The sequence below is a fragment of the Dysidea avara genome, chromosome 9 (assembly GCF_963678975.1).
Source record: "Dysidea avara chromosome 9, odDysAvar1.4, whole genome shotgun sequence".
Classification (NCBI taxonomy): Eukaryota; Metazoa; Porifera; class Demospongiae; order Dictyoceratida; family Dysideidae; genus Dysidea; species Dysidea avara.
Genome location: NC_089280.1, coordinates 26,918,298 through 26,977,726, shown reverse-complemented (window position 1 = coordinate 26,977,726; position 59,429 = coordinate 26,918,298). Strand labels below are relative to the sequence as shown.

Genomic DNA, 59,429 nt, shown 5'->3' with positions numbered 1-59,429 from the left:
CAAGATTTCAGGTTATATACACAAAGTTATGGTCTTCCAAGTTCATAGAATTGGATGTGTGTGGAAGACCCCTTTTCGCAAATCCAGTCACATATATAAAAGGAGGTAATTTGGTGACAATGCTTCTCCACATTAATATCTATATAGACAATTATAAGCAGAACTACTTGCTTGTAACAATCATTTTTCCAACTATATAGCTTGTTTATGATTATGATCAAATACGAGTAAAGGCACAGCCCGTGTCATGTGACCCAGTCAATGCATAATTATACAAAAATGAATCTAGAATCTAACTTAACAATGATTTTAAAGAATTACAGTTTACAATGGCTGCAGCCTGTTATTAATTATTCTATTAAAGAAATAGTCTGATCTGCACTGCACAGTAGTCCGGAATGTTTAACAATAATTCAACAGTAGATATATAGGTAAGTACAGCTAAGCTATAGTTATATATCAACAGTGATCAACACTCATTCAACAGCTCATCTTGGAGGAAAGGTGCACGTGGGGGCGCCAATCCGGTATCTACTGTAAGATTTTTATATGCTATATAGTCTTGGGGAAACCTATCAGTCTCACGTGATTAACAGGATGTTGGTTGCCGTACTCATCCTCGTCTTCAACGTCTACACCAGCTATGCTTGGAGGCGACCACCACTGCTACACGGGAGACCAGAACATGGTATGTTGAGAGCACCCAGTTGTGAATCTTGTGAGGGAGACGAGCCAAAGGAGCAATGGCTCACTCAGTACTTGGACCACTATGACCCTCAGAACTCGAAGACTTGGCAGCAGAGATACTTCGTAAACGAGTCGTTCTGGACTAATAAAGAGAAAGGTCCCGTGTTTCTCATGTTGGGAGGAGAGGGGCCTGCAAGTCCCTACTGGTTAAATACAGACACGGATATGGCAAGGAATGCGAAGAAATACGGAGCATTGACATTTGTCATTGAACACAGGTAACAACAGGCAGGCATGCTAGTTTGGATGACCAGGAACTGAGGCTATACTTTATATTGCATTTTTTAATTTCTTAGGATTCAGAGCAGGACCGTGTAGCTATTTGTTCTTGTGGCTTAAAGTTTAATGCTTTATTCAAGTGTGTATAGGATTAATCATCCTCCTTGTAGAAAATGATTACAACCACATGTGTTATGTATATAGCTATGGCTCACTAAACAAGCATGCATGCAATGTGGTTAAATTATTAATTTCACGAAATAGTTAATAATAGATTACAGGCCACTATACCTATTTGAAAAATTGTTGCTCGGATTTTTAAAGGAAAAGCTAGGGTCGGTAGGTTGAAAAAAAAAACGATCATTTTTAAAAAACCATTCCAAACGTGTCATTCCATTGTTGACAACGAATTGTATGAGGGTACACAACAACAGCTCCTTTCTTCGCTCTAACAGATGACCACGTATTAGCCGCCATTTTGGCTACAAGTCTGCCAACATCATCACGTGAGTTAACAATCACGTGAGTTTTTTTTTTGGTCTTTTATAAAAAGAGGGTCAAATAGGTATGGCCTTACCTACACAGACCTGCTGTTGATTCTTTGAAGTAATAGCCAAGTGACTTCCAGCCTGCTAATCTGGTCTGTAATAAACTGAGACACTCTAGTACAGAAGTCATGTAATATATCAGCTATCTTCTTTGCAGCTCTGAAAGATGACTTCAACCTTAACAGGCTGTTATGTTTTCTACATTGTTTAGTAGCCAACTGTATCAAGTGTACTTTGAAAGTTGACCCAGTTAACTATATAATAACATACACTGCTAAGATAATGTTTGAACCTGTTTATCTATAAGCTTACTGTACTGCTGAAACCACCTTTCTCCCATGAAACTAAGTAAATGCATTTGTGATGCATATAACTACTATAGAAATAGCTTTGTTCTGCTTATATTATAAGTGCATGTGTGTAGTGATCATCAAGGCATCTTGTAGTGGTCATCAAGGCATCTTGTAGTGGTCATCAAGGCATCTAGTATGCATGCCATACACTGTATGTGGTGATTAGTTAGCATTAGTATTATAGGGAAACATCACTTTACTTAACCTTATAATGTGCTTTGTTCATTAATAAACTGAAAATGGGTCATGATCACTCACATTATGTGGTTGATATTGCTGTAGTTTACTGTATAGCTGAAGTACTATTGATTTTCATGTTGTAGGTTTTATGGTAAGAGCCAACCCACCCCAGACTTAGAAACTAGCAACCTGCGATACCTGAGCAGTGAACAAGCATTAGCTGATGTAGCTATCTTTCATGGCTTCATAGTTGACAAGTATAAACTAACAGAGAAGAATCGTTGGATCTCATTTGGAGGGTCGTACTCTGGAGCCCTATCAGCCTGGCTGAGGATCAAGTATCCTCACTTGATATCAGGAGCAGTAGCTACCAGTGCTCCAGTCTGGCCCAAACTGAACTTTGTGGAGTACCTGGAGGTGGTACAGGCATCACTAGCCACATCAAAACAACACAAGAATTGTCCTAATGCTGTGAAAGTAGCTACGACAAAGTTGGATGCCATGTTGAATGATGAAGATCAGTGGAGCAGTGTGGAGAGCAAATTTAGGTAATAATAATGTGTTACTAGCTGTGTAGTAAGATCATATGGAGTGGTATTATAGACTTTGTTTTTACAAAGCTTAGAAATATTCAATGGCAATCGGCAACATTTCATAACAAGCATACTTACTATGTATTACTGGAAGAGATAATAAATATGCAGTTTTGGTGGACGGGAAAAAACTTTTTAAAAATTATGTGAAATTAATAGTCCAACTTAATCTATTCCTTTCTGTATGTCACCGGTAGTAGCAAATCCAGGTATATGAATCTGACATGGTACGATTTCTGCTTTGGGATTTAGGGGGTGACTAATAGTCTATATGTTAGCTAGCTATATATACTAGCTATAACTTTGCAATCATAAAAATGAACAAGTACAGTGACTTGTTAGTCAAGACTGTGTTATGTCACTGTGTTGAAATTTTCATTATTGGGTGAAGTCAATTTCTATGGGTGGTAGAACTTGAAGCATGAGTGTTGTAATGATGATGTAATATAATAGGACGGCCTGCATGTGATCTTATGTACACAATTCTATTTGTAGTGCACCATGTATGTTGAATCTGTTAAATGATCAATTTGTGTGAGGCACAGTAGGCACTAGCTAATTTCAATTTAAAAGATCTGGGTACCAAGAAAAACTCAGTACACATGATAGTGTGTTGTGTGGCCAAGGAAGCCAATGCATCCAAGTGCATGATAGACAAGTGTGTATTTACAGGAACCGAATTTTAAGTAGTCACACCTCAGTAATGGTTGAACAGAAATATCCCATTGTTTTTTTTTATACTCAGGGTGGGACATCTTACATGAGCTAAATCGGTCCAGCCATCATTAAAATATGCTCCTTCAAAGTTTGTCTCATCTTCCTCTGCATAAATTTTTGTTTTCACACCACTTACAAAGATTGCCATAACTCATGCAAGCTTTATTGGATTTTTTCAAATTTGGAGGGTATAGAGAGCATATTATTAGCACATTTATCTTTCAGTTTGTGAACAGATATGGTAAAAGTGGTACAAGTGATTTCAAAAATTATAAGTGCAATTTTTGTCACGCTACAGGGTAAACTACTGACAGAAACAAGTTAAAACTCGGTATGCAGATAGGCTGACCATGCATTGTAGTGCAAACGTTTTGTGATTTGAAAGCATCGAGGATATTAGCTAAGGGAATATAAAGCGAAAACCAACAAGATAATAGAACAGTCACTGAGAAGTAAAAAATGTGTGTGAAAAACACCAGAAAATTTTCAAATCAGGGACCTCCACAACCTAGGCACTTACCACTCTGCCACTGCTGTCAGTTACTCATCTTCTACCTTATAAATGGATGTTTTAGTGTACTACATCAGAATATAATTTCATAGATGTATCCATGGAAACTCTAGAACTTTCTATGTGCATTGTACTAGAAGTGCTCAGAGAAAATGTGTGCTCTATTAGAGTACTACAACAAGATACGTATTAATAAACAGTCAAATAGGCCACATAAGAGTCACGTGATCAAGATACTCTTATAGAGCAGTTGTGTGTGATTTGTTGTCACGTCTACTGGCTAAACCGCTTATGTAAATTAGTTGAATTTCTTGGACGTGTTAGGTAAGTATACAGGTACGTAAAACCTTTGGTAATGTAGAAATATCAATGATTTATAACATGAAAACCAACCATACACGCATGCATGTACCAAGTACATTTCTAGATCTCTTTATAAAGCAGTCATATGCATGCAATATTCAGCAACTAATATTAGTCTCTTAAAATCTAGTTCTTCTGTTTACCTGTAGAAGCCAGCATATACAAATACAAAAAGAAGTAATATCTAATCCAAAACAGCCAAGTTGTGCAAAAGTGTGCGGCCTTCCAAAAATAAGCTAGTATGAAAAGACTGAAGGTGGCGGCCAAGAAATGATATCAAATTGAACTGTATATGTGGGATCAAACCAGACCCACATTCCTAGGAATTTCATGGAGTCCTATAATTTAAATTCATAGGGGTAACATGGTTACTTCATGACAAATCATACCATGAATTCAATTTCATTGCACTGCTATGATATTATATTACTGCCACTTAGTGGCTTTAATAAATTAGCAGGTAGTAAACTCACAGTTACACTAACTTGTTAATCGCTCTGATTGAGTCAACTATATTCTCACAAAGACCTTCAAGTTATATATTTCACCAGGATTTCTTAGAATCACTGATGGTAAAGTATACCTATTCTAGCTAATTCATACTGTTTCTATTCTGATATTGATGAAGGAATAATATACACATATATTCCAGGGGCGTAGCAACAAAGTTTTAGTGTGGAGAGGTTTAGAACAGTGGTATAACTTGTGGACATAAATAATTTGTACAATTATACAGTGTGTGCAAGGTATGTTCTATTTTAGAGGGGTCTAAAACTTCTGCAATTTTATGTGGTAATGATCTTGGCTGGTTTGTATTAAATAAACATTATGAGTAGATAGAATTGACAAGTCTTAATCTGCTTGATATGACTAACATCCTAGCAGTATGGTTTAACTGTAAAGTAACATTACTGGGGTGTGAAGTGGAGCTATAACAAAAATGTCACAGTAATACCAATATATAATTCAACTATAGTTCTCCAAAAAATTTTACCAGAAGACCTAAATTTTCTGGTCAGTTTCAAAAACTCAGTCAGAACATTACTTGTGGGAGGAAATCGAGACTTTTTGAAGGGTTGTATGGTGCATTCTAATGCTGCAAAACAGTTATAATCATTATCTCTCAGGTGCATCTGACTGTTTTATTAGAGTAACTGACTGCTCTATTAGAGTATCTTGATCTTGAAAAGTCAATCTCTTTCAAATAAAAGTGGAGATTGCAGGCCGTAGCTTTGCTAGCACCACCCCTATGTTGCATATGAAGTCATATAGGTAATGATAGTCTGGCGCCTGTGTCTGGCCTGTGGACCTTGATGGCATTTCCAGAGTAGCGTTAAAGGTTAACTATGTTGCTATACTTATGGCAAACAAAGGTTTACTATTTCTCGGCAATTTGCTGTTAGTCTGTAAACTCCATACTGATTTCCAGTAGCATAGGTACTATTTACACAGAGGGTGGTTTCAGCTAGAGCCATTTAACCCGCTGTGTCTGCCACTGGTCCCTCCTTTGCTTCACACTAAAGTAGTTCTTGTTTTAGAGATACTCAACTGTGGTAAACCTCCTGTCAAAGTAATGTCTTTTGGGCCAGTTTCCTATGTATATAAAGATAATGTTGTTACAGGATCAAACCAAACCTGAAAAACAAGAATGACGTGATGAACCTGGCCAGTACATTAGCTGGTATCTTCATGGGCATCGTACAGTATAATCGTGAGGTTAGTGGAGACATTGTAATTTATAGTATGTTCACATCCCACTCCTTCCCCAGGGGTTTAACCATAATGTCACCCTTGATGACCTGTGTGATGTCATGACTAATACTTCTCTTGGTGATGAACTGGACCGATATGCTGCTATCAATTCTGATTACCTCAAGATGGAGGATCTTGATCACCTTGATGTTAGTTATGAGGAGTATATCAATGCAATGAAGAACACCAGCTGGAATAGTACAACAGCTGAAGGAGGTAAATACTGTTCTATTGGTTTAGTTAGTTCATGTTTGGGTTCCTCCATATCACATATTAATGATAAATAATGTCAATTAGTAACAGCAAGAGTTCATATACTTGTATGGGAGAGAGTGTCTAACTGGAGTACATTCAACAAAGGCACTACTGCAAGTAAAACCTCAAGCGTCTCTTAGAAGAAAGGCTTGACCTTATCAATGTCAATCATCAGTTCAGTAGAATCAGGCTAGAGGTGTACGTATGATCAAAAGTGAACTTGTAGCAGTGTGTTTGTACAGACCACACTGGCAGTTAGACACTCCCCCCCATACAAATATTATGAACGGCCATGTCATGTGGATATACAAGCATGTGCAAGTTGCAGTCCTATAAACGTGGCCTCATGTATGTGGTATTCTTCTTGTTTGCTAGTATGGTAAAAGTATTACTAGCACTAATCCCTGAGTAGAGCCACTTCAAACTTCAACCCAAAACTCTTAGCAAAAATGTTTTAATTTTGTCACATCTACTCTTGTTAATGCTTACATCTTTACATCAAGATGTGTATACTGTCAAGTGAGGTAATGAAGCAAGAACAATGTCTTCCTCGCATAAAGGATTTTAGAACCTACAACAGCTGGAGAGAGGCTTTTACTTCATTGTCACTTTGATTCCAAAGTAGGAGGGAAGGGCTACAGGTGGTTACTTAAACATCAAAAATCAAAAGTCTTCAACACATAACAGATACACTAACTCAAGATGAAGGGATAGTCAAATTATACCTAAAAGAACTGTGTTAATTTTGATGGTTCTTTACATCTTGATCATCACATGTATTTGTGGTTAAAGTTGAAACAGATTCAAGAGAGTATAACTCTAATACCCCCCTGTACTTTTTAAAGTTATACTTTTAAAGGTTAAGACACTTTAAACAGTCACGTACTCTCATAAAACAGTCACGTGAGGCTGAGAGTAAGGTTTATCTGTGTAGAGACAGAAAAGACAAGTTAATATTTTCCAATGTATCTTAGCATGATCCATGTAGGGATGCATTGATGACTTTTGTCATAATAGTGGGAAGTCAGCAAACATTTTTCTGCCATGCCAGTTAAGCTCCTGCCTCCATTGCACACTGGAAGTTTGGAGTATTGTCTACATCAACAATGTGTGTATCTTGGATGAATCTCAAATGTGGGTATTGTACTTTCTTAGTTGTCCTAGACTGCACTGATTGTAGTTTTAGAATAATGCTGGTATACTGAGCTCAGGGCCGCCCAGAGAAATTAAGGGGCCCAGGGCAAAGAGTTAAAGTGGAGCCCTTGACCCAAGTTGTAAGGTGAAGACCAAAAAAAAAAAAAAAAAAAAAAAAAGGTCACAATCTGCTGGCAATGACAATAACTACCCATCACCAACCATATCTCCTTATCTATAAGCTTGCTACACTGCTCCTCTGAAGAATACTGTGACTGCTCTATTAGAGTATTTAGATCTGACTGCTCTATTAGAGTATATCGATCTTTTAAACAGGTATTCAGGGGGCCCTTCATGGGGCCTCCTGGGGCCCCTTTCAGGCTGGGGCCCGGGGCAAAATGCCCCAGTTGCCCCCCTGTGGGCGGCCCTGACTGAGCTATATGTAACATGAAAAGTTTATAATAATTTTCTAGATGTTTGGACAAGTAAAATAGTTCAGAATCAATTCAAGTATAAATGGGACTACAAATATTGCTCCTCCAATGATAAATACGATGCTTCATGGTACCCTACTTATATGTTTTCCATGAGAAAAATATGATCCATCATAGTCCAATAGCTATTGGTCAAAAAGATAAGTTGCATAATAGTCCGGTAGTCAAATGCAATAAAAGTCATGTACCCGGAAAAAAATGGTATAAAAGAAGTTTTGGTATCATTCTGTGTGAAATTTAATGGAGAATAACATATTCAAAATCCCAAAAAATCCATCTTGGGGAATTTTTTTTACTGTTGTTAAAAGGTTTGCATGTAATTTCTGTAAGAAACGGTTGACAGCTGGTGTTTAATAGAACAGTAATCACCAGCTACAGCTTACTTGTTGAGTTGATATTTGAGGAAAAATGGATCACAAGCACAGTGCTATGGTTGTGCATATGCATTAGTTTGGAATTGGCAACTATGGCAAGTCTAAGTGATAGCTGGTGAAAATAAGTTTGTACATGTACATGCAGTGCATAAAGGACCCTCTGTGTAAAGTACACTCTACATTTAACCTACTTATGAAGGACAGTTTCTGAAGTTCCTGTGATCCTCTATGATTACAATTTTACCTCTAAAAAGGAATAACAGTAAAATTTCAATCCTCTTGCTTCCTCCAACAACTTCATCTCTTATATTTTGTCTTAAAGAAACATGGCAATATCAAATCTCATGTATATGGCCAGCACATTTGTGAGGTTGAACGTGCCACTTTTAGATGCACCCATCACAATTACTCATAAAGCTATTATCTTTTATAAGCCTTTGGTTTTTCTTTTGTCCACTAAGTGAGGGATGAGTATTTGGTAGTTTTAGGTTTGCTTCATGGTTGCATATCTGGGATTTTCATTGCTTTGATCAGCTATCCACTGTATTTGTAGGACATTTTCTTCTATTGGTGTATACACTAGGGCTCCACTGTTAGTGGATTTAGTGAGTATGGAGTCCCTTGTCTTAGTAATGTTTGGGTGTTCTCTCTTTGATGGTCCTTATGAATATTTTAATATTGGTATCATGATTATGGTAAATTTTATATTGATACATCTGTATAATCACGTACATTCCCACTGGAAAACTGAACAAAGTATATTGTGATAGCTGTACATGGCAGATGACATAAATGATTTTAATTCAAAATGGCTGACACAAAGTTTGTCAACAGTAGTGTGAGTACCTCTCTGACACTGGATGTCTCAAGGTAAATACCCACCCATGCCGTTAAGTGCACATCTTTTAAATGTGTTACTGTAAATGCGTTATCAGCTTCACCTCCCAGGAACCATAGTAAGGGATTTGACTATTACACAATCAGATTCCCTATGCACATTGCATCATTTGCCATCATATCCCCATGCACTCATATACTTGGGCTACTGTAGGGGCATTGTTTGAATACAGTAGAACACGATAACGATATAATCACTATGACCATAATATATACATAGGTTCAGAAGCCATGGCTAGCTACTATCACCCTCTATTATTCTTGTAAGGGGAGAGGAGGATAATAATATTGATAAGTACATTAATATACAGATATTCACTTCCTGTTATGAATAAGTGATTGATTGCATTAAACTTTAGCCTGTGTGAGATGCATTCATAAAAAATGTAGTTACGTATGTAACTATAAGCACCGATCTTGTTATAGCTACACAATGATCAAAATATTGATCATGCTTTTTTTGTCATTTTCAAATAAAACTGCAGAGCAAGGGTGTGTAATATTTCTTAAGATCAGAGTATGTAAGTGAGACTCAGTACATCTTCAATATCAAATGACCAGAATGATTTATGGCAAAAGATGGCACCATAGGACCTGTGATTTAAATCAGTCTTTAGAGAGGCAAACTGTGAGCAATATAAAGGATGAAGGCACATACTGTAGCATCAAACCCTTTAAAGGGAGTACTGCAGTTTTGAAAGTGTTTTCTTAATCCTGATACTGATAACAACACAGCTGTTGTAAAGAATGATGCAGGTAATTAACTTTTGCTATGTAGTTTAAAAGCTGATGGCACCAGGGAAGGCTGAGATACATATACTCTGAATAACCAAACACCTGTACTACATCTCAGCATGCATTGATCTCAGAGATCCAATTAAGGTTTGTGAAACCAAAATTTCTATGATTCAACTAATGCACAGTTCAAGTAATCAGGAGGATGTGAGATTAGGAGCTAACATCAGTAGCATGCTGCAGTGCAGAAGGCATGTAATCAAAACTAACTGTTTTTACATAGCTCTTTAAGTAAAACAGAATGCATTGAGCTAGCAGTAGCTTCTTATCATTGAATGGGAGGCGGAGGCATAAACTGTCTAACTTACACATACATAACATGTTAGCTTGCAGGATTACCTATATATGTAATGTGCAGCTTTTCTTTGTTGCTCGTACAGTGAAGGAGAACTGTGCACAATGCTATCATTTTGAAAAACAGCTTTCCGATTATCACTATACTAAGAAGTCTTAGCTAATGCTTTCCCTGTAACTTTGCAGAATAAAATCAACCATGAATTACAGTATGTCTTTTAGCATCTTATAGACAGGCACTAGGCCAGTTGTTTCCAAATGAAAAGGTGCAAGAAAGCTTGTAACTGATAGGTGACTACCTATATCTAGTGTAAATGCCAGCAGCAGAATGAGGCATCCCATTGAGTAAAACTATTAGCCGGCCACACCATGTCCACATCAGTTTGCTAGTTAAAAGATCAGAATTTTCTTTAGCTGCTTTTTCATAGGAGCCAGATACTTCAGTAGTATCCTTAGCCAACTATTCAGCTGCAGCAGCCACCCCATGGGCAGCACAGGAAGCAGAGAAGGAAATTATATGCAGACTGAGTAGTACTGCAGACTGAGTAGTACTGCAGACTGAGTAGTACTGCAGACTGAGTAGTACTGCAGACTGAGTAGTACTGCAGACAGAGACACCAAAATAGGCAGGATAGCCATGTTGATAATCAGGATCAAATATAACCTCCTGCATTCTATAGGTAGCTACTGTAAAATTAGGTTTACACTAACATGTAGGATTCTTGCAGGTTCGGTCACAATTTGTCAACACAATTACTACAGATCATTTGTGAACAAGTCTCTGCTATTGAACTCAGTGTTTAGAGTAATAGCTTTTAAGAGGAGGTCATTTCATTCCACTAGTTGTGGAATCTTTTGGGGTAAGGACACCTTTTGCATCATCAATTCTTAGACCCATTACTGATCATAGTTCCATCCAAAGTGGTTAGGAGAAACTTACATCAACAACTTTCAGTGTGTTCATGCTGAACAAACAATGCCAGGATTATTTTTATGATATCGGGCTCACAAGGTTTGGATGATGACTTCTCCTTTTCCCCATAATTGTACTCACGTTGTTATAGTCATATCATAGTTGTTATACTGTACGTGTAGCTATAGTTTATAGTCACAATTTGTAGTTTCATGTGTAATCATGTAAAATAGCCGCGGTTTCCCCCTTATTTATGAACGCAATGCCATTGGGTGAAATATTTTGAAATGTTTTGAGCGCTTATTTCTCAAGGAAGGAAGGTGCTAATAGCAAAAACCTTGATAGCATCGTGATCCCCAAAGCAATAGGAGTTTGTAAATCTTTGTTTCATGTCTGTATCCCCAAGAAGACAAAAAGTATGAGCATTAGTCTGCCTTGTGTTGAACAAGTGGATCACCATAGTTTTGTTCTCACATTGCCAATTTTGCCTGGCGATGGTTGTAGGAAGGGCCTGGAAGACAAAACGTACCCAGCAATGGATTCACCGGTTCATGGAGAATCTGATGATGCCAGTTGCATCTTGGTAGAGGACTGCAATCGTAAGTTATGTAGTTTATATTCTTTATTGTCACTGTACAAATTGATTTTAGTTCTGTTATTACCACTTTGTAGCACTGTCACTTCAAAAGTGCTTGGTTTCTATAGCTGAAACTTCAGTTTACCATTCCTTGGCTATCTAAAGAAAATGGAAATACAAAAAAATGAACTAGTACTGACATGTGGGGTTCTTGCAGATCCAGTCACGATTGTTAGCAGCTGCTTGTTCTTTGTATATACTGATTGAAAACACCTGGAAATTTTAAACTGATATAAAACAAATTCCCCAAGGGGGATTTTTTGGGACTTTGGATATGTTGTTCTACGAGAAAAGAGCTTTAAAATGATACCAAACTTTCTTTTATACCATTTTTTTCCGGGTTACAAGTTTTATCTACCGGACTATAAGTTATATATCAAAAATACTGTTGTATAGTAAAGCTGCATGGTGATGGAGATGGAAAGGAGAGGCTGTGGGGGCTATGGCTATCTCACTGTTGGTTATCAATGTTTGGAACAAAAGGTTGAGATACTCTAATAGAAAATTCAATTTTAGCCACTATATCTCTGATGAAAAATCTGCAAATAGCTAACACATACAGTAAAAATAACCCGAATCATTCTTGGGCCTACTCCACCACAGCCACCATGTTGTATATACATGTTTAACGAAGAGATGTGTGATCCTAAAAGTGCGCCGCATGTAAATTACCACCCATTTTTGTAGGGCAAAAGAAATGCAATGTCAACTGGAATTTATCAATCAAGCAACAATAAAAATGGGTGGTTTGAGGACTAAAACCATAAAAAAACCCAGGCATGGTAAAATAAGTCACATTTCAGATGTTAAAGTAAGTTTTTAGGAGGTAATTAAATTTCGCTTTCTTAAACCAGCTGTACAGAAAAGTCATCCCATTACTCTTTTTCAGCAAATCCCAAGTATTGATGAAGTAATACTACGAGGTTTGTATTTCGGGTAGTGATTACTTGATGCAGTATTGCGGTGCTCAGAAACACTTCAAAAACGCTACACAAATCCGGATTACGTTACGCAAAAATGATGTAATATAGTGCTACGTCTTCTTGTTAAACCCATCTATAGGCTAGTTCAAAGACTTCAGGGAAGTACATGATCAAATTCATTACCTTTACTGGGGTAAGCCTTAGTGAGCCCCACCAAATTAGAATAGCTGTCACTGGATTCAGTTGGTTTGCTTGGTTGTTTGAATGCTTGAATGTACTACATCATCAGTCACTACTAAACAAGGATATGCACACTTCATAGGATTACAATTGTTAGATGAAGCCTTACTAAAATCATAACATTCATCAATTGACAAAACTATTAAACAAAACTTATGCCAGACCAAACATTACAAGCAATAGCCCACCTAAGTGCAATAGTTGTGTGGCTTCAATAAAGCACTAAGCCAAATAAGTGCTAATCATGCACATGTAACCATGACCTGCTTGAGATATATTATACTACTGTACATGAGTTGACTGGTACATTATATCATTTGTATGTCATGCTCCTGTGTGTTGATATAAATTTGATTGCTCAAAATTTCACATAGTAAATTGTGCTCAAATTATTATAATTAAATTTTTGGCTTCCTGTTATGTATTTGTGACTCACTGAGAGCTGAGTGAAAATCTGCAATTTCTTGAACTTCATTTTATGAATTTTTTGTTGTCTCGATCGAGGGAAAAACCAATGGGCTGTTAAATATACTTTTGGAATTATAGCAATAGGAATTGATTTGTACAGGAAATTAAATTACAAACGCATAGTTTATAAATCACGAGTGTAACAGGCTATGGAGTTGGGATTTGTGTCATTGCATTGGGGCATTCATCAAGGTACAGTGTTTGGCCTGTATCCACCCATGCTATCAAGCAAGAAGGTTGTTCAAGCTTAGAAATGACGACAATAAAGTATACGACGAAGAAAATACTAAAATAACAACACACGACAATACCAAGATGTGGACAAGCACATAAACTCATACTTGCTTAATTAGTGGTACAAAATGAAACAAAGATCATGAAGAGGCAAATGCAGTGGTGTATTAGATATTTCAATTTCCAAGAGGATATTAGCTCCTAAATATGTATTTGTAGAGGGACTTGTAATCATACCTATTCTGAGCAGACAGGATTATATTTCCACCCTTTAGCTGCATGTGGGAAGCCAGGGGGTCCATGTAAGAGGTCTGTTGTCTTTTACAAAACTAGTGACCAAATGGGGCCTGCCTGATTGCACAATTAGGGCCGGGCCTGAGCACAATTGCATAATTGTCTGGGCAGTGGTTTCATACTCACTTGTGAGTTTTAGCAGTCTATCCTCTGAGACTGTCAGTTTGCTGCTTCAGCTGGGACTGTAAATTAACTGTTTGGAGTAGCATTCATTCTTGACTTATCGGACTTGGTGAAGACACTGTATGTGGTTGTGGCCTATTAGGTATTAACATTCCCATGCAGGTATGGAGAACCAAGTACTGTGCTGCAGATTCAAAAAGGGAGAACCTTGTGAATACCAACCCTCTGTATAGTGCCTGGTTTTGTGGGACTTCATCAGTATAGTCCCCAAATCATATAATGTCAATGACAACGGTTATAGACATTCAGGATCAAATGTGTGACCAAATTTTGGAAATCACCCATATGGGCGCATTTGACACTTAAATATTTAATGATCAAATCACAAAACTTTATCGTGCAAATCTACTTGTTGATGGTTTTAAGCCATTCTCAATACCTCAAGGTCCTTATACTGTAGTTATAAGCTAAATGTGCAATGCATGTTATTACGAAAGGTCAAAGCAGTTATGAAGTCACTTTTATAAGATTGCACTCTGTGCATATGCAGCTGTATGCTTCTGTGTCCACATGACATGTCACTGACCTATAGGCTATTGAAGGTCCCAGTTAAAAAGATCTTGCAAGATGTGAGAAAGTACCTTTAGTTGGCATTTTGTATGTAACATTTTTTGCAGGGCTAGTACTTTACCTTATTTGTATGTATAGTGCGACCTTGTACTGCCACCAATAATTCAGTTGAAGTATTCTCCTAGATAAGGTTGTGAGACTTGTGACCTTTATAGCTTCAATTTGCATACAATACCCTTGCAATGTTATGGAAAATAGAGCATGTTTAAATGTTTCAAGTCCCATTAATGTAAAAACTCTTTAACATGACAAAAAGTCACATAATTAGTATCAAGTTTATTGTATTGTGTTGTTATGTTCTGCCTTTCTCCAGCTCGCCAGTGGTTCTACCAAACTTGCAATGAATTTGGCTACTACCAGACAACAGACAGTGACAATCAACCATTTGGAAAAATGTTCCCGCTCAGTTTTGCAATTCAGCAGTGCCAGGATGTGTTTGGACCAGAATACAACCAGTCCTTCATCTCATCACGTATAGCATGGACAACAGCTAACTATGGCAGTAAAAATATCAGTAAAGATGTTCAGAATATTGTTTTCCCAAATGGTGCCATCGACCCATGGCATGCTCTGGGTATATTGAAGTCATTGAACCCTTTCACCACTGCAGTGTACATCATGGGTACTGCTCACTGTGCTAACATGTACCCACCAAGGAAGGGAGACTTGAAGACTTTGGTGAATGCCAGACAAACCATCTCACATAGAGTGGGAGAGTTTCTCATGAAAGGATGAGGACATGCCATTGAAATGACAGCAACATTTAATAGCATATAGCTATAGCATTATTTCTAATTTTGTATTGTAGTTGTATAGAAGCAAACCAATAAGAAGTTACATCCCTCAAGATTGTCAAAAATTACACGTCTACAATTGAGCTACTGGTACTTTTAGTTAAAAGGACCTTATTTCTTGCAGCATTAGAGAGCAAAATGTGTAGATCATGACTGGCTTCTTACATATACATGGACAGGAGCCACAAAATACATATATATAGTATACTCCCACAGTTATTAGTATTGCTGTATGTGAATGTGTAATGTCATAAAAAGATAGTGAACATGTCAATAGTCTCTCAACTGCTCTTACAGCTAAAGCTGTTAAGTTGTTCCATGTTCGGAAAAAAAGCTATGTTTATAAACGTAAATGGCATGATGGCTTAAGCTTGTACTCATGACTTCTGATATAGTACTGGAATTATGAGTTATGTAACTTGACAAATTTATTTAGCTCAACTAAAATTGTGTAAATTATTCCTTCTACGATGTAGCATTTTCCATTTCACAACATAGTAGTGACCCTGCTGTAATTAAGTCTGACATTACAAATGTTGCTGCTTATGAATTGGATAGCTTCAAGTTTATTAATGTTCCTCTGAGCTTGCATATATGGGGAGCCCACTTGCATGTGCATCAAAACGATATTGTTAACATGATAAAATAATCTTGTTCTTGACACATCCACGTGCAGCTGGCATGGCTTGAGACTCAGTTTGTGTCTAGTTAATGTACTCAGTACAAACCCCAAACACGTATAATATACTGTACTGTGCAACAATAATTATTCTGTGGCCAATTAATTACGTTACAAGCAGTACAGTGCAGTTGCATTGATCAATTGTGTAGTCATCTAGTATATTATCTATGACAAGACTTATATGTATACCTGCTGATTGATATATAGTTACAAGACAGCTACAAGTACAACAGTATAACATGGTATTAGCATAATTTAAAAAAAAATACAAATGTCATAAACAAAACTTTAGTAGTGATCGCTGGGCATCAAAACTAGTTTTTAAAAATGGGAACAATCCCTTTAGACTTCATATACTCCACTAACTGACGAGGCACTTCAGCAAGCACTTCCTGAGCTAGAACATAAGCTGCGTCATCACCCTGGTACTTTCTGAATGGCACAAACTGGACAATATCCCTCAAAGCTACGTGTGTACCAATTGTCAATTTCTTGTCATCACTGTCTAGCTCATTCATGGCAGTGAAGTCTGCTCCTCCAACTCCAACGATGATGAGCGACATGGGAAGAGCTGATGCTCTAATTATTGCCAACTTGGTCTCCTTCATATCAGTGATGACCCCGTCTGTCAATAGCAACAAAACAAAATACTGTTGACCCCTAGGATCTCGACTGGCTTGTTCAGCAAAGTTGGCAACATGGTTGATGACTGGGGCAACATTGGTTGGTCCGTATAACTGTACAGCAGCTATAGCTTGATGGTAAGCAGTGATCACCCCTTGAATGCCAGCACAGTAAGGGTTGGTTGGGTTACCGTTTAGTGCAAACTCATGGGACACTTTCCCACCAATCTTGGCACCAAACCCGAGAGCAGGAAACAGCTTGTCAGTATCATAATCTTGACACACTTCACCAACTGCAGTTAGGGCACGCATGTACTCATTAGGTTTATTAGGATTGATGTGGTGGAGTGAAGCTGGGTGCTTTGGGTCTCCATTGCTTCCAGTAAAATCAATTCCAACCGTAAAGTTGATCTGATAGCCACCAAGAATGTAATCCAAGAAAGAATATTTGTCAAATACTTTCACACTGCTAATTGAGATGGTTCCTGAATTAGTATACTTTTTCTTTCCCACTTTGTCACGGTTAATCAATTCCCAGCTTGTTAGCTTTTCACTGAGTAGTTCTCCCAATATGGTAGTGAACTCTCCAATCAGGTCATGTGATCCATCTTTGTCCCAATCATAACAGATCACTTTGATGACACAACTATCGTCTCCTCTACCCAGGCTGCTAGCTGAGATGGTAAACGGCTGCCACACTGGGTTAAGACTGTTTTTAATCACCTCTGTCTTGTGCACCAAACTGAATGTACCGTCTACGCCTGCCCTATGGAACTCCAAATAAGGGTCTGATTTACCGAACGTGTCTTTCTTGTCGAGACCACTGCCAGCAAATTGAATGGTAACGTGTTTCCTGCTCTGCGCCACCTCCTCTGCGTGAATGGTGATGGATCCTGCCTTAGCGTTCTTTTTGTTCTTTAGTGACTCTGTGTACACACGTGCACTAACAACTTGACCTAAGGTCGTTTCAATGTAACCGAGATAATCGTCGTCTTCCAACTTCTGCGTCGCGTTATCCACATCGTAAACGTCGAAGCGAATCTTCTGCACTTGTTCAAATCTGTAATCCAAGTATATCGCCTTCGCGAACTCCGGGTTGAGGTTGTTTTTGATTTGTTCGGTTCTGTCTACCTCCCGCCATTTCTGACTTTTCTCCAGGAGACTAACAGCTACTATAGGATCTGATTTGGAGAAGGTGTCCTTGTCTTTCAGGTCTTTGCACGAGATATGCAACTCGACTTTCATCAAGAAACGACTGGCAGCCATGATAGTGCTGGATTTATATAATTCAAAATTTACATTCACCTGTTGCAAAATACAAACAAAATACAATTTTCAATAAGTCAGGCGGGCCTGCGCAATGGCGCAATGCCCAAAGTAGACATATAGCTTGTTAGTTGTCCTGGTAATTCAGCCAGCACTTCTCTTGCTAAATTTTCACCAGCATGTTCACCTTGAAAGTTCCTAAATGGTACAAACTGGACAATGTCTCTCTTTGCCACTTTTGAACCAACACTTAACGCTTTATCATCACTGTCTAACTCTACCATTGCTGAAAAATCTGCTCCTCCAACTCCAACAATGATGATTGACATGGGAAGAGCTGATGCTCTAATTATTGCCAACTTGGTCTCCCTCATATCAGTGATCACTCCATCCGTCAACAGCAACAAGACAAAGTATTGTTGTTGACCCTTAGGGTCCTGGCTGGCTTGTTCGGCAAAGTTAGCAACATGGTTGATGACTGGAGCAACATTAGTTGGACCATACAACTCCACAGCAGCTATAGCTTGTTGGTATGCAGCAACCAATCCTTGGATACCAGCACAGTAAGGATTTGCTGGGTTACCATTTAGGGCAAACTCGTGGGACACTTTCCCACCAATCTTGGCACCAAACCCGAGAGCAGGAAACAGCTTGTCAGTATCATAATCTTGACACACTTCACCAACTGCAGTTAGGGCACGCATGTACTGGTTAGGTTGGTAAGGATTAATGTAATGCAATGAATTCGGGGATTTTGGATTACCATTACTGCCAGTGAAGTCTATTGCGACCGTAAAGTTGATCTGACAACCACCGAGGATGTAATCCAAGAAAGTATATTTCTCAAACACCTTAACACTGCTGATAGAGATAGTTCCAGAATTTTTGTACTTCTTTTTCCCTACCTTGTCACGGTTAATTAGTTCCCAGCTGGTCAACTTTTGACTAAGTAGTTCTCCCAGTGTCGTAGTGAACTCTCCAATCAGGTCATGTGATCCATCGTTGTCCCAATCATAACAGATCACCTTGATGACGCAACTATCCTCTCCTCTACCCAGGGCACCAGCTGAGATAGTAAACGGTTGCCACACTGGATTAAGTGTGTTCTTTACCACCTCTGTCTTGTGCACCAAACTGAAAGAACCATCTGCATTAGCTCTATGAAACTCCAGATAAGGATCTGATTTACCAAAGAAATCTTTCTTGTCAAGATGGCTACCAGCAAATTGTATGATAAGGTATTTCTTACTCTGTGTCACTTCCTCGGCGTGAACGGTGATAGTTCCAGCGTTGGATGTTTTCTTGTTTACTAGAGGTTTTGTGAAAGTGCTAGCGCTCACCACTTGCCCAAGGGTGGTCTCTAAATTGCCAAGAAAGTCATCGTCGTCGAGTGTCTGGCTTTCATTATCAACGTCGTACACGTCAAACTTGATCTTCTGTACTTCCTCGAACCTATAGTCAAGGTAGATGGTCTTGGTGAATACCGGATTGAGGTTGTTCTTGACGCATTCCGTGCGGTCAACTTCTTTCCATAACTTCCTCGCGGAATCAAATAGTTTGATTGAAATTATCGGATCTGACTTGGAAAAGGTGTCTTTGTTTACCAAGTTCTTGCAAGAAAAATGAAGTTCAACTTTGGACACGAACTTGCCAGGGGATGCCATCCCTCACGAGGTCGTGAACCTTGTTCGCAGGTTGTCGTGATGTTTCAAGGTCGCACGTGCACTTGTGATCCGAGAAACTGTATGAACTTGTAGAGCTTCTGATAAGTCTGTGATGATAAGTTGTAATGAATCATAAAGATGATTATAATAGCCCAAGATCTCTAGCCTATAATCACATTAAAACCACCTGTAAATGTGATCCAGCTCCCAGTTATGGTTTCCATTGTGCATACCTAGACTGCATGCATGTTGCTGGAGGATCTAGTCCACTAGCTAACCCCTCCTGTGTAGGTAGGCATATAGGAAGATCAATGCACTTCAAAGCCATATTTACTGATTTAGTGAGATATTTAGTCTAATGATGGTTAACTCTTTCAGGCATGTACTGCACCGATAATAACCTGATGACAACATTCTGTAGCATGCATGCTCCCTGTGTGTATCACACATATTATAATGTTCTATATAGCTTAAAATGATCATTGAGGGTCTGGGGTTGTTTCTGTACAGATAGACTCACCATCATAGGGAGATTGTAGCATACTGACCCTATTGACTGTCATGATAGCCAAACCTGAAGGATTAGCTAGTCCAAATAGTTTGTGGTCTGTCAAGTGGACACTGCAGTATATAGCATACAACTCTTATAGTTTGTCATGACAACGATCAACTGCAGCTGTTGAATTTATATAGTAATTTTATAAAGCATAAACAATTAATCTCAATATACAAAAATTATTTTACATGTCACATGTAGTGTCAGGAGGGTCTGTGTAACGGTGCGGTCCCCAAAGAAGAAAAGTAACCTGTTAGTTGCCCCGGTAACTCAGCCAGCACTTCTCTTGCTAAATCTTCACCAGCATGTTGTCCTTGAAAGTTCCTAAATGGTACAAACTGGACGATGTCTCTCTTTGCCACTTTTGAACCAACACTCAATGCTTTATCGTCACTGTCTAGTTCAACCATTGCTGCAAAATCTGCTCCTCCAACTCCAACAATGATGATCGACATGGGAAGAGCAGATGCTCTAATTACTGCCAACTTGGTCTCCCTCATATCAGTGATCACTCCATCCGTCAACAGCAACAAGACAAAGTATTGTTGTTGACCCTTAGGATCCCGGCTGGCTTGTTCAGCAAAGTTAGCAACATGGTTGATGACTGGAGCAACATTAGTTGGACCATACAACTCTACAGTGGCTATCGCTTGTTGGTATGCAGTGATCACTCCTTGAATGCCAGCACAGTAAGGGTTTGATGGATTCCCATTAAGAGCAAACTCATGAGATACTTTCCCGCCAATCCTGGCACCAAACCCGAGAGCAGGAAACAGCTTGTCAGTATCATAATCTTGACATACTTCACCAACTGCAATTAGGGCACGCATGTACTGGTTAGGTTGGTAAGGATTAATGTAATGCAATGAATTCGGGGATTTTGGATTACCATTACTGCCAGTGAAATCTACCGCAACTGTAAAGTTGATCTGACAACCACCGAGGATGTAATCCAAGAAAGTGTGTTTTACGAACACCTTAACACTGCTAATGGAGATAGTTCCAGAATTCTTGTACTTTTTCTTTCCCAATTTGCTACGGTTTATCACTTCCCAGCTGGTCAACTTTTGACTAAGTAATTCTCCCAGTGTCGTAGTGAACTCTCCAATCAGGTCATGTGATCCATCGTTGTCCCAATCATAACAGATCACCTTGATGACGCAACTATCCTCTCCTCTACCCAGGGTACCAGCTGAGATGGTAAAAGGCCGCCACACTGGATTAAGCGTGTTCTTTACCACCTCTGTCTTGTGCACCAAACTGAAAGAACCATCTGTATTAGCTCTATGAAACTCCAGATAAGGATCTGATTTACCAAAGAAATCTTTCTTGTCAAGATGGCTACCAGCAAATTGTATGGTAAGGTATTTCTTACTCTGTGTCACCTCCTCGGCGTGAACGGTGATAGTTCCAGAGTTGGATTTTTTCTTGTTTACTAGAGGTTTTGTGAAAGTGCTAGCGCTCACTACTTGCCCAAGGGTGGTCTCTAAACTGCCAAGAAAGTCATCGTCGTCAAGTGTCTGGCTTTCATTATCGACATCGTAAACGTCAAACTTGATCTTCTGTACTTCCTCAAACCTGTAGTCAAGGTAGATGGTCTTGGCGAACACCGGATTAAGGTTGTTCTTGATGCACTCAGTGCGATCAATTTCTTTCCACGACTTTCTGATGGTGTCGTAAAGCTTGATGGAAACAATCGGATCTGACTTCGAAAAAGTATCCTTATCTAGCAAGTTTTTGCAGGAAAAATGAAGTTCAACTTTCGACACAAAGTTGCCTGGAGACTGGCCGGGAGATGCCATTTTCAGAGGTCGTGAACCTAAGACCTGTGATGTTTTACATCACGTGAACAAACAACTAAACCGCTGAGCCTCGCACGTGCTGGACTATCTAGGCAAGGCCAACATGCATGAAACAACAGATCTTACAGTTCTTACAACGCATCGACAAGTGTTTTATTCGGGGTAAATAGAAGATGTGTCTCCTGTTCTACATTTTCATTTTGCTGTTGAGGTTTGCGAAGCCGAGCTTGGTGAAGAGTTGGTTCAGTGAACCATACGAATTTCCCCCGAAATTGCACTCCCGGAACTGTATTTCACCCGGATGTGTTGAATCTCCCCTTGAAGCAGTCGGCTAAGCTGTCATGTGCAGTTCTGGCTGTTGAGTGGTCAGCCGGCTGACTGGCACTGATTGTAGAGCTCCCGAATATTCTGTACTATAGCCACTGAACACACGGTCCAGATGCCAACTGTATTTAACTCTACCTGGTGTTAAGGCTTCAGTTGCCAACATCCACCCTGGTACCATGTACTGACATCATGATTTACATCATGTTGATTATTGAGAATCAAAATTTGAGGTTTTTGAGACATTACCGTAACCGTTCAAACAAAATTTTTGGACATTGTCACTCTGGAGTAAGCTTGTCCTTTATGGAGAGATTGATGTATGGCCTTCCTGAGCAAGAGCTGTACATTTCTTTCCTGCTATGTGCTGGTTGTGATACTCTACCAACTCCTGTGAACCTATAGCTATCACTAGTTCTATGTTTATCCTTTGTCAAGCTCCTCAGCCCACAACAAACCATATCTTGACTGGATGTCCTGTTGCTCGTGCTGGGGTATACCTGGAGACTTGATTCAGTCCTACAGGCTCTATTCCAACAGCACTCTTCCAGGATATCTTGCCTGGCCTCCTACAATCAATCTTTCCTCCACCCTTAGCAGACCTAACTTGGTGTTGGTTTCCAAAAATTGTTTGACGGAACTAACTATCCCCGCCAATACCAGCAACATATTTTGGCTGCTAGAGCGATTGATACGGCTGTTTACAATATTACCTTCACCTTTCTAGCTTATCTTTTTATGCCAGACACAATTGCCCAAGTGGCTAATGCTTGTGAAGTGACAAGGAAGACCATAAGATCCCTGTTTGAGCAGGCTGCTTGCATGCATTGTTGTCTCCTGTTCATACAGGATTTTTAATTCTAGAGCCACCCCAGACTGGGATCTACATCGGTTTGAACTTCTCTGCATGCTATAATTGTAACTTCATTTTGTATTGTTAATTTAATAGCATAAGTCTTGCCATTTAAGGCTCCTGTACTGTCCACCCAGTGCACAGTACCCCTGTGTCTAGACTCCTGCATGTAATTATGTTGTATATTGCCTTAACAAAATAAGACTTCTCTCTCTCATAAGCTAGCTTCTTTCAGTGGCAGATCCAGGTGAGGGTAATGGGTAGAGTACTAGCATGAGTCAAAGTGTTCTCATATCCTTGTATATACCCCCATGGCAGTTACAACATGAGCGGCCAAAGTACTGACTTGCTATCACTACTATGAAACATGTCACTGCTGTGACAAACAAAAGATCTCGAAGCAGCAGAAATTGTTATCACCATAACTCAACGAATATTCTTTGCAATTGACTTTGTTTGGACTGTCACTTTTTTTTGTATAACTAGCTATTCTTCCTTGCCATGATGACATGTACAGTTGGCTTTAGTCTCTGAAGTCACATGTGACTGAGGACTTATATATATATATCTATATATACTTTATCTGATGTTGATTGTTTCATAAAAATAATGGTGAATCAGAAGTTGTATGAAATCTATGCCTCGACTGAATTGTACATGGCATGCAGCAATACTATGCTGACCTGCATGGAAGAGTGACCACATATAGCTCCATGTGTTTGTATACACATTTGAATGATCAACATGCACTAAGTGCTTATTCTTTACTCAAATGACTTGGACTAATTAGTAATTATATTTTTGTCTTATATTCTTCGAAACATGATCCCTGGCCATGATGATGTGCACTACTATTGGCTTTAGTGTACAACTGCAGGACTTTTTTTAACACTTAATGTTAAACGGTGAAATACATGCCTCAAACTGTGACTGAGCCAGAGGAACAGTCACTGACTTGCATGGATCCTGATTCTACTACATATTTAGCTGTAGCTATATAGCCATTATGCCTTTGACTTGCACTGTTTCTAGATCTGTTCATCAATGGATTCATTCTGTTTCCATTGCATCCCTTGGCTCCTTTAAGGAGTTGCATGTCTATATATGGCAGCTGTTGAATGGTTGTGAAACTGTATACATAGACTGATGCATGTAAGATTGTGAAACTGATTTATATATAGCCAGAAAGCCAGAGACTCTAAACACATCAAGTCAGTCATGTAGTTAAGGTCTATAACCATTTTCTAATATAAGATATATCGGAGTAGTGGGATGCTATCCATCATTGTGCACCGGCCACTGATCTACCCTCTTGGCTTTCAGTATAACAATGACTGACAACTCCATGGCAGGAGCTAGTTGTGGTCAAAAGGCTATAGTTATAAGTGTCGTTTAACTATAAAACTATGATAGGGATATAGTTGTAAATGTCAACCAGAATAGTATAATATGAAGTTATGTACATGTACATGTGTGCACCTTAATTTAAATCTCCTTACAGTCTACTACAATCAAGTATTTTACTGAAAGTTAGATCCACTGACTCTTGAGAGAGCTAGTGCTATTTTTTAAAAAGCTTCTCTTTTGTGGTCCACTATTTGATTAAAAATTTGTTTTACAAACCAATCTATAGTCATTTATTAATTTTTCTCTCACATGCAGTCCATTATGTTTAAATGCCTTAGAATAAAGTAATAGTTTTTCTACAAATCAAATCCAACCTTTAGTTGGCTTGTAACTACGTACTATAGCCAATAATTCATAATCATAATAAAATAGTGAGGGGTTATAATGTATAGTTTTGTTTTGTGTCCACTTAAAATTCCCTATTTCCGGCTAATTCCCTTTTTTTGAAATTCTTCACTCGTTTCTCTCAAATTATTTCTAGATACAATCTATTTCTAAGGGGAATACCCATCCCCCAATTGGTGAGAACCTCTGTCAGCTATACATGCACTTAGTGTCAACTGTGTGTAACAAATACTCTATTCCAGCTACCCACCCCACTTCCCCCCTGTCTCAGGTTTAATAGGTTCTTTTAGCACTGTAGTAAAAGCAAACAGTAACCGCCTTATTAGATTTACCAGTAAGAGTGTCATGATCAGCAGATAGGATTGCAATGACATGCTTTATCCTCAGTTGTGTCACAACAAGGGTGCAAAATCAACGTTAAGGATTTTCACTCATAACTTAATGTCTGCGTGCATGCCCATACAAGTGATGTATAGGGAAAATGCATCATCTTATCCAGTGTGGAGTGGCATCACATGTACAGATACTATAGGTAGTGTTGTTGGCATTGAAAATGCAGGTACTGAAAATCAAGTATAGGGAGTTAGAGTTGGGGGTGCCCAAAATTTATGCAGATAGTACAGGGCCGGAGGAAGCAATTCTGAAGTGGTCAGGCCAAGGGGTAGCTAGGCACTATGAAATACTGAGCAGTTGTTGTGTGAATGCTAGGGGGTCTGGGAGCATGCTCCCCCAGGAAAATTTTCTAAATTGCATGCTCTGAGATTAAATCTGAGACTATTTTCAGCTGTAAAATCCCTAGCAAATTATTGGCTAACACGTGTTAAACTCACTGCATGTAGCTACATCATGTGATCACATTAATTGCTTACATTATAGAGTTGTAGCACGTGTAAATACAGTACTGTTTCCTTTTGTTATAGCTATACACATGTATGAGTCTAACTGGTAGCTATATACCTATCACTAATTTTAATGTCATAAAGTTACAACTCAGTGAATAGCTAGCTAGGCACTAAACTAGACCTATATGCTTCCCATCATGCTATGCTGCAGTGGTCAAATATTCATCCAATTATGTACACTTCCATGCAAACTTATTTATTTATATTTCGTATTTGCTAGCTTCATAAAGCATTTGACTAATAAATCAGTATGAAGTACCTGAGTGCTCTATTAGGGTGATTGTTCTATTAGAGTGTTTCGATCTTTTCCATGACTGATTGTCACAGGGAAAGATTTAGATGTAAATATACTACTTGCATTATATCACAATGTTTGCATAATGCTTTAGGTATCAATCATTCCCAAAAACACGCCAGCATAATCCGTCAGTGCCTTTAGTATCAGTGACTCAGATATACAGTGGAACCTGTGTTACGGTCACCTGGATTAAGCGGTCACCTCTGCATAACGGCCATGGACAGAAGGTCCCAAATATTTTCCCATACAAATGTATGCATTGTTGTCTGCATTAAGCGGTCACCTGTCTAACGCGTATACCGGCCAACCAAGAATTCGCCTATGAATCACCGTATACATAACTCTTCTCCTTCATATAGCGGTCGCTACCTTTTATGGTGGCTTGTTAAGCCAACTGTCTGGCACCACGGCACCGCTTCAATTAATGCACAATTATCACACTTCCTGCCTTTCAATGAATACTATATAATCTATCAGGCTTCATTGCTTAAACATATTCAATAGCTACTGTATAACCAACAACATTCATAACAAGCTCACTTTGTCCTTTCTGTACTAAAAATATTACTGCATTGCGGTTGGCGCGAGCCTCTTAATAATAATCACTCATTTATAATGGCCATAGCCACTAAAATGCTGCTGACCACCTTATACAGGTTTTCTCTATAACAGCCACCTGTATATAAAGGCCAGATATATTTGGTCCCAAGGTGACCATTATAGACAGGTTCCACTGTATATGTATATGTATTTAAAATTGTTGCTGAAAAAGTGGTCAGGCCATAGCCTGACCGCTTCCTCCCGCCCTGCATGCTAATTCTAGGAAGTCTGGGGGCATTTTGAAATTTAAGTATCAGAACTCAGGTAGTGGTTTTAGCAGCTGATTAAATATGTTGTTGCATAAGGGTGACTGCTCTATTAGAGTATCTCGATAATTTCTGGAACTCTGCAGGCGTTCACGTGACAACTATTTTACATAGAATTGGGGGTACTGGAGCTCCCCAGCCCCCCTCTTCCGCTGCCTATACATAGGAGGAATATTATCAATTGATTATAGATTATATTACTTTATGTATATAGTGCAACTGAAACAGCACATGCAATCACCAATACATACAGAAAGATTGCTATTGAGCATCAGAAATGCAGTTTCACTTTAAGCTAAGTGCCAAAGGTGGGCAATTGTGTATACAATTAAAACAATACTTTTATGACCACAATGATGACAGGTCAGTGCTCTGCTGCAATCTATTGTATCAGTCGCTACAAACAAATCCTTTTGTTCAAAACTATATACCTAAACAGTTTTCGGTGAGGGAACTTCTCACTCAAAGTGACCTCCAAACTAAACTCCTCACCTTCTTGATCCTGAACTACTTGACATGTAGAAACATGAAGTGTCATCAGTTTGGGAGCATTAGAAATAATTTCTGAAAAAATCACTGAGAGCATTTTTTGGGCACACTTTTGACTTCAACTTAAAACATGAAAATATATTCTGAGCTCGATCTTACTACTTTTCACAAGTCCTAGCCACTGTGCTACCGCTGCTAGCTGCCAGCACACTGAATTTTTGACTGTTTTAAATATAAGACAATGATCTAGCCTTTAGTAAAGAGGTAAAGCTGAACCTCAAGCCCTAACCCTAACTTGAATCAGTAGGTAAAGCTGAACCCAAACCCTAATTTTGGACTACTAGAATCATGCCAATTGGTCCATAGATAGAGAGCGCGATATACTGTCCATGGAACCAATTCCCTTTATTTTATGAAATAACGAGTATGCCTAAAAAATTAGCTCACTTGAGAACACACGCATGCCTTATGAACTCATGAACTTTACAATTTAAGGTAATGGTATTTAAAAGTATTGCATCACAGCAACAATGATTTTGTACCAGCATCACCACATATGCAGTTACGCATACTAATCACATTTTCCATTTATAGCAACTCAATGTATAGCTAGCTACATGTACTCAATAGTTATAGACTACAGTACATGTACAATGACACACACAACACCTTCTAGCTATGCCCACAATGCATATGGAAACATGTCTGTATCCCGCAACCATACAAGTATGGCAAATATTGATGTGAAACCCACTTTTTCAAATGTGTAACTACCAGCTGTACACAGTTTCCGGTGAGGAAATTTCTCTTTCAAAGTAATCTCCAAACTAAACTCATCTTCATCACACTGACGTGTTGAAACATGAAGTGTTATCAGTTTGGGAGAGTTAGTTATAAGAGTAATAATTCCTGAACAAGTCACTGAGAACACACACAACACAACATGGGTCAGTCCACCATGAACTGATATGGTCTTCATGAAGTTGTCAGGTAGGATGGTATGATCTGAGTTGATACACAACTGGCGTAAACTGCTATTGTTCTGTAATGATGAGAAGGTTAATGACTTACTAAATTGGACATTGAAATATTTCAACTTTTCACAATTATTGATATTATTTTGGACAAAATTGGATTTGTATTGCGAATCTTGGTTGATCATCCATACCCTGCAGTAGACAAGTGATGGAAAACTGCATAGCAACAAAGAGTCTTTACTATCCTCACACCATCGGCATTCTTCATCATCAGAACATTCTAACGCTTTTAAACTTAAAAAATTCTGAAGCAGTCCAGCAAGTTGTTGCAGAAGTGCACCATCTGTAAAGGGATTCAACACACACGTTTCCACAGCTAGGTGGGTCAACTGCATACTACTTAGTATTTCCCATAACTGCATACAATCATGATTTTCTACTTTACTAACTCCTATCCCACCCAGGTGTAGTCCTTGCAGAGAATGGCAACAGCTGGCAATCATACGTAGCCCTTGAAGGCTTTCCAAACATTCATATTTTGAACTTAAGTTAAGTCGTTGAAGATTTGGGCATGCAACAGCCAGTTGCTCCAGATGGTCAGGATGAACTGATTTACATCTGCTTGCATCAAAATTGGTAATAAAACTAAGACTAGTAACATGATGGTCCAACTGATCATCATGGATAACTAGATTGGCATTTGCCACAAACTCAGCCTTGTGTGTAGTGCTGTTCTGATCAGTTAACATCAATAATCTTGGCTCCATACTTAACAAACCAAATGTTGCAACCTTGACAAATGGAAGCATAGCTGTCTGGCTGAAGTGTAGCTGAAACATTGGCAAAGCATTGAACAGGTTCAATGGCACTTTGAACCCAAGACCACTGTATAGCCTTAACTCAGCTGTGCGCTCAGCTGGGATGAAGGAATTCCACAGGGGCCATGCTTCCAGTAATTTTGGGTGTAACATAGACACAAATTCTTCAATGATGATGCTCAGATTTTGTGGCACAAATTTGTTGGTCACCCAATCCTGTACCCAACCAATGCATGTCGATTGAGAGTGTGATGCATGAGCAGTAAGCTCTTTCAGTCTTGGGGGCCCGGCCAATAGTAACGGACTTATGCTAGAGTTCCAATGAACCTCTAATCTTTCCAACTGTTCCATGTGTTGCAAAGCATTCCTGAACTGGTCAGGCTCCAGTCCAGCTAGTTCAGCAGATGGTATACTAAGATGTGTCAGTTTACAACATTTGGACAATGGCTTCAGCAATACTGATAGCCTCACGTGATCTGGGAAACAAATCCTCCTCACGTGATGCGCCCACATGTCCAGCAAGTTCTTAACACACAGTTCTTCTCGACTGTCAAACTGAGGCCACACAAATTCGCTCCACAACGACGACGCTTCGCCAACACTTCGCAACACATATCGTAATTTAGCCTTCTCTCGTATCGTAGGTAAAAACGACACGATGTACACCAACAGTTCTGTTGGCAGACTTTCCAAGTTGCGTTCTTTGTCGCCAGGTGCAGCTGAATCCATAACTTCTTCCATAGGCATAGGGCGAGTATCCTCCCTATGATCCTATGACAACCACCACAAACTGACAAACCTAGCATGCAATCTTCTTAATTTGCACGTGATTAAAGATTAGCATGCAGTAACAATGCAACTGAAATTGTTGCTGCATAATGATGGTGTCATTTTGTTGTTCATTCATACCATATACGTAGCATATGTAAATAAGTTTACGTGACTGCTCGTGCAGTGAGCCCCTCCCCTATTTCAGTTGCATTGTTGCTGCATGCTAGCTAATCTTTACTGAATCACGTGCAAATTAAGTGTCAATATCCACTAGAAGCATGCCTTTGCTTGTAAGCCTGAAATATATAAATAGCGAGTTGTTGTTGCAGCATACGATCCACACATGCAGAAATGCGAATCACACTTCTGCATGTGTGGATATTGAAACGTGCTAATATTGTACCTGTATTCAAAAAAGGAGACAAAACACTTGCATCCAATTACAGACCAATATCGCTAACCAGTATCAGCTGCAAGATCATGGAGCGCCTAATTCACACTCATCTCTCACCTAGAATCAATAAATATTCTCTGTGACCAACAACATGGTTTCCGACCTAGAAGATCATGCGAATCACAACTTATTACTACCGTAAACAACATTTCTAAATCTCTTGACTCTGGCTTTCAAATTGATATCATTTTTCTAGATCTATCTAAGGCATTTGATAAAGTCCCCCATCACCGTTTATGTAACAAATTATCCTACTATGGTATTAGAGGGGAACTACTAACATGGCTACAAGACTTCCTCATCGGTAGGCATCAACAAGTAATTCTTGATGGTTCAACCAGTGAGTCACATGCAGTTAACTCGGGTGTCCCCCAAGGAACCATCTTAGCCCCTCTATTATTTTTATGTTATATTAATGACCTCCCATTATCAATCAATGCCAACATTGGTCTGTATGCTGACGATACCATACTTTATACTGTTATCCACTCTACATCCGACTCTTTATCACTTCAAAATGATCTCAACTCCTTATCACAATGGGGCACTAGATCTGGTATGTTTTTTAATTCTGATAAAAGTGTATTCATGAGAATCACTCGTAAACACAATCCGATCATGTACAACTACACCATTAATGACATCTCTATCAAAGAAGTTTCATCTACTAAATATTTAGGAGTTACAATCACCAATGACTTGTCTTGGTCCACACACATTACTAACATCACATCCAAAGCTCTATCAGTCAAAGCATTCCTACAGAGAAATCTTAAATCCTGCCAACTCAAATCAAATTGAAACGTTATAATGCCATGATAAGACCAATCTTGGAATACGCCGATCCTGTCTGGTCCCCTCACATCAGAAGAGACATTGATAAGCTTGAACGAGTACAAAGGCAATCTGCCAGATTCATTATGGCTGACTTCTCGCGTTTCAGCAGCGTAACTAACATGCTCATTGACCTTAATATTCCCAGCTTAGAATACCGCAGACAAGTATCCAGTATCACCCTCCTCTACAAAATTGTTCATAATCTCATTGATATATCCCCTGTTGATTTAATCCCTGTCACTTCTAACACCAGAGGACACGACCAAAGATTTCATCATATCTATGCAAGGACCAATCAGTACAGTAATTCATTCTTCCCTAGATCAATTAGACTGTGGAATTCACTCCCACCTGACCTAATCCAACAACAATCATCACAAATTTTTAAGTACCAACTGAAATTATTATTACTTTCCTCTACCAATCAATAATCCCATAATCAATCATATTTTGTATGCATGTTTCATATGTGCGTTAATCCTCAAACTGAGGCTGCACATTTTTGGAAAATAAAAATAAAAATAATAAAAAAATAAATAAAATGGGTGAATCAGTCGCTTCATGTATGTTAGGCCAATGAAACTTGATTACCAGTTTCTAGCTCAGATTTTTGAAAATTTGATGCGGGAGGGTGGTTATTATTCATTATTCATTATTTTTCCAAAAGTACAACACACATCCAAACATGAAGATTTCTGCCAAAAAACAGTGAGATCTACACTGATTATACTCTTGCATTAAATAGCTAAAGTACGTTACTAATCTATAACAAGTGATTTTTTCCATTATAGTATAGCTGATTGCTCTATTAGAGTAAAAGTGACTGTTCTATTAGAGTATTTCGATCTGAAATACCAATAATGAAATTCCATGCGGGTGTATCAAAAGCATGCAGGCGATGACGCGAAACTGCTAATCAAGTTTCATTGGCCTTATTATCCAGCGCTCAATTATTATCTAATGCCACAAATTGTGACAAGTTGTGGCAATGGGCAGCAATCATACATAGACCTTAAAGCAGTGTTTATTCTAGGATTTCTTCTTTGGGGGTGAATCAGGAATTTGGGGGGCCATTGGGTGAAAGTCTATGATTGATAACTAACTACAAGGCAGAGGCGGTGAAGCAGGCCAAAGAGTGAGGGGGCCAGGCCAGCTGTAAGTTGAAGACCAAAAAAAGTCACAGCGTGCTGACAGCTGCTCTCCACCAATTATATCTCCTTATTTACAACTATACACATACGTAGCTAAATAGCTTGCTACACTGCTTCTCTGAATACTGTGACTGCTCTATTAGAGTATCCAGATCCTGACTGTTCTATTAGAGTATCTCGATCTTTTCTTGCAAACAGTGTTCCATAAAAGTGTGTGTGTGTGTGTGGGGGGGGGGCGTCTCCACCGCCTATGCTACAAGGTCACAACTATGTAATTTAAAAGCAGTTGGATAGTTCCAAAGTACTTAGCTGTTACCATGAGTGTTGATTGATTCAGATCCTATGGATGCAGGATTTGATGCATGAGTGTTGTAATGACGTAATATCTAGGACAATTGATGCATGTGAATTATTTATTAGTATTTATATGATACCACAATTATAGTAAAAACAAGATAATTTAAAAGCAGGCTTTCTGAAATTAAATCTGGGGGTATTTTGCTGGCTGTATTCTGAAAGCAAACTGGCTTAGAAAATGAAATTGAATTTAAGGACGATTTTGATAGCTACAAGGATAGAAACAATTATTGAATGGCCATCACTTTAAATAGGAATTTTCATTGCTGGCGAGAAATCGATGATTAAGTTGCAGGTTGAATGCAGAGAAAATCTCAGATCCCAGTTGCTATGGCTCCTTTGGCGCATATCTAGACTGCATGTTGCTGGGATCAAGTCACCACTGGGTCTGGGATTTTCTTCTGCATTCTTCAACGTTTCAGTTACATGTTTATGACTCCCTGTATTCACAGGCTTTAGCCTTCTCAAGGTCCCTAGTGGGATAGCATTCACAGACACACAGTAATGGCGGATCCAGGATGGGGCATTTGGGGCAAATGCCCCCCCCCCCCTTGGAAGAACCATACTTCTGATTAAAATACTAAATATTATATGTGCCAGGGCTAGATCAATTAACTCATGAAAATGATATGCACATTTTAGTAGCATTTATTACAAATTCACCTGAAATCAAAGCAAACCAGTCAAACTAGCTGTGAAATTGTCCCCAGCACCTTCGTGCGTATTAAGCGCCTCTAAAAACAATTACGGTGTTGCTGTTGTGTAAGAGATTCATAGCCTTTTACACAGCTTTTAAGACTCCACAACTATCTGCAAAAGCCAAACTGTCAAAAATCAACAGTGAGACACTACTTAGTAGCGATTATTTGCTACTTCAAAAATGCAGCAACTAACAAGAGAATCTGGCTTTCCCCAACCACCTACAACTCAGCCCGTTTGTGCCCCTCCCCTTGCCAGCTCCTGGATCCGCCCCCGCACAGAGAAGTTTTATATGTACCTTTAGAGATTTAAATCTGAGAGCATTTTAACAGTAATTTCTAACTTGGGAAAGTTTTACATAGTAAACACTCTAAGATTGAAATCTGAAGGCACTTTTGATATAATTTTTTTTAAAAAACAAGCTAAAGTATAGTGTAGTAGTCATTTACAAGTTTAGGGGGTGAGTCTGAGATTTTAGGGGGTCACAACTTCATTACATATACGCTAACTTAAACATTCCAGGTAACCAGTTGAACCATTGCATTACCGGTCTCATGCAACTTTATGACTGATTTTGATGATGCCAGGTTTTGTGAGGTGCTTTTGTCTGGTCACTTGTTCTTTAGTTTGGCTTGACAAGCCTTTAAGGCAGTGTTTATTCTAGGGCTGTTAGGGGCCTAGGGGGAACTTCACCCCCTCCCCCAGAAACTCTGCCTTATAGCTATCCAGTCCTATATTCTGATCAGATAATTCATGTCACTTTCTCTTTCCACGTGCACTTTGGACACCTGCATGTACCACACAGAGGAAATAACATGGTCAGATATTAAGGGAGGGTTCACCTTTACTGGATAATTAAGCTGTTGTCTTGACCTTTTGAGATGGCCTCATCTGGAGTAGATCCAGCATCAAACTGTTGACCAGTGTTCATGTAGACATCTGCTCCAATCCTCTGCACATGCAGCAACAAAACATTGGTATATAACTGAGGACCAGTAGAATGACTATATGTCTGGAGTAAAATTTGATATTAGCTAACCAAACACTGCAAGCATCAAAAATTTATTTGTAAAGCATAAAGGTCTGTGGGTAAAGTGTACCCACAGCCAGGGCCGCCCACAGGGGGGGGGGGCAACTGGGGCATTTTGCCCCGGGCCCCAGCCTAAAAGGGGCCCCAGGAGGCCCCATGAAGGGCCCCTGAATACCTGTTTAAAAGATCGATATACTCTAATAGAGCAGTCAGATCTAAATACTCTAATAGAGCAGTCACAGTATTCTTCAGAGGAGCAGTGTAGCAAGCTTATAGATAAGGAGATATGGTTGGTGATGGGTAGTTATTGTCATTGCCAGCAGGTTGTGACCTTTTTTTTTTGGTCTTCACCTTACAACTTGAGTCAAGGGCCCCACTTTAACTCTTTGCCCTGGGCCCCTTAATTTCTCTGGGCGGCCCTGCCCACAGCCAAAAAACACATATTTAGATACAATTACAACTACAGTAGAAATTGTAATAGGGTTAAACTACTACTAAAGTTATAATTACTACTTAATAATTATATCATTAAAGTTAGGTTGAATGGATCTAGCTATAGACAGGCATCTTAAGCAGGGACATAGGAAATGTAATATACAAGAGTTACATGGGTCAAAATTGTTTAGGAAATGGTTGAACATGTAGAGTTTCAATTGTCTTTCATTGTGTGCATATAGGTTAATAATTGGGGAAGCCCATTCCATAAGTGAGGGATTCTGTTGAAGTAGGAATGTCTAATGGAGTTGTTTGGTGAAAGTGTGTGCTTTAATTTGTACATGAGCTTTTGTAAGTAGGGAGGAGCCAGAGTAGAAGGTAATGAGGTAATGTGGTGATTGATATTGAAACTGACTGTATGAATATATATTTTGAGAATAAATATGTCCATAATTTCATAAGTGGCTAAAGATTGAGCTCTATTAAATAATCTCTGTTGATGTGAAGTTGTTATATATTTGGTATTTTGTATATTAATCTAACCAACCATGCAAAATTTTAATCAAAATTAAAGACTAGTATAACCTATTACTATAGTGTTGTTTTAGTATGAAAAAAATAGTTTTATTGTCTGTAGCCTCCCTGTAGGTCCCTATGCTAATAAACCAACCCTTAATGAGAAAACAAGAAGTCTTAAGTACTGGCTGAATGCGAAAGAAATCCTATAGCTATCCCAGGCTATATGGCTCCTCATGCAGGCATTTTCATAGACCGCAAGCTGTCTGTGGATAAATGGTCTGGGATTTTTTTTCTGCATTCAGTATAGCTAGTTTTAGTTTCAAGTTTGTAACTTGTTTCTGTAGCCTCCTGCAGCTCCCAGAAGACTATATAGTTACGTTTTTGTAATGAAAAACAGTAGAAGAATCATTTCTACTGAGATAGCTGTGTGCTATATATTATTCTATGTTCTGTGTTTTACCACAAGCCGATCACCACTCTAGTATCCTTAAGATGGTTCCCAGTTTCAATGGCAAAGGTTATATACAAGTTTCAAAACAATGGTAAACCTATCACCAGTTTCTCAAGATACAATTGTCGAATTTTGGATGGTGAGCAGTAGTGTGGCAATTTTTTTATACTCACATCACCTGGAAATGGTGACTTTAAAAAAAAAAACAGCAATTCAAACCTCTACAACATGCACATTGGCAGTGCTTGGCTCATATGACACTGGATTTTGACACTATTTACCTGATTGTCTATACCATGCTTTACATTTAGTCCACACATTATATAGTTCTCACAAAGGAAGCCAAGTTCCCTTCAAAAGGCTAACAAACTAAGAATTTGTTCTACATCAATCCCCGAGAGCTCCTGTTTGTTGTTACAGTTAGGGAACAAAATGCTTTATAGATTTCTGTTATTTGCCCAAGACAGATACCTCATTTTTCTCAATGACATCTAGCTATACCTTGCAGCTGCCGGCTAGGCAAATGAAATATATATGGTCATTTGTATGCCATTCTATATGAGTAGACATTTTACTCATGTTTATAACCGGACTGTCACCCTACAAGAATGCAGACCACTTAGAAAGCATAATTTATTGCTGTGATCTATAGATATATTTGTGCATAAAACTACTCTACATAAAATTTCAGTCCTGATACAGATAAAATATCTGTGACTCCTGCTGCACCACCCTGGTGTATCCCCCGGGTGATTTGCATCATAAATAAGATTGTGGTGCCAAAATAAAATTGTTGTTGCAGTTTGTTATAAAAGCCGACAAGTAAAGATATGCTAGCATAACCCTTTCCTGTAACAGGTTGTGCTATAAATTCATGTGAGATTACTAACCATCCTCAATTATCCGAACTTCACTATGCAGTCATCCAAACCAAGTGACTATTCTGCTTTCTCACAGAGTAAAAACACATGTTGTATTAGAGTAATTAATCAAAACTGCTTATCTAATTCACTTATCTGAACACAGTTGTTCAACTCTAGGAACAAATAACTGAAGATCCACTGAATTACTTCATACCAGCTATCAAAAATAATAACATCAGTGCACCCACCAGTGCACCCACCAGGCCACCCGCTGTGAGCAGTTCCTTACCATGAGGTTAGCATTACAGATGAGAATCCATCCACCGAGAATTTTTCTTCATGATGATATCATATAGCTTGCCATGATTAATAAATCCCAGCTAGTCAACTTTTTGCTGAGTAGTAGTGAACTTTCCAATCAGGATCATGTGATCCATCATTGTCTCAAAATAGTGAGGGGTTATATGTAGTCCTATTTTGTTTCGTACACTTAAAATTCACCATTTCTGACCAATTCATTACTCAATCATTTCTCTCAAATTGCTTCCAGATAATAGCTATTTCCTGGGGGAATAAGCCCCCTCCCAGGTGGTGAAGAACTTCCATCAGTTACATGCACTTAAAATATTGTTTATTTTTAAACTATGTGCAACATATTCTCCACCTACCTCACATTCCCCCTGTCTCAGGTTAGTTTTTCTTTTAGCACTGTAGCATAGGCAAACAGTAACCCAGATAATTCTTAACAAGACTTGCCAGAGTATTAGCAGATAGGACTGCAACACCTAGTTATTATCCTGATGACTCCACACACAGCAGTGGGGGTGGGGGTGCAAAATCAACCTTAAGGATTTCCACTCATAAAATGTCTGTACGCATGCATGCCCATACAAATGATATAAAGGAAAAATGCATAACCTGATTCAGTGGAGCATCATATGTACATTATATTAGCACCCTTGCTTTACAAGTGTAACTGAAACAGCACATACAGTCATCAATGCATACAGAAAGATTGCTATTGAGCATAAGAAATGCAGTTTCACTGTAAGCTAAAAAAGTGCCAAGGGTACAGGCAATTGTGTATACAAATAAAACAATACTTTTATGACCACAATGATGACAGGTCAGTGCTCTGCTGCAATATGTTTGTATCGGTCACTACAAACAAATCCTTCTGTTCAAAACTATACCTTCCGGCAGTAAACAGTTTTTGGTAAGGGAAATTCTCTCTCAAAGTGACTTCCAAACTAAATTCTTCACTTTCTTGATCATGATCTACTTGACATGTAGTAATATGAAGTGTTACCAATTTAGGAGAGTTAGTTATAAGAGTAATAATTCCTGAACAAGTCACTGAGAACACACACAACACAACATGGGTTAGTCCACCATGAACTGATACGGTCTTCATGAAGTCATCAGTTAAGATGGTACGGTCTGACTTGATGTATAACTGGAGTAAATTGCTATTGTTGTGTAATGAGAAGAAGGATAACGACTTACTAGAATTGACATTGAAACATTTTAACTTCTCACAACTATTGATGACATTTTGGGCAACATCTGACTGGTTTTGTACCATTCTGCAGTAGACAAGTGATGGGAAATTGCACAGCAACAAAGAGTCTTCACTATCACGATGGCCTCGGCATTCTCCGCAGAATCCATCAGAACATTCTAATGCTATTAAACTTAAGAATTTCTGAAACAGTTGGGCAAGTTGTTGCTGAAATTCACTATCCGTAAACGGGATCAACACACACATTTCCACAGCTAGGTGGGTCAGCTGCATACTACTTAGTATTTCCCATAACTGCATACAGTTCTCTACTTTACTAATCCCTATCCCCTGCAGGTTTAGTCCCTGCAGAGAATGGCAGCAGCTGGCAATCATACGCAGCCCTTGAAGGCTTCCCAAACAATCATATTTTGATTCCAAGTCAAGTCGTTGAAGATTTGGGCATGCGGCAGCCAGTTGCTCCAGATGGCCAGAGTAAAACATTTGACAATGCCTTGCATCAAAATGGGTTATAAAACTAAGACTAGTAATGCAGTGGTCCAGCTGATCATCACGGATAACAACATTTTCACGGGGATCAGTAGTAGCCAGAAACTCAGCCTTGTGTGTAGTCCTGTTGTGATCAGTTAACATCAACAATCTTGGCTGCATACCTAACAAACCAAATGTTGCGGCTTTGACAAATGGAAGCATAGCTGTCTGGCTAAAGTGTAGCTGGAACATTGGCAAAGCATTGAACAGGTTCAGTGGCACTTTGAACCCACGGTAACTGTATAGCCTTAACTCAGCTGTGTGATCAGCTGGGATGAAAGAATTCCACAAGGACCATCCTTCCAGTAATTTTGGTCTCAACACGTATTTGGATACATCAATGATGATGTTCAAGTTTTGTGGTACAAATTTGTTGGTCACCCATTCATGCGGCCATAAAATACCCCACTTCAATTGAGAGGATGCTGCATGAACAGTAAGCTCTTTCAGACTTGGGGACCCAGCCAATAGTAACGGGTGTATGCTCCAGTTCCAACGAACCTCCAATCTTTCCAACTGTTCCATGTGTTGCAAAGCATTCCCTAACTGGTCAGGCTCCAGCCCAGCTAGCTCAGCAGATGGTAAACTAAGTTGTGTTAGTTTGCAACATCTCGACAATGGTTGCAGTAATCCCGATATCCTCACGAGATCTGGGAAACCAATCCTCTTCACTTGTTGCGCGCACACGCCCAACAAGTTCTTAACACACAGTTCTTCTCGACTGTCAAACTGAGGCCACACAAACTCGTTCCACAGTGATGTTGCTTCGCCAACACTTCGCAATCTTCGCGACACATATCTCAATTTAGCCTTCTCTCGTATCGTAGGCAAAAATGACACAATGTAAACCAACAGTTCTGTTGGCAGACTTTCCAAGTTGCGTTCTTTGTCTTCGGGTGCAGTTGAATCCATCATTTCTTCCGTAGGGCGAGTATCACATGATTTTGTTCACCACAAACGGGTAATGTTCTTGGCACGTGAGATTAATAATATTAAAGATTAGTATGCACTGCGGCCGGGCAAAAATACAACTGAAATGGGGGGAGGGGCTGACAACGTATGAATGAACAGCAGACACCATGCATCCAGTACAGTCCAGTACATCTTCTACCCGGAGTCCTCCTATACAACTAATCTTCCAGCTATAAACAATCTATGGTGAAGGAACTTCGCACTTATAAAAAACGGCTCCCAATTTATACTCAGGGGCGGATCCAGCAGTAGTCTCGCGTGCCAGACGGTTTGTGTGGGGGCGGTAAATAAACCGCCCCCACACAAACAGTCTGGCACTCGAGACTAATCCAGCAGCTGACAAGGGGAACAGGCTAAGTTGTAGGCCAGATTCTCTTGTTAGTTTTTGCAGTTTGAAGCAGCAAACAATTACTTTTTAGTAGTGTTTCACTGTTGATGTCTGCCTTTGTGAAATCTGTTTATAAGGCCCTGAATAGCTTACCGGCACAATAGCACTGAACACGGGGTATTGGTAAACCGGGAGGGGAGCGGGAGCGGGAGATTTCTTGGTAAAACCGGGACCGGGAACTGGGAGATCACGTACACAATACTGCAAGCAACTGTTATTTTTGCACTAAAGATGGTTTGTTGATGCAGAAGAGGATTCATGCAAGTAGTCTACCCTCCTTCCAAACATGAGAATGAACTAGCTATAGGCTAGGGAATTGCAATACTCTTTTTTACAAGAGATCGAGATACTCTAATAGAGCAGTCAGCCACTCTTACAGAAAAGTCATATTCTGTCTCTTAACTGTAATAACATGAAGGTGAACAGTTTTAGAGCTTTCAAATTAAAAAAAATCATGCTCCCAGAATGTCACCTATATCATTGTCTTCCTCTTGTATAGCTGTATGCTTACCCATCAAAAATTTGACAATAATTGTAGCTATCTTCAGAAACTGGTAATAAGTTTACCATTGCCAAGTCAGAACTCAGCATCCTGGATGACTTCAATTCATTGAAGACTTTATATGTTGGACTGGTCCATGTGGCGTTGCTTGTGTTCATATTAAATAACTCCTAACATTTCATGTTTCAATGAAGGAGCAAGATGCCGCAATGGCGGATCCAGGATGGGGCATTTAGAGCAATTGCCCCCCTCCCCTTTTGTGGAGGAGCCAGCTGGATTAAAATACTAAGCTTTATGTCAGGTCAAGATCAGTTTATAAAACTCATGGAAATAATTGCAAATTCTCCCGAAACTAAAGTCTACTTAGCTGTGAAATTGTCACCTATAGTCATGTGTTAATAACATGATTATACCATAAAAGCAGCATTGAATGATTCACTTACTTCAGACTCTCTTAATAAACATTTTCCTACTGTAGCAAGAGTTCCCTTATGAACTTGGCAGTAGTGTGGCAATCTTCAGTTTAGACACACCTTGCCTGGAATTCAGTACCGGTGAATTTATTTTTAAAATCACAATTCAAATCTATGTGAAACATTGGCAGAACTATTTACAAATGTGTGGACTAAAGGTATATACAGTCAGAAATCTCTATAGTGTCATTGAGAGAAGTCAAGTTAGGTTAACGAACTAGGAACTTGTTACCTCAATGCTATAGCAAAACATTAGGGACCCGCCGATTATGCTCATTATTTTACCTATTATGCTATGCTGCACTGCTCAAAAATTCACCTATTATGCTTAAATTAATGCTCAATATTTACCTATTATGCTCGATTATGCTCAATGTTCATGCCTTAGTTCATATGCTTTGCTATTAGTTTAACACTGCATAGAAAGAAAAAAATGAGTGGCTGAAACACAAATAATAAATTCTTGCTGCATGTAATAGAAAAGATCGATATACTCTAATAGAACAGTCAGTTTGATGATTGTTCTATTAGAGTTACTGATTGCTCTATTAGAGTATATCAATCTTATTTTGCAATTGTCATTTTTCCAGCAAGAATTTATACTATCGTACAAATATTTAACCTATTATGCTGGCATTATGCTCAATGCTTTTAGGTACCTGTTATGCTCAAAATTACGCCAGCATAATCGGCGGGTCCCTACAAAACATACACCAAATTACATATTACTAATTGATCCTGGGTTTTCCCCCTGGAGATACCTTGATAATTTGATTGGTGGAAAATATACTACATTGGCATTTTTACTCGTGTATCACAGTGGCGAATTTGGGATCACACAAGTTTGAAATACTCTAATAGAGCAGTCAGTAATGTTTAATTAGAGCAAAACTCTGCTAACCTCAGTTATCTGAACACATGTACAGTTGTCCAACTCTAGGAACAAATAGCTGAAGATCCATTCAGTATGCCGACTATCAGTGCACTCACCAGGCCACCCTATCCGCAATACAAACAAAAATTTTACAGTATCAGGAGTGCCTGCTAATGGTGTGATCCCCATGCCCAAGGGTGGTCTCTAAACTGCCAAGTAAATCATCATCATCATCAAGTGTTTGGCTTTTGTTATCAACATCGTACACTTCAAACCTGATCTTTTGTACTTCCTCAAACCTGTATAATCAAGGTAGATGTGGTCTTGGCGAACACTGTTGATCTTGATTCACTCCCGGTCAACTTCTTTCCTCCACTTTCTGATGGTGTAATGGTGTTGTAAAGCTTGGATAGTCACACTTATGCTCAGCATAGTGGCTCTTAGTATGTGCTTCAGTACTTAAGTTGAACAACGTGCACTGATACACATATACATTAATGGTATCTTGATAATGTGTCTGTATGTAACAGTCTAGCTGTCTCATGAAACTGCTAGCTACTTACTCAATGTGACCTCCAAATTGAACTCTTCATCATCTTCATCATGAACTGCTTGACATGCAGAAACATGAATTTGGGAGAGTTAGTTACAATTCCTGAACAAGTCATTGAGAACACACACAACACCACATGGGTCAGTTCACCATTAATGAAATCATAAGGTCTTCATGAAGTCATCAGTTAGGATGGTGAGGTCTGACTTGATATATACACAACTGTAATACTGAAATATAATTATGTAGTAGCTACAGTATCTAGTCTTTTATGTGCTCATCATTTTTTGTAGTTCACTTTAAATTGGAAAATCTGAGCTAAAATTTATAGCTAATAGGATTTTCTTCTGCATATATCTATATACTGTAAAGGTGATTTGACTGGAAATGTCTACATGTTTCTTCCTGCACGATAGCTTAACAATTGACTAAATGTGACCGGATTTAGCAAAATCAACTATATGGGTGCAAAAATCAAAAGTAAGGTACACCAACATGAAGTTGCTGCACTATCAGGCTAACAATTTCCATATCAACTTGTCGGGTCTGCTTTTGGTGGACTGTTCTCTGGCGGCCTGTGTAACCACACCAGACATCTGTACGGGCCTGTGCCGGAACAACAGGGAAGTGCTTTGGGGCGTTCATACACTCCGAACAGATGAGCAGGGAGCTGAATTGTGATGTGTGTCTGTTTTGTGAGATTCCAGTCTATTTCCTGCCTCTGATGGGCTGTTTTGTGGTCTAGTGCCTTCAATTACCATTCTCGTCTATTTTGTAGTCAGGAATTACCTTGGCCACTAGCTGCTCTTAAAGCAGTGTTTATTATAGGATTTCTCCTTTGGGGGGAATCAAGAATTTTGTGGGTGACCAGGTGAAAGGCTGTTATAAAGCTGTCCAAGTTCACAACTACTTAGCTATATAAAACAGTTGAAATAGTTGCCAAACACAGCTGTGTCATAAGTGTTAATTTTTGTGATTGGGTGAAGCCAGGTCCTATGGTTGGTAGAGCTTGATGCATGAATGTAGTAGTGATCACATAATGCTATGACAACCATGTGCTCCTCATGTACAGTATACTGACATATTCTATTAATAATGCACTGCATATCAAGTGTTGAATCTTTACAATTTGTGTGATATCATGATCAGTATTGTCGACCTTCATTGTACGTATGACACCACAAAGCACTAACAAATTACTAGATCTGCATGGGTGGATGTCTTCCAAGAAATAATTCATAACTTGAAATTAAATATTAGGGAATTTTCATCATTATAGCAAAACAAGAAAGTTTTTAAAAATCAGGCTTTCTGAGATTAAATCTGGGGGTATTTGTGCTAGCTGTGCATGCAGTTTTGAAACTAGAATTTTTTACAAATTATGCTTTCTGAAATTGAATTTAAAGACAATTATGAGAGTTAAGCATGCTATTTTTCTATATAATTATACTGGGTAAACTTATGCTCTCCGATATTGAATAGCATGAATTTTTGTTAGCTGTATACTAGGAGAATTTTAAAAATTAACTGAATCTGAGATCATTTCAAGGTTGTATTCACAATTTTAACCTGGGAAAATTTTATGTACTAATTATGCTGAAATTGAATCTGAGAGCATTTGATATGTTTTGTGTGTTATTTTAAAAGCCAGCTTAATCAAAGTATAGTGCAGTAGTTACTCACAATTTTAGGGGGTGAGTCTGAGATTTTAGGGGGGAAAGTTCCCCCTAACAGTCCTAGAATAAACACTGTCTTAAAGCTTGTGAATTGCTCCATCTTTGCTGAAAAATCCATATGTGTAGCTACCAAGGCTGGTGAGTAACAAAGCTTTAAATTATTAAAATATGTTTTTCTCTGAATCAACAATGCACCCATAAGGGTGATTTTCCAAAATCTAGTCACAAATGAAGACTTCAGATAACTAACTTTGCTGCTGAAACTTTTTAATAAAGCATCTGATTATATATACCTTAATTATGTATCTTTCTTTGATATATTTACGATCATTTCCATGCATGCAGAGACTCGCTATACAATTTAATTTCAAGACCCCACACAGCAAGTATAAATGTACTGTATATACAAGTTGTTCAACAAATCACACACAAGCTATAATTACAATATTAAACAGGCAAGCACAGGTTGCTGAACTCAAATAGACGAAAACAGATGGTTTCTGGTTGTAAATTGTTTGAAAGTATAATGGTGGAAGACAAAAATCTAGGGAGGCATAGCATGATCAGTGACCAATTGTGAAATCTACAATGCTACTCAGCACATCTTAGTGAGGTGTGCTGATTCCCTCAACTGGAGATATGTGGATGCCTATCTGCTATATGGGAGGCTCTAATCATTTTAGAGAACCTCTCCAGAGGTCTCTTAAGGATTTTAAAGTCTCTCAGAGATCAAAAGATTTTTGCATACCATTTTCTAATTACATGTAGCTATGACTGGGTCTACCACAAACTGCATGCCTATAGAGTTATGCAACTGTGAAACTTCATTTGTCATCAGAAAGAGACGGCCATATGCAGAGTTATATGAGTGTTGCTGTAAGTCTATAAAACCAACTAATGTAGAACTAAAGTATCAAAGAAATCTTTGCTGACTACACTGCCAAATGTTACAGCAGTGTAGTGTTCAGACTGTAACATCAAAAACAGAAGAATCTGCATCTCATATGGAGACAGATTTTACCGTTATCAACTCCTGTGACCTCTAGTAGTGTCTTTGATGTTACAGATGAGATGGCAGATAGAAATATAGAAGAAAAAAACAATATTGACTGAAAGACTGATATTGAGTCTGTTAAGGCCTTATGTAACACTGGTTTTAAATTGGATGTGGATCTACCTAAAGCAATTCACCTATAGGGCCAAAAGTTGCTAATAAACTTTTGAAGATGTTGGAGACAATATTTATTTTCTTTCTCATTCCCACTTTTTGAAATGTCATGATCAGTATAATATGGTGAACCTTGTTCCCGACAGAACAAAACTTGAGTGCACTAAGCACAAATGAGTTGTAGAGGAATTGAAACTAAGAAAAGCTAATAGTAAAACTAATTTGATAATCCGTAATGGTGTTAATACTGAGAGACAACCCTGTCTTAATAAAGGTGCTCAAACTACTGACACTCAACAGGCTAGTCAGTCTTCCTGATGAAAGTTTGGCTGGTATGATATGTTAAGAGTTTTGTATACAAATGTCGATCAGTTTTTAAATAAACGTGATCTTTCAGCTCAAATTACAGGCAATCACCCCCCAGATATAATTATTATTACTGAAATGCTTCTCAACTCTATCATTAGTTCAGCCCTGTTTGCACTTCCTGGATATTTTCTTTATTTACATTTTGATCCTAACAATTATAACCCTGTCACTTCTCACATACATGGAGTAGGAATATTTATCTCTAAGATGCTGCTGGCTCATCAAGTATTTTTAACTCATCCGATTTATCAAATATCGGCTAGGATCCAACTCCACGGATCTGACTCGATGTTAGTTGGTTGTATATACCACAGTCCTACAGGTCATCTCAATGCTAGTGTTTCATCTCTTTGTGATTTGTTTACTGGACTTATCAACTATAGTCACTTATTAATTTGTGGGGATCTCAATTTTAAAGTAACTTGGTCCGAACTTTCAGGTTCAGCCCAACCACTAATTGTCATGTAGAACCTTTTCTTGACTCAGTGGATGATCTATTTCGTTAATGAGCCTACAAGAATTAGACAGGGTGCTTAATAGATTAAGTATTTATAAATGAAGACAACATGGTCAGCAATTTGTCATATTTTCCACCCTTGGGAAATAGTGACCATATCTGCATACAATTTGATTTAATGTGTTACTCAGAGCCCAAGAAGACAGTCAATTATATGTATAACACAAGAGCAGCAAATATTGATATAATGAAGCAAACTCTTTGTGATGTTGACTGGGTAATCATACTGGACCCCCTTGATATGAATGATGCTTGGTTGCGATTTAAGTCTATATATTTCAAAATACTATTGACCAGTGTGTTCCTACTTTTAAAAACCCAAGGAAAAGATAAGTCTGTATAGTAACTCTGAAGTATTTAGTTTGAAAATGAGGAAGAATCATCTTTGGAAAAGGTATCCCTCAACTCATTCTGTAGATCTCTCAAATTTTTAACTAAATACTTAAAATACATCAACTTGAGGTGTTGTAAAGTTACAAGTTGATGTATTTAGTTAAGATACTGGTATTTAGAAATCTTGCATCACAGCAACAATCTTACTGAAATGGGGGAGGGGCTCTTCACCACATGTACAGTAGTCTATAAACTATTGTTTATCATGAAATAGATTATCTAATCAAAAACAGCCAAGCTGTAAAAAAAGGTGCGGCCCCCAAAAAGGCCATGGTGAAAAAAGATGTGAAATCCAAGGTGGCGGCCAAGAAATGGCTGTGATGGTAGGTTAATGGTAAAAATTTTAATAACGATAATTCAGGTGAATTTGGTGCTAAGACCAAGTGGCACAAAATTCACCTGAATTGTTGTTATTAAAATTTTTACCGTTAACCTACCATCACAGCCATTTCTTGGCCGCCACTTTGGATTTCACATCTTTTTTCACCATGGCCTTTTTGGGTCCGCACCTTTTTCTACAGCTTGGCTGTTTTTGATTAGATATCACTTCTTTCTGTATTTTGTATACTGCAAAGCCGGCCTATGGCTGGCTTTGGGGCTTTTTTAACCCATGTGTTTTTTTTATTTACCACAGGAAGAAGAAAAGAACTTATAGAAGATTTTTAATACTTCAATTATTTTTGATTTTATTAGTTATTATACAAATTATATACATATATTTATTACATGCCCATTATTCTCCCACAGGATATTTTTTAGCAGCTGATCTCTCTACTGGGTGACTTAAAATATAGCTGAACTATATATAGGATGGTTTCTTTGTAGCTGAACTCTCTCAAGGTGACCTCTTCTAGCTGATTTCTCTACAGGGTGATTTGTTTCTAGCTGAACTCTCTACAGGTTATTTGTTTGCAGCTAAACTCTCTACATCCATGGTGGTTTCTTTGTAGCTGAACTCTCTACATGATGGTTTCTTTGTAGCTGAACTCTCTACAAGGTGACCTCTTCTAGCTGATCTCTCTACAGGGTGATTTGTTTCTAGCTGAACTCTCTACAGGTGATTTGTTTGCAGCTAAACTCTCTACATGGTGCTTTCTTTGTAGCTGAACTCTCTACATGATGGTTTCTTTGTAGCTGAACTCTCTACAAGGTGACTTCTTTTAGCTGATCCCTCTACAGCGTGATTTGTTTGCAGCTGAACTCTTTAGGTGGTGATTTCTTTGTAGCTGAACTCTCTCCAAGGTGACCTCTTCTAGCTGATCTCTCTACAGGGTGATTTGTTTCTAGCTGAACTCTCTACAGGTGATTTGTTTGCAGCTAAACTCTCTACATGGTGCTTTCTTTGTAGCTGAACTCTCTACATGATGGTTTCTTTGTAGCTGAACTCTCTACAAGGTAACTTCTTCCAGCTGATCCCTCTACAGGGCGATTTGTTTGTTGTTGAATTCTCTACACGGTAATTTTTTTGAGGCTGAACTCTCTACATGGCAGTTTCTTTGTAGCTGAACTCTCTACAAGGTAACTTTTTCTAGCTGAACTCTATACAGAGTGATTTGTTTGCAGCTGAACTCTCTACATGATGGTTTCTTTGTAGCTGAACTCTCTATAACGTGACCTCTTCTAGCTGAACTCTTTACATTGTGTCTAGTTTCTAGCTGATCTCTCTACAGGGTGATTTGTTTGCAGCTGAAATCTCTACAGGGTGATTTGCTTGTAGCTGAACTCCTTACATTGTGTCTAGTTTCTAGCTGATCTCCACAGGGTGATTTGTTTGTAGCTGATCTCTCTACAAGTTGATTTGTGTGTAGCTGGTCTCTCTACAGGTTGATTTGTTTGTAACTGATCTCTTTACAGGGCAATTTGTTTGTAGCTGAACTATCTATAAGGTGATTTGATCTCTCTGCAGGTTGATTTGTTTGTAGCTGAACTCTCTGAAGGGTGATTTGCTTGTAGCTGAACTCCTTACATTGTGTCTAGTTTCTAGCTGATCTCTCTACAGGGTGATTTGTTTGTAGATGATCTCTCTGCAGGTTGATTTGTTTGTAGCTGACGTCTCTACAGGGTGATTTGTTTCTAGCTGATCTCTCTACAGGGTGATTTTTTGTAGCTGATCTCTCTGCAAGTTGATTTGTTTGTAGTCGATCTCTCTACAGGGTAATCTGTTTGTAGCTGAACTGTCTATAAGGTGATTTGTGTGTAGCTGATCTCTCTGCAAGTTGATTTGTTTGTAGTCGATCTCTCTACAGGGTAATTTGTTTGTAGCTGAACTGTCTATAAGGTGATTTGTTTGTAGCTGATCTCTCTGCAGGTTGATTTGTTTTAGCTGAACTCTCTACAGAGTGATTTGCTTCTACTGTAGCTTATCTCTCTACAGGTTAATTTGTGTGTAACTGATCTCTCTACAAGCTGATTTGTTTGTAGCTGATCTCTCTGCAGGTTGGTAGCTGATCTCTCTACAAGTTGATTTGTTTGTTGCTGATCACTCTAAAGATTGATTTGTTTGTAGCTGAACTCTCTGCAAAGTGACATGTGTGTAGCTGAATTCTCTAGAGAGTGATTTAATTGTAGGTGAACTCTCTACAGGGTGCATGACTTGTTTATAGTTGAACTCTCTTCAGTGTGACTTGTAATGTTCTGAATCTCTACAGTGATATAATTGTAGCTTAACTCTCCACAGGGTGACTTGCTTCTTGTTGAACTGTCTATAAGATTAACTGTTTGCAGCTGAAGTCCCTACAGAATAACTTGTAATGTAATAGAATTCTATAATGGAGTAAATAAATTAGCTGAATGCTCTATTAGGGTGACTGTTCTATTAGAGTATCTCGATCTCACATTTGCTACACAGAGTTGGCTTTCGAATCATAACTCAGTGGTTTGTAATCCAATTCTTCTATACTACTGTAAGGACTTTCTATGAAGATTATTCCAGCTATACACCGATTTTCAGCTCATTGCTCTTAGCGGTTTGCCTAGTAGGCGTAAAAACTAATACTTTTTTATTACTAAAAAAAACAAAACAAAAAACTTTATCACATGAAAAAAAAAAATCGATTGCGTAATTGTGACACAGGTTGGGTTTTGTGTCATATCTCCGTGGTCTTAATCTCGATTCCTTTCAAACCACCAAAAGGCACTCCTACGATGGTTATTCCATCTACATGACAATTTTCAACTCATTTCATGAAGCGGTTTACCCTGTAGGCATGACAACAAATCGATCTTGTTTACGCGAATAATCGGTCATAACTCCTGAACCATTCATCGGATTTGCACCAAATTTGATGCTAGGATTCGCCTTTGGACTCCCTTTCTGTGTGCAAAATTTCAAGGTGATCGGAGCACGCGTTTGCGTTTTATAGCAATTTTTGAAAGTGTGCGAAAAGACGAAGAAAAAAAAAAACGAAGAAAAAAAACCAAACTTTGGCCGTTCATATCTCGGAAATGGCTTGAGTGATTTCCTTCAAAGTTGGAATGTATACTCCCCTAGCTGGCGGGCAACTGTGCGGAAAATTTGGTTTCAATTGGATAAGCTATAGCTATCACCGAGATACAAAAGTGTGAAAATGACGTTTTCTTTCTTCCTGTCAATATACTCACGGTGTGGCGCGCCGGCTTCTTGGGCCGCACGACACACTATCGTGTGTCTTGATGTATTCCACACTATTTAATATCTATGATCACGAGTACAGCTCTAGCTATACATTGAGTTGCTAATGGAAAATGTGATCAGTATGCATAAGTGCACATGTACAATGACACACATGACACCTTCTAACTTTGCCCACAATGCATATAGAAACATGTCTGTATTCCGCAACCATGCAAGTATGATAAATAATAATGTGATACCCTTTTTTTCAAACCTATAACTACCAGCTGTACACAGTTTTCGATGAGGAAACTTCTCTTTCAAAGTAATCTCCAAACTAAACTCATCTTCATCACACTGACGTGTAGAAACATGAAGTATTATCAGTTTGGGAGAGTTAATTATAAGAGTAATAATTCCTGAACAAGTCACTGAGAACACACACAACACAATATGGGTCAGTCCACCATGAACTGATATGGTCTTCATGAAGTTGTCAGTTAGGATGGTATGGTCTGACGCAATACACAACTGATGTAAACTGCTATTGTTGTGTAATGATGAGAAGGTTAATGTTTTACTAGAGATGATGACACTGAAATATTTCAACTTTTCACAATTATTGATATTATTTTGGGCAAAATTGGATTTGTATTGTGAATCTTGGTCTAATGTCCATACAATGCAGTAGACAAGTGATGGAAAATTGCACAGCAACAAAGAACCTTCATTGTCTCTGCAGCATTGGCATTCTTCACGGAATCCATTAGAACATACTAATGCCTTTAAACTTAAGAAATTCTGAAACAGTCGGGCAAGTTGTTGCAGTAGTGCACCATCTGTAAAGGGATTCAACACACATGTTTCCACAGCTAGGTGGGTCAGCTGCATACTACTTAGTATTTCCCATAACTGCATACAGTTCTCTACTTTACTAACTCCTATTCCCTGCAGGTTTAGTCCTTGCAGAAAATGGCAACAGCTGGCAATCATATGTAGCCTTTGAAGGTTTTCCAAACAATCATATTTTGAACTTAAGTTAAGTCGCGAAAGACTTGGGCATGCAGCAGCCAGTTGCTCCAGATGGTCAGGATGAACTGATTTACATCTGCTTGCATCAAAATGGGTAATGAAACTAAGACTAGTAACATGGTGGTCCAACTGATCATCATGGATAACTAGATTGGTATTTGCCACAAATTCAGCCTTGTGTGCAGTGCTGTTCTGATCAGTTAACATCAACAATCTTGGCTCCATACTTAACAAGCCAAATGCTGCAGCTTTGACAAATGGAAGCATAGCCGTCTGGCCAAAGTGTAGCTGAAACATTGGCAAAGCACTGAACAGGTTCAGTGGCACTTTTAACCTAAGGCCATTGTATAGCCTTAACTCAGCCGTGCGTTCGACTGGGATGAAGGAATTCCATAGGGGCCATGCTTCCAGTAATTTTGATTGTACTGTAGACACAAATTCTTCAATAATGATGCTCAGATTTTGTGGCACAAATTTGCTGGTCACCCAATCCTGTACCCAACCAATCCACATCGATTGAGAGTGTGATACATGAACAGTAAGCTCTTTCAGTCTTGGGGGCCTGGCCGATAGCAATGGATTTATGCTAGACTTCCAATAAACCTCCAATTTTTCCAACTGTTCCATGTGGTGCAAAGTATTCCTGAACTGGTCAGGCTCCAGCCCAACTAGCTCAGCAGATGGCATACTAAGATGTGTCAGTTTACAACATTTGGACAATGGCTTCAGCAATACTGATAGCCTCACGCCATCTGGAAAACAAATCCTTCTCACGTGATGTGCACATGTCCAGTAAGCTCTTAACACACTGTTCTTCTCTACTGTCAAACTGAGGCCACACAAATTTGTTCCACAGTGACGACGTTTCACCAACACTTCGCAATCTTCGTGACACATATCGCAATTTAGCCTTCTCTAGTATCGAAGGCAAAAACCACACAATGTACACCAACAGTTCTGTTGGCAGACTTTCCAAGTTGTGTTCTTTGTCGCCGGGTGCAGCTGAATCCATCACTTCTTCCATAGGGCGAGTATTCTTCCTATGACAACCAGTTGAATACCACCATAACCGGGGTAAGGTATATATTATCTATGATACCACAAACCGGGTAATCCCTTCTTAATTGGCACGTGAGATTAAGGACATTGAGATTAGCATGCAACAACAATGCAACTGAAATGGGGGAGGGGCTCACCGCACGAGCATACGTATCTTTAAGCAGCAGTTGAAATCATTCATTTTGAACATCATAGTTGCAACGTTAACTCTTTATACATAGCTTAGTTTAGGCCACTCCAAGTCATACCTTAGTTTCTGGTCACTCCCAAGCCTACAAATGGATGCGGGCGGGCGGATGATCAGGACTTCAGGACTATAGACTCTATTGTGACAATATACTGTATGGTATTATTATTTGCTCAATTTAGCAAATTCATGTTGATTTTTTTTTTAGTCAAACTTAACCAACAACATAAGTAGTTGTGCTTCGGCAAAAAATGCACTAGGAAAGTTGTTGATGGATCATGGATAGCTATACACTGATGTATAGCATTTAAGTATATTTATTTATTTATTTAGAATATACTATAGGAAATGTTTTGCTCATGTAGCTACTTATGCTTTCCAAGTGAAATAAATGTCTCATTAGCTATGTCAGGAAAGTATTACTATGACTTATAGCTAAGTTGTTCAAATGATCATGATCCAAAATGAAATTTAACTTCTATTTTCACATCAGAAATTCTTCATTCAAATGTGAAGTCTTAGCCCACTAGCTATGTGTTTCCAGCCTTCTATTCAGCAAACCTTGAGAAAAATAACTGTCAAAGTTTTCAGTCATTGAGTGCTCCAGACTAGTGTTTTTTAGTGATCATCTGGGAATGTTTAAACTATAAGGGTTTCTACTTGCCAATCTAATTTTAGTTATGGAAAAGTTTAAGTTTAAGCTCACCGAATGTTGCCGGCTTTCCATACTCCTGTAGTGTTCAGTGATAAGGAATTTGAAGTTACTAGACTAATCATTAGAGGACTACATTTGAATTATAAAGTTAAAGCTATGGCCCATCTACATGGACTAGTAGTTAATGCTACTGAAATTACTTTGGTTACAGAAGCATTAGTAACAGTTATAATCTGAACAGCTATATAATCAAGGACAAAACTAGCTATAGTTAGAAACATTTTATTAGTGTGGCATATATACCTAATATTAGAGTTAAGAGTAGTGTGACTGCTCTATTGGAATCCCTGACTGCTCTATTAGAGTATCTCGATCTTTTGCAGTAAAAATAAGTGTCTTGCTGGGTCACATGCACTTAAGCACCTGTAATATTAATAATAGTCCTCATAAACTAGGGTTCCAGGTTTACCATGCGGGCGGGTGACCAGAAACTAAGGTTTGACTTGGTGTGGCCTTAAGTGTAATTTAATGTACATTTATCCTCAAACTGAGGCTGCACATTATTTAGTAAACAAAAATATGTAATACAGGAAAAAAGAAATGTGTATGCTAATCTACTCAACGTATGAATGAATAACAAAAAGACACCACATATCCAGTACACAATGATACTTATATGCCCAAAATCCGTATTCTGTCAGAGTTCTCCTCCACTAATGGAAGAGTTCTCATGAAAACCTAATGAAAACAATTTTGGAAACCCTCTGAAAAGTCAAAATTTCAATGGGTGGCCAAGAGTTTTCATTACATTTTCACATACTAACCCAATGAAAATCCATTGAAACTTTAACAATGAATATTCCATGAAATTAGTTTTAATAAAATTTTCATTGGTTACTTCCATTAGATATTCATTGATTTGTTCAATGAAAATACTATGAAAATAAAAATTCATTGGGAACACCAATGAAATTTTGACTTTTTATAGGTTTCTTTGAAAATTTCATTGGATTTTCAAGGCCAATTTGTCCAGTAGTGCTCTGCCTGTGCTACCAGCTGTAAACAGTCTTTGGTGAAGGAACTTCTCACTTTATTCCTTTATTTTTCTTTATTATACAGCTGGTTTACCTAGTTGTATATAAATCAACAATATTATTTATTTATTTTGTTATTGATGCTGTGCAGACCTCCATTAGGGAGTATGAAGCACAGATACACACAAGAAAACATACATAACATTTTGGTCTATTACAGTGCGTATGTTACAATCAATAAGTTAGTTAGAGTATGTATGCTACAATTACTAATCGTGAACAATAAGTTACAGTATGCAGATGTAAATAAACAATCAATAAGTTGCATATGTTACAATTAACAATAAGCTACAATACATGTGTTACAATTACTAATTTTAAACAATGAACAATGTGTGTGATTGATTTCACTTAAAGTGACTTCCAAGTTAAGCTCCTCATCTTGTACCTTCATTAACCACTTGACGTGTAGAAGCGTGAAGTGTTAGGAGGTAGTCTAGCTGTATAAGAGTGAACAAGTCACTGAGAACATGCATACACAACACAACATGGAGCAGTCCATGATGAACTGATAAGGTCTTCATGAAGTCACGATCATCAGTTAGGATGGTGAGGTTTGACTTTATATAAACAACTGGTGTAAACTCTTATTGTCATGTAATTTTGAGAAGGATAACAGCTTGCTAGAGTTGCGTGACGTTGAAGCATTTCAACTTCTCACATTATTGATAACATCTTGGGCTTCTTTATGGTGTAGTTGGTAGTAGAAAAGCGATGGTAAATTATGCAACAACAATTGGGATTATCAAAGTGCTCACAAAATCCACTAAATGCCTCTCATGTTTGTAAACATGACAGCAAGGTGTTGTTGCAGCATGCGATCTGTAACAGGATTCGCCATGTATATTTCCATGCACAAATAAGTGAGTTAGCCACTTCATATATCCAGTGCTCAATTTTGTCTGGTGACACAAATTGTAAACTTAGTCTTTGTGGATTGTGGCAATGGCCAGCAATCATACATAGACCTTGAAGGCTTCTCAAATCGAAGTTTTGAGTAAAGTTAAGTCACTAAAGATTAGGGCATGCTATGGCAGGTGACCAGACAGGAGCATCATCTCCCAAAACCAAGCATCAAAATCAGTCATAAAGTTGAGACCGCAATGGTTCAACTGGTTACCTGGAATGGTTACGTTCAAGGTGATAAGTTAGCCCAATGAAGTCATGACAGAATCTCTGCCTTATATCCTGCCAACAGTCTTGTTCTGATTGGCTAATTCGTGTCACTAGTATCAGTGTGTCTCTTTCTGCTTTGGACCAGGAAGTTTTTCATTGTCTCCATCACAAACAAACATGAACCCAGTCAAGGCGAACCCTCTTTTAATGTCTGACCATGTTATTCCCTCTGTGAGGTACAGGTGTTTGCTCATGCCACATTAGTGTTCCCTCTTGAGCTGTTGCCTTGATTTTTCCCTCAAGAGATAGAGCCTCAGCTGGAGTAGCTCCAGCATCATCAGCATTAAACTCTTGACCAGTATTCATGTAGGCAGCAAACAGTCCGCTCCAATCCTCTGCACATGCAGCAACGAAACATTGGTATATAACTGAGGACCAGTAGAATGACTATATGTCTGGAGTAAAATTTAATATTAGTTATACACTGTATATAACCAAACACTGCAAGCTTCAAAATTTATTCAATATATTATAGGCATTTTAATGCAGACAAGTCAACCATTAAAGGCCTGTGGGTAAGCTGACAGCCAAAAAATGTGTATGTGTATGTAATTATAACTACAGTAGAAACTGCAATAAAGCTAAACTACTACTAACATCAGGGGCGGATCCAGGAGCTGGCAAGGGGAGGAGCACAAACCGGCTAAGTTGTAGGTGGTTTGGGAGAGCCAGATTCTCTTGTTAGTTGCTGCATTTTTGAAGCAGCAAATAACCACCTCTTAGCAGTGTCACACTGTTGATTTTTGCCATTTTGGCTTTTGTAGATGGTTGTGAAGTCTTAAAATCTGTTTAGAGGCTCTGAATGTCTTAAACAATAGCAACACTATAATTATTTTAGAGGCGCTTAGTACGCACGAAGGTGATGGGTGACAATTTCACAGCTATTTTGACTTTGAATCTTTTTTTTCAGGTGAATTTGTAATAAATGCTAGTAAAATGTGCATATTTTCATGAGTTTTATGAACTGATCTTGGCCTGACAAAGTTTAGTATTTTAATCAGAAGTATGGCTGGCTCCTCCACAAGGTGGGACTCAGTGGGTGGGGGAGTTTGCCCCAAATGCCCCATCCCGGATCCGCCATTGAGCATTACTACTAATAACATTAAAGTTAGGTTGAATGGATCTAGCTATAGACATGCATCTTGAACAGGGACATAGGAAATGTGATGCACAAGATAGAGTTACATGCATGGGTCATAAATGGTTGAACATGTAGAGTTTCAATTGTCTTTTCATTGTGTCCATTGAGTGATTTAGGTTAATAATTGGGAGCCCATTCCATAAGCGAGGGATTCTGTTGAGTAGGAATGTCTAATGGAGTTATTTGGTGAAAGTGTGTGCTTTAATTTGTGAGCTTTATAAGTTGGGAGGAGCCAGAAAAGAAGGTAATGTGATGACTGTTATTGAAACCGACTGTTGAATATTTTTAAGAACAAATATGTCTGCAATTTCATACTGACACATAAGTGACTCAGTAAAGATTGAGCTCTATTAATCTCTGTTGATAGTTAATTGTGAAGTTGTTGTATATTTGGTATTTTGTATTAATATAATCAAATGAAGTTTATAACTAGTACCGTTTTCATTACAAAAACTAATTAATTTATTTATTGGTCACCATATATATAGCCTTCTGGGATTACAGGAAGTTACAGAAACAAGTCACAAACTTGAAACTAAAACTAGCTATACTGAATGCAGGAAAAAATCCCAGACCATTTATCCACAGACAGCTTGTAGTCTATGAAAATACTTGCATGAGGAGCCACGCAGGCTGGGATAGCTAGCATCCAGCCAATACTTAAACGTTAACATCAAGACTCTTTGTTTTCTCATTAAGGGTTGATTTATTTGTAACTATCCTTCAAATGTCTCTACTGCTGAGAAAGATTTGGGAGTTGTGGTTGACCAAAACCTCAAATTTCACCAACATGCTGCAGTTGTAGCTACTAAAGCCAATGGTATTCTGGGACTTATTAGTAAGTACTTTGAACACCTTGATGTTGACTCCTTGCCAATTTTATATAAGACTCTTGTTCATCCTATTTTAGAATATGCAAATTCTGTTTGGGGGCTGCATTATATCACGGATCATGAAAATGTTAGAAAAAGTGTAGAAGAGAACCACCAGAATTGTACCTTCTTTGAGGGAATTGCCCTATGCTGAGTGCTTATCACACCTCAGATTACCATCCCTGTACTATAGAAGGAAGCAAGGAGACATGATTTTAGTGTATCAGATATTACATGGTCTACTTAATGTTGATGCTTCATTCTTCTTCTCCCAAACTACTTACACACCTACAAGAATCACAATTTCAAAATATATAAGAAGAGTTTTAACAAGTTTGCAACTTGCAAGGGCTTACACATTTTTGAACAGGGTAATTAATGACTGGAATAGTTTACCTGATTACATTGTTACTGCTGATTCATTAAGAATCTCTTAGATAAATATTGGACTGATTTTCATTATTTTTATAATGACTGATTTGAGCAGCATTTACAGGCTGTGCCTTTTTCCTGAAATCGATACTAATACTAGTTCCTTCACGTTAACATTTTTAAAAAGTTTTATAACTTAAAGCACATATGTATTTTACCCCCAAAAAGTGGCATTTACTGTGTCGAGTACACATAATTTTACTTAGATCTCACATGATCTATATATGCTATAGGCATTCTAGCTTGATTTTAAATTTTATAAAGGTGCACTTTTAACTGCTGAATAAAATAGACTGCAATTTGTCTAATTTGTTTAAGCAGTAAGTGACTGCTCTGTAGACTATAAAATTAAAGCACAATGCAATATAACTGAATCTCTCCCATAATGCATGGCTACCCTTGCACACTTATATGTATTGCAATCCAATGGATTGGTACTAATGAACGGTGTACTCAACTTTCTAGACCTAGGGGATCCAATTTCTCTTCCAATTATATAACAAGGAGAAATAATTTAAGTTGGATTAGGGGTCAATGAAAAAGTAAAACAGGGGAATAGCTAAAGAATGGTGAATCAAGGGAGGTTAGGTAGTAGATATACTAGTGGATATTAAATCCTATACTTCAGTTAGAGCTGAGTGATAGTTGCAATCTATCAATTATTGTGATAGTGGGTAACAATCATGATAATGATAGTATGCAATTGTAATATCATGATATATTAAACATGTCCGTGCTTTGTTAAAAAAACAACAAATAATGATAGTGTTGAAGTTGAGGAAGCTGTAGTTGAGCGTGCAAAACAAAGATTAAAACTGCAACACATAACAATATTCAAGGAAGCAGATACATAGTATGCAATTAATTATTTCTGTGAGGTTGAGTGTATATCTTTGATAACTATCATGATACTATTGTTATAGTGATATAAAAGTTACTATCAGTTGTGATAGTGATATTTCTACTATCGCTCAGTTCTATCTTCAGTCTATACTCACTGAATTCAGGATTGAATGTCCGCTAAACCAAGTATACATACGTATCTGCAACTATTTAGCTATTCCTTGGCTGGAGGCATCACTCATGATCAGTTAGTAGAAAATAATTGTTACTTAGGTAATGTTTAAAATTCCACAGAAAGTTGTTTGAAGGGTTTAATTTGCATTTGTTCTGAAGGTATTTTTGGACTTGGATATGTCTATCCAATATAAGTACTGCCAAGCTGTAATTGAGGAAACTTGAATCTAATTTTGGGGTAATTTGAAGGGCAGAAAGCCCAAAACTCTAATAAGTATACAGTATGGTAGTACTGTATGATACTTCACAATGT

General features: G+C 38.4%; 2 protein-coding genes and 2 pseudogenes across 2 annotated transcripts; 1 reads left to right on the top strand and 3 right to left on the bottom strand.

The window, feature by feature from the left end:
- The first annotated feature begins 577 nt into the window (after window positions 1–577).
- Window positions 578–15,535, top strand: LOC136266133 (putative serine protease K12H4.7). The gene is made up of 5 exons (XM_066061100.1): window positions 578–965; window positions 2,191–2,595; window positions 5,854–5,947; window positions 6,001–6,199; window positions 15,002–15,535. Exons 1-5 carry the CDS (start codon window positions 598–600, stop codon window positions 15,421–15,423), a joined length of 1,488 nt encoding a protein of 495 aa, XP_065917172.1. The 5' UTR covers window positions 578–597; the 3' UTR covers window positions 15,424–15,535.
- Window positions 15,536–16,341: 806 nt separating this feature from the next.
- Window positions 16,342–18,053, bottom strand: LOC136265785 (copine-3 pseudogene; annotated as a pseudogene).
- Window positions 18,054–18,055: 2 nt separating this feature from the next.
- LOC136265784 (copine-8-like) lies at window positions 18,056–19,793 on the bottom strand. Its single transcript, XM_066060701.1, has one exon. The coding sequence runs from the start codon at window positions 19,715–19,717 to the stop codon at window positions 18,131–18,133; it is 1,587 nt and encodes a 528-aa protein (XP_065916773.1). The 5' UTR covers window positions 19,718–19,793; the 3' UTR covers window positions 18,056–18,130.
- Window positions 19,794–20,396: 603 nt separating this feature from the next.
- LOC136266216 (copine-3 pseudogene) lies at window positions 20,397–22,135 on the bottom strand (annotated as a pseudogene).
- Between the last annotated feature and the right edge of the window lie 37,294 nt (window positions 22,136–59,429).

What these genes read in the sequence shown, in the direction of transcription:
- LOC136265784 (XM_066060701.1), bottom strand. Translation starts at nt 19,717, where the DNA reads ATGGCATCCCCTGGCAAGTTCGTGTCCAAAGTTGAACTTCATTTTTCT.
- LOC136266133 (XM_066061100.1), top strand. Translation starts at nt 598, where the DNA reads ATGTTGGTTGCCGTACTCATCCTCGTCTTCAACGTCTACACCAGCTAT. An exon ending in AGTGTGGAGAGCAAATTTAG is followed by an intron (nt 2,596 to 5,853) that starts GTAATAATAATG and finishes ATGTTGTTACAG; the next exon opens with GATCAAACCAAACCTGAAAA. An exon ending in TAGTACAACAGCTGAAGGAG is followed by an intron (nt 6,200 to 15,001) that starts GTAAATACTGTT and finishes GCCTTTCTCCAG; the next exon opens with CTCGCCAGTGGTTCTACCAA.